The 71,337-nt window shown below is 44.2% G+C and overlaps 3 protein-coding genes across 4 annotated transcripts in view; 1 reads left to right on the top strand and 2 right to left on the bottom strand.

Annotated features, from left to right (window-relative positions):
• The window catches only part of NECAP1 (NECAP endocytosis associated 1), a 13,250-nt gene extending 2,009 nt beyond the window's left edge, over positions 1 to 11,241 (bottom strand). Inside the window, exons 1-7 of one of the 2 annotated variants that reach the window (XM_047787609.1) lie at positions 11,108 to 11,241; positions 5,674 to 5,774; positions 5,390 to 5,494; positions 4,358 to 4,439; positions 3,442 to 3,550; positions 2,721 to 2,904; positions 52 to 154 (exon numbers count right to left, since the gene is read on the bottom strand). In XM_047787609.1, the coding sequence (XP_047643565.1) occupies positions 52 to 154; positions 2,721 to 2,904; positions 3,442 to 3,550; positions 4,358 to 4,439; positions 5,390 to 5,494; positions 5,674 to 5,774; positions 11,108 to 11,202 (779 nt within the window). In that variant the 5' untranslated portion in view covers positions 11,203 to 11,241. The remainder of the gene's footprint in view (positions 1 to 51; positions 155 to 2,720; positions 2,905 to 3,441; positions 3,551 to 4,357; positions 4,440 to 5,389; positions 5,495 to 5,673; positions 5,775 to 11,107) is intronic. The other variant, XM_047787611.1, reaches the window with a different exon arrangement.
• A 22,841-nt stretch (positions 11,242 to 34,082) lies between these two features.
• On the top strand, positions 34,083 to 41,219 carry C3AR1 (complement C3a receptor 1). The gene is made up of 2 exons (XM_047787608.1): positions 34,083 to 34,293; positions 39,754 to 41,219. The coding sequence occupies exon 2, from the start codon at positions 39,764 to 39,766 to the stop codon at positions 41,192 to 41,194; it is 1,431 nt and encodes a 476-aa protein (XP_047643564.1). The 5' UTR covers positions 34,083 to 34,293; positions 39,754 to 39,763; the 3' UTR covers positions 41,195 to 41,219.
• Positions 41,220 to 44,980: 3,761 nt separating this feature from the next.
• On the bottom strand, positions 44,981 to 70,941 carry FOXJ2 (forkhead box J2). Its single transcript, XM_047787607.1, has 11 exons — positions 69,863 to 70,941; positions 63,341 to 63,687; positions 58,916 to 58,990; positions 57,485 to 57,553; positions 56,658 to 56,798; positions 56,016 to 56,214; positions 52,009 to 52,422; positions 51,496 to 51,597; positions 50,237 to 50,446; positions 49,607 to 49,705; positions 44,981 to 47,727 (listed from the first exon to the last, which is right to left on the bottom strand). Exons 2-11 carry the CDS (start codon positions 63,671 to 63,673, stop codon positions 47,639 to 47,641), a joined length of 1,731 nt encoding a protein of 576 aa, XP_047643563.1. The 5' UTR covers positions 63,674 to 63,687; positions 69,863 to 70,941; the 3' UTR covers positions 44,981 to 47,638.
• Positions 70,942 to 71,337: the final 396 nt, after the last annotated feature.

Raw genomic sequence — 71,337 nt, 5'->3', positions numbered from 1 at the left:
ATGTACCATCTATACCCAGCTGAGGGCATGCTGGCTTCCCTCTGCTGATACCTGGATGCAGTGCTAAAGTCTCCCCACAAGTCATTGCTTGCAGAAACTGGAACTGGTGCTGGTGTCGTGACAGGAGCGGGAGAATCCAAATCTAAAAGGATATCTGAATACAAGGTAAGAGAACAAAAAAGAAAAGGGGAATCATAATAAAAATTTTAGAAATGAAAACTTATGCTCATACTAAAACCTACACATTCACATTCACAGCAACTTTGTTATTACAAAAACTGGAAACAACCCAGATGTTTTTCCCTGGGTGGTGACTAAACATTATGGTACATCCATACCACGGAATACTACCCAGCAATAAACAGGAATAAACCACTGATATACACAACTTGATGAATCTCAAGGGATCAATCTCAATCATGCTGAGTGGGAAAAATCAATCCCAAAGGTTATATACTCTGTGATTCCACTTACATAACATCCCTAAAGTGAGTGACAAAATTAAAGATGGAGACCAGATTAGCGATTGACCACCAAGGGTTAGGGATTACTGGGGGGCAGACAGGAAGGGAGGTGTGGTTATAAGGGAGTGATGAAGTGATACAAGGGATCCTTGTCGTGGTGGAACTGTTTGGTGTCCTGACCATGGTGATGAATCCAGGAACACACACATGATAAAATTGCAAAGAACTACAGCCAGCCTACCACACGGATTTGAACTGCGTGAGTCCATTCACACACATATTTTTTTTTTCCAGTAAACAAATACTACCTTACTACATGAGCTGTGGTTGGTTGAAACTGCAGATGCATAACCACAGATACACAGGGTTAACATGAAGTTATACACTGATTTTCAACTGCACAAAGTTGGGGGCGAGGTCAGTGCACCTAAGCCCTGCATTGTTCAAGGGTCAACCATATACACAAATGAGAACACGTAAAAATGATGAAGTCTAAGTAAATATATGGTATCAGTGTCAATTTCCTAGTTGCGATGTTCAACCATGGTTGTACAAAACGAGGGTAACTGGGAAAAGGTACATGGGATTTCTTTGTATTATTTTTTACAATTACATGTGAATCTATAATTACCTCAAAATCAAAAGTTTAATTTAAAAAAACAAAATAAATCTCAGATATCCTCAGTGACTTCTGGCAACACTTATCAAAAGAAGTAACCTGGAGGAGTTCCTGCTGTGGAAAAGTGGATTAAGGACCTGGTGTTGCCTCAACTTCTGCTGTAGGTCACAACTGAGGAACTTTGATCTCTGGCCTGGGAACTTCCATATGGCTGCAGGTGTGGCCAAAAAAAGAAAAGAAAAGAAAAAGAAGATGAAGAAGATGAAGAAGTAGCCTGGAGTTGCCTGGTGGCTCAGTGGGTTAAGTATCCAGCACTGTCCCTGCTGTGGCCTTGATTTGCTCTCTGGCCCACATGTGCGGCCGAAAAGGAAAAGGAAAAAAAAAAAAAAAAAAAGTAGCCGGAGTTCCCATCGTGGCGCAGTGGTTAACGAATCCGACTAGGAACCATGAGGTTGCGGGTTCGGTCCCTGCCCTTGCTCAGTGGGTTAACGATCCGGCGTTGTCGTGAGCTGTGGTGTAGGTCGCAGATGCGGCTCAGATCCCGCGTTGCTGTGGCTCTGGCTCTGGCGTAGGCCGGTGGCTGCAGCTCCAATTCGACCCCTAGCCTGGGAACCTCCATATGCCACGGGAGCGGCCCAAGAAATAGCAACAACAACAATGACAAAAAAGACAAAAGACAAAAAAAAAAGTAGCCTATAACCACTTTTACCTCAAAAATTCCAGAAAAAAAAAGTCTACTCTTAGCAATCAATTATAAATGATACAATTATTAATGACAAAATATAAAACAAATATTAAAATATAATTAGTTAATAAGTTAAAATGTCCAGATTCTAATATTTGGTTCCCTAATCTTAGGAAATTCCTTTCTGAGTTCTAATTTTGCATCCTTTAAATGGAAAAAACTGTATCTATTCCTTTGTCCTACCAGATAGTAAGGAAAAATGGAAATGTGTTCATAAACCCAGATGTTATCTTATTTCCTCTCAATTGCCCTTGTAGAGAAACAGAAAGGATTATGAAATAACATCCACTGAATGGCTACTATATATATAAGTACTGTGCTGGGTGCCATCACATCACTTCATCCTCACAGTCTTGGGGTAGTTTTATACATCCATTTTACAGGTAATTAATACTGAGACTCAAAGAACTTAAATAATGTTACCAAACACATTCAGATATAAAGTAGCAGAGCTGTGACCAAAATCTTGGCCATCTGACTCTCAAGCCTACTAACATTTCACCAAGGTACAACAAAGGAAACAGTCTTCTTAATATCTACTCGTTTTCTGCCAAAGAACCTACCTGATACTATAACTCTCAGCTCACTAGAAAAGCTTTAATTCCTTCCTAGAGGCTGCCAAAATCACCTTGTCAGTACTAAGTGCCATTTATTTATTTACTGGCTGCACCCCTGGCATGTGGAAGTTACCAGGTCAGAGATTGAGCCCATGCCGCAGCAGCAACCCAAGATGCTGCACTGACAACGCTGGATCCTTAACCCTCTGTGTCACAAGAGAACTCCCCAAGTGCCATTTAATAGCAAAACCATCAACACTCTCCATGGCAAACAGGTACTACCCAATTAAAACTTAAGATATGATTTTTCAAAATTAAAAATACTAGAGATTCACCTGCATCATTACCTCCATGATTAGATTTCGGTATGGGTGGTGGAGTGACATGGTTGCTGATGGCAACTGAAGAGGATGGCGGGGGAATTGTGACCTTGCCTCCAGGTGGCGGTGGGAGTAAGCTCAGGCCCCCAGTCCCTGCAGTCTTGGGCTTAGAAGCACCTCCTTTCTTGGTTGTAATGTTCTACAAAAGAAAAAAAGAAAGTGAACAAAAAAAAACAACAAAAAAAAGGGAGTTCCCGTCGTGGCGCAGTGGTTAACGAATCCGACTAGGAACCATGAGGTGCGGGTTCAGTCCCTGCCCTTGCTCAGTGGGTTAACGATCCGGCGTTGCCCTGAGCTGTGGTGTAGGTTGCAGACGCGGCTCGGATCCCGTGTTGCTGTGGCTCTGGCGTAGGCCGGTGGCTACAGCTTCCATTCGACCCCTAGCCTGGGACCCTCCATATGCCACGGGAGCGGCCCAAGAAATAGCAACAACAACAACAAAAAAAAGACAAAAGACAAAAAAAAAAGAGAGAAAGAAAAAGAGAGGTCGAGAGCTCCTTGGTGGCGCAGTGGTTAAGGATCTGGCATTGTCACAGCTGTGGCTCAGGTTGAATCCCTGGCTCTGGTCTGGGAACTCTGCACACGGCCAAAAAAAAAAAAAAAAAAAAAAAAAAGAAGAAGAAGAAAAGTCACAGATTTATGAAAATACAAGAAGGGATGGGAGAACCATACTCACCCCAATACTCAACTTGATGGTCTGTCCTTCCTTGAAACCCAGATCCAACTTGGGACGAGCGTCCATTTCCTGAGATTCTTTGGAAATCTCAGATTCCTGCTTTACCCACCTTCAGTAAAAGAAGGTTGTTTTAATTGGGATCCTTTGAAAGCAGAGTCTGACACACAAATCTGAGTGTAGCTAATTTATGTGAAACACATAAAGGAACATGAAACATGATAAAGGAAAGAGAAAAGCCAAGAAAGAGGGCAACTAGGATTCAATGCCACTGAGGAACCATACAAAATGCATATTAAACTTGTCCCTCCAAAAGAGGGCATTTAGCCACCAGTTCCCATCCTCCATGGCTAAGGGCTGCCCCTGAGGGGGTGTTTATTTCTCAGTTGTTCCAGGCTGCCCCCCCTTGCTAACTAGGTGCCCTTTCACAATTTCAGAAAGTCCTGAAGCAGAAAAGGAGATGTGTCCCCAACCTTGAGATAGGAAGCTGACTACCTGGTGCTGTCCAGCATAGCTGAGCCAAAATCAAATGGGCTGAATACTGCAAAAGGCACAAAACATGCCAGCTACAAGAATAACAAAACTGGCACATAACTCCCCACATATCACATACCCAGCCCTACGGTTACTGCTAAGCCTCCCTCAGCCACTTAAAAGCAATGGCAGATGCCCCAGGGGCATAAACAAAAGCATCACCTCAAGCCACTGTACAGGAATTAAAAACACATCCCAGCTATAAGGAAAGGACAGAACAGACACAAAGATAACATGAGAAAACAGTGAATGGAAAGAGTTATATGCAAATGAACTAGTTCACCAAATAAAGAAACCAAGAGGTAAAAGAGACAGTGTCCATTCAACTGAGAAGGAGCATTCCCAAAAACACTTAACCTGGTCACTAAGAACAAGCTTCACTCACTTGAAGTGATCTTGTAAAGAGACATTAAAGTCGAAGGCATCACCTCGATCTGTGAAGCCAATGCCAATGAAAGCACTGCGCCCTGTTGAAAAAAAAATCAGAATCCTCAGAACAGGAAGTATCCCTTGGGGCAAACTCTGCCCAAGGAAATTATTACCGTTACCCTAACTAGACAGCCATCCGTAAATGTGAAACACTTTCTCACAGACCAGGGGTCCACAAACCACATACAGCCTATAGGCCAAATGCTGCCAGAACTTGTTTTTGTAAATAACTGGAACACAGCCACATCAATTTGTTTACATACTATCCATGGCAGCTTTTACAATATAGCAACAGAACTGAGCAGCTACAGGAGTTCCCTGGTGTGGCACAGCGGAAACAAATCCAACCAGAAGGACGCAGGTTCGATCCCTGGCCTTGCTCAGTGGGTTAAGGATCCGGCATTGCTGTGAGCTGTGGTGTAGGTTGCAGACATGGCTTGTGGTTGTGAAGTAAGCTGGCAGCTACAACTCCGACTTGACTCCTAGCCTGGGAACTTCCTATGCTGCAGCCCTAAAAGGCCAAAAAAAAAAAAAACAAAAAACCAAGTAACTACAATAGAAACCACTTGCCCACAAAACCTAAAATATTATTATCTTTGTCTTTATAGAAAAAGTTTGCCAACCTCTGATATAGACTATGGGGAAAAGATAATGACTGCCACAAACATAGATGATTTAAGATAGTCCAACCAAAAGCCACCACAAACAAAGAACAGGCAGGCAATATGTTTCAATTCTTTGGTTAGATATACACTTGGATTTATTTACATCTACCTTTAATTACCGTGTCTTGAGCTTGTGTTCTTTTCTATTACAAATGATATGTTAATCCTTCTCCTTTCACAACAAGCTTTAGAGAAAGGGCAGGGAAAATTTAGTAAACTGAAGTAAGATAATTGCATCAGGACACACCTCCACTAAAGAGCATTAACTACTGCACTTCATTAATACTGCTAATCTCAACCCATCCAAAATCCCTGATTCTTACCAGTACCATCCTGGATCCGGATTACAAAGTAGCGGCTGGAATCTGTCACTGTTTCCACAGCGATACCAGGATATTGTTCTACTGGTGCCTGAGCAAAAAGCTCCCCTGACAGGTAAAAAGATTTCTTTGAGCAAAGGAAGCAAAAATCTAAAAATCAATTAACAAGCATTTTCACTCCTCCAGCCCCCAAATTGAAAGCATTGATTAAAATAAAAAATAAAATAAAATCTTAAAAAAAGGCAAACCAATATCCTTAATGTTAGAGGGTCAACAGCACAGATTACCTGAAACTTTATCCTCGAGTTTGATATACGCAATCTTCCCTTTGGAAGTGATTCGGAGGCGACCTGTCCAATCAGGTTGATCTAATTTCCAGTCAGATGCCCTAGGATAGGAAAATGGGAAGCCTCAGGTCTCAGGTCCGCATCTTTAACATACTAAAAACCTACAAAGAATCATTTGCCACATTTCTATTTGCCTGTTTCTGAATTGCTTACTCCACCTACCTATTAATTAATCAAAAGAATAACTCATGCTTCTCTCTATACGGACACTTCACATTACATACAGTCCAAAGCAAAGAGAGGAAATGTTACTATCAAAGTCCAAGAAGCATCAAAAGAATATATAAAAGTACAAATAAAAGCAATCTTAAAAATGTATCATAATGAGACTATTTTCAGGCTGTAGACAGTATTTTATACAATGGTGTTTTATTGATCAGGGAACAACAAAGTCTACTAAATGAAACACTGGATAACAGAAGTCTCCCAAATCCCTAAACATATTATCTTTCACTGAATTCAACCAATATTTATAGAGTGTGTATTAAGTCACAGGCACCTGTTCTAGGTGCTTGGGATATAAGAGGGAACAGAACAAAGCCCTCAGGAAGCTTATTCTAACAAAAGATAAATAATAAAAAAGAAACAATAAATGAGCAAAATAATTAATATCTCAGGAAGTTGTAAGTGGTAAAGTAAAAAGAAAATGCACAGGCATGGAGGTCCCTGATGGCTCAGCAGGTTAAGGATCCAGCACTGTCACTGCTGTGGCTCAGGTCACTGCTGTGGTACAGGTTTGATGCCTGGCCCAGGAACTTCTGCATGTTGCAGGCGCAGCCAAAAAAAGAAAAGAAAATGCACAGGCAGAAAAGGAAGATGGGAAGGGAGTGGGAAAATGAACAGGCTGCAGCATTCAAGAGGGTGGGCAGGGTGGGCCTTAGTAACAAGGTGACATGTGAGCACAAATGAAGGCAGTGAGTAACCCACACAGATGTCTGGAGGAAAAGCATTCCAGGTGTAGGAAACAGTGCAAAGACACTAAGATAGGATTATGCTTGAATTAATAGTCTCAAGCAAGGAGGTCACTGTTGTTAGAATAAAATTAAGAGATGAGGTGGGAGAGGAGGGACAGATCATGTAGGGCCTTGTAAGCCATTGTAAGAACTTTGGGTTTTACTCTGAGTAGAAGAGGAGCCATTACAGGTTTAGGCAGAGGTGTGACGGGATCTCTCTTTTATTTTAAAAGGATTACTTTGCTGCATATAGCAGAGATACAGCAATATGAATGCCAAAGCAGGGGGATGAGTTCAGACCACTTCAGTTATCTAGAAAAGACATGATGGGGACTAGGAAGAGAGAGTAGCAGAAGTGACTGGACTGCGGATATATTTAAAAGCAAAGCCATGGAGTTCCATTGTGGCTCAGTGGAAACGAATCTGACCACAAGGATGCAGGTTCAATCCCTGGCCTCACTCAGTGGGTTAAGGATCCAGCATTGCCATGAGCTGTGGTGTAGGTCACAGACATGGTTCGGATCTGGCATTGCTGTTGTTGTGGCTGTGACACAGGTCAGCAGCTATAGCTCCAATTCAACCAGTAGCCTGGGAACCTCCATATACTGTGAGTACACCCCTAAAAAGACAAAAAAAAAAAAAGTAAAGGCAATCAATAGAATGGATGTGAGATAAACAAGAAAGAGACCTCAAAGGCAAAGTCAAGGATGACTCTAAGGTTTTCAGCCTGAACAAATGAATTGTCAGTAACTAAGATGAGGAAGGCTACAGATAGAGTGTGTCTGGGAAGAAAGATCAGGAGTTCAGTTTTGGCTGTGTTGAGTCTGAGATGTCTAACAGATTTTCAAGAGAAGGTACAGAGTGTGCTTTTGAATATATGAATCTGGAACTCAGGAAAGATACATCGATTAGAGACACAAATATCCATGGAAACATTACAAATCACTGAATACTTATAATCTGTGTTATAAATGAATTTGAATGAAATCTAAGATATTATTAAATATGACCAATTTTACAAAACACTGCATTTGTGACTTTGTTGCGCCAGCAGTTCTGAAAAGGAAAAGCAAAGTTTTATTAACATTTCATCCCCTGGGAATCTAAGACCTAATACTTGCAGGTTAGGAAGGTAACAATAAAGTATATCTGAATAAAAATAAGTTTAACAAAGAGTACCCTGGTGGTCTAGTGGTTAGGACTTGGCATTTTCACTGCTGCAGCCCAGGTTCAATTCCTGGTCGGGGAACTGAGCTTCCACATCAACACACCGTGGCCAAAATAAATAAATAAATAACAAGATGGTTAAATAAATAAGTTTAACAAGATGAAAAGGAAGTAATGAGAATTTAAATTAGGACAGGTTCTGAATAGGATTTACAAGATAGATCTGTGTCATGCCCTTCTACATTGATGTCCTGCCTTGAAGACCCTAAAGTACCAGAATCTGATCCAGAAGGCAGGTCCCTGGCTGTTCAGTTTTTTAAATGAGTTCTTAACTTATTCCACTATACTACCATGAGCTAGACATAGTGTAAATGGGCTACTGAAAACATTAGGAACAAGCCTACTAGATGTGTTTCTTGGCCTATCATCTCTCTCTAAATGAAGAAATGGACAATAATACAGAAAGTAACAATGCCTAACTTCAAAGGCCAGCATTAAATTACATTATATTAAAACACGCTATAGGGTTTAATGCTGACTTTGCTGGGGAGGAGTGTAATGATGGATTTTTTTTAAAAGTTTTACGGGAGTTCCCGTCACGGCTCAGTGGTTAACAAACCCGACTAAGAAATATGAGGTTGCGGGTTCGATCCCTGGCCTTGCCCAGTGGGTTAAGGATCCGGCATGAGCTGTGGTGTAGGTCACAGACACAGCTCAGATCCTGCATTGCTGTGGCTCTGGCGTAGGCTGGTGGCTACAGCTCCGATGAGACCCCCTAGCCTGGGAACCTCCATATGCCGCAGGAGCGGCCCTAGAAAAGGCAAAAAGACAAAAAAAAAACAGTTTTACAGACTGGGGAAAACCATTTCCTAATCTTTTATGTGTCAACTCAACCTAAATCCTCCTTCCAAAAATCTGGTGAGTGAACATGGAGGATGCAACAGCTTACAGAAGGTGAATTAAAGTCAATCACTCAAAGAAAGCATTTCTCCTGCTTCCTATGAAGTCCAGTTTTTCCATTAATGGCAGCCTAGAGAATAAATCATGCCCATAATGTAAAATGGGTTCTGGTAAACAAGAAAGATTATACACAGACAAAAAGAACAGTACTACTTGTCAAACATCTATTTTGTTCCAGACATTATTTATGCCCATTCTCGTGAAAATTAAGTGACAGGATCTCGCAAAGTAACATTATAACCGTTTTTATAGATGAGGAAACTAAAGCTCAAAAGAGTTAAGTGATACACCAGGGGTAACCCAGCAAGTAAATGCACATTAGGATTCAAACTTAGTTCTGCCCGCTTCACAAAGAGTGGCTGATGTAAAAAGCCTCTTGTATGATAAGATGACAATAATAAGCATGGAAAACACAGAATGACAATGAGAAAAAGGATAAAAGAGGAAAATTAAGAAATTGCTCGGTGCAGTTAACAGACATAGGGATAAAGGTTAAACCAGAAGTGAAGGTAGAAAATACAGTCAGGTAAGAGAAGAAAGGTCTTTTAAAAACCTTGGGAGTTCCCCTGTGGCACAGCAGGTTAAGGACCCAGCATTGTCACTGCAGCAGCTTGGGTCGCTGTATCACATCACTTAGGTAGGCTTAATGCCTGAAGTTGGAGGTCATGAGCTATTTTACCTTATTTAACAGTTCAATCAATGTTAATGTATATGATTAGCTGTAATCTACTAATTTCTTCTTTCGATCAACATCTGCAGGGCCCCCACTATGTACCAGAAACTGTGCTAGACTCTAGGAATATAAAGTTTAAAAAGACCTCACGTTTTTCCTAGTCTAGTCTGGAAAAATGGAAAACCAATCAGTGAGAATGCAGAAGGAAGAGCACAGGCGCTTCGGAAGCACACACAGAACACACCTAAGCCAGAATGGAAGGGTCAAGGAGGGCTCACCAAAGAAGGAGAGGCCTCAGCTGACTCACCCATATTAGTACCTGGGACTACTATCAAAGGGCATGTAGATTCCTACTCAGGTCAATTTGGGGTCTCATTGAAAGTTTGAAATCAGAACTACCTCTTTGTCAAACGATACAACCCACCAGGTCTAGTGCACAGATCAGCAAGCACAAAGCTACTCACAATGAATGAATCTCTGATAAGGAGGCAAAATAACGGACATAGGGAGAGGATAACTTTTGGGCCAAGGTAATAATAAATGCCAAGAGGAACATCATGATGGCAATATGAGTCAGAAATCAAAACAGTATCTTATATACTGCCTTACTCTTTCCTAATTCTTTTTAGGAAATTCATTTTCAATTCTTTTTCACATTTACTATACGACTTCATTTAACCCTCCAAAAACTTCTGCAAGGTATGTACCTAGAGCAGGTTTATTTATCAACTTTTTTTTTTTCTATTTTACAGATGAGAAAACCGAGGTTTGGAGAGGTTAAGAGATTTGTCCCAAATCACATAGCTGTTAAGTTGCCAGGGCTCATACTCACATTTTTTTAACATGTAACCCAATAAATAACATGTTAACTCTTTGGACTACATGACTTGGTGACTTCCTACAGCCTCCTCAGCCCTCGGTCATTGGATTATAAGGGTTGGTTAGTTAGCCCTACAGAGAAAATGCTGCATTAACTCTGGAGGCAAAAGCTTTAACAGAAATTAAGAGGGAAGGAACACAGAAAACACTATAGCAAATATACTTAAAAAGAAACAGACTGGACGACATTGGAAAACTTATGATCATAACCGTTGTCTACGACAAAAAGAGCTGAAGGGAAAAACCATACGGTGGATGATGATATTTGGTTATAAGACTGAACAGCACAAAAGATAAATTAGCTCATCCAGAAAGCGGCCAACAACACAAAGAGTACCCACAAATGCGCACGAGGTACTGGAAATGGGGTAGAGAAGGGGAGACGAGGGTGACAAGCTGAAGGACGCAGGGAAAAGCGAAGGAAAGGTGATTGGAGATAGAGCAGGTTAACCATACCCACTAGATGTGGGTAACCGGGAACAGATGGGTAGTCCAGAGGGTTCGGAGAGGAGGAGGGGTGAGAGAATGCAGGATGGTAATTTTTTTTAAGCAGTGGAAACAAGGATGATGGAAGTTCTGAGTTGGGGAAGAGCAAGAAGACAGGACGGTAACATCCCAGGTGAGGAGGCTAGCAAGGTGATAACCCAGAGGTGGAAGTGGGAGGGACAGACAGCGTGCCACCTGAAGAGCAAACTACCATCCCGACCGAGTACGCCTGTGCTGCAGCGCCTCGGGTTAGTACCTGTAACCGCGGTTGGAGGCCCGGGGCGGAATCCGGTAGACGCTGACGTCGGGCTTCACACACAGGACCGACTCATACTCCAACTCGGCCGCCATCTTGGCTCTGCGCTCCGCGCCGCTGGGGGCGGGGCGTCAGCACGGGGGCGGTACGTAGAGGCGGGGAATGGCCTTACGCAACAACTTCCGCTTTCGCTACTTCCGCTCGCGTTTCGACAGGTCTCTGAGATTAACCTCCGGTGGGCGGTTTGGGGAATCCATGTTGAAACCTGGAAACGGTGAGGTTGCGACGCACCATCTTGGGTAATGGCAAGGATGCCTTCCATGTGCGTGATTCACGTTAGGGAAATCTCCATCCCCGAGAAGCGCTGAGGGAAAGCGCCATCTTGCTCCCAGTGGTTGACATCGGTTCTGTCAGAGGACGACCATCTTAAAAGTCTGGCGATTTTTTTTCTTTCCAGAGCCACTTCTCAACCGTGGTTTCTAAGCAGAAAAGGGCTCTCCTCCAGTGGATTTTAATCTTCCAAATCCAAAGTTCAAAAATGCACAGCCGGATCCGTTGCCTTATAATAGCACTTTTTTATCTGGGAGTTTCCAGACAGGTACCTGTTGAAATAGTCGGCCACACTTTCAGTGTGTATTATGGTTATCTTTTTGTAAATGTTGCACATGTTAAACTGTAAATGGGATCAGCTCGATTCCTGACCAATTCGGAAAACATCATGAACTGTTTAATAGCAGCTGTTTGCTCCCAGTTCTATTATCATGATAAATCCTACTAACAGTTTCTATAAACATGTGCTTTGTACATTCTAAATATAAACTTGCCACAACATTGTCACTTAAATGATTTAATTAGCACAGATAGCAAAAGGAAAGCTGAGATGCGAACTTAAGTCTGTCTTAACTACAACAGCTGTGGTCTGCATTGCATTATGTTGACTGAATGAAAAACCTATCCCTAATTTGTCTACCCTATGTAGCAAAGTAATATTTTAAAATTTAAAAAAAATAGTAAGGAGTTTCCTGTCATGGCTCAATGGTTAACGACTCCAACTAGGAACCATGAGGTTGTGGGTTCGATCCCTGGCCTTGCTCAGTGGGTTAAGGATCCTGCGTTGCCATGAGCTATGGTGTAGGTCAGGTATGGTGTAGGTCACAGGCGCGGCTGGGATCCTGCTTTGTTGTGGCTCTGGCGTAGGCCAGCGGCTACAGCTCCAATTACACCCCGAGCCTGGGAACCTCCATGTGCTACGAGAGCGGCTCTAGAAAAGGCAAAAAGACAAAAATAAAAATAATAAATAAAAATACATTAAAATAAAAAGAATAATATCTAGCATTTGTAAGGGTATGAGGAATCAGATACTCGCCTACACTGTTGGCAGGAATGTAAATTGGTACAGCATTTCTAAAGGAAAATGTAGCAGAATTAAAATATTGTACATAACCTTGAGTTTAGCAGATCCACTAATAACTATTTTATGGAAATTTGCATGTGTGCAAAAAAAGGTACAATAATGATTATTACAGCATTGTTCATTAATAGTGAAACATGGAAACAGCATGAATGTCTACGAACAGAAAATGGCTAATGGCATATCTGTAAGCTTTGAGATATATATAGTAAATAAATAAGTAAAAAATAGATAAATATTAAGGCTATTTTTAAAAATCCAAGATTTTTTTTTAAAAATTTCCACTTAAAATTTCAGTAATCCTTAACTAGTTATGATTTCCTGAATTGTTCATATTCTATGAATTTTTTATATATTGGCATGCTTTAAACGTTATACCTTAAAAGTTCTCTGCTAGCCTGTCAATTTAGCAAACTAATATGGCCATGTATCAGTTCGAACAATACCTCCTCTTGTGACTTTGCCAGGTCATTTATACGAACTTTCTCTAGTACTTCCACTTGCTTCCGTTACACCTCTCTGTTATACCTAATGTGCTATTATTCTTCATATATCTCCTACCAAACCATAAGTTCCATAAAGGCAAGAACTTTGCTTTTTCAGCGCCCAGCACAATACCCTTCACATAGTAGGTGATAATAATTGTCGAATAATGTGAGATTTCTATTCAGTCTAATCATTTAACATATTAACTTGGCCATTTCCCCAAATCTCCCAATTTCAGGACCCTACATATAGTTTGAAAAAAAAATTCAAAAAGTATAAAAGAGTATAAAATGAAAATTGAGTCTTCATCTTATATGGTCAACAACTTTATGCCAATAAATTTAATAAATGAAACGGTCACTGATGTACACAATTTACCAAAAATAATTCAAGAAGGGATAAAAATTGAACAGCCATGTACCTATTAAAGAAAATTGAAATTATGGAGGTGCAACGGAAACAAATCAGTCTAGGATCCATGAGAACGTAGGTTTGATCCCTAGCCTCACTTGGTGGGTTAAGGATCCGGCGTTGCTGTGGCTGTGGCGTAGGCCAGTGGCTACAGCTCTAATTCGACCCCTAGCTTGGGAACCTCCATATGCCATGGGTGCGGCCCTAAAAAAAAAAAAATAGAAAAAAAAAGAAAATTGATTTTATAACTGAAAGCTTTCACACACACACACACACACACACACACACACCAAAAACAAAAAACCTCCAGGCCCAGATGGCTTCATTACTGATCAGCCATATTAGGGAGAAATAATATCAGTCCCATACAAACTCTTTAAAATATTAGATGAGATGAAATATTTTCCAGCTAATTTTTATGAGACAATATTGCCTATTACCTTGATACCAAAATCAGACAAAGATGTCACAAGAAATTTTTTTTTTTTGCTTTTTTTTTACTGCCACATACTCAGCATATGGAGGTTTCCAGACTAGGGGTGGAATCAGAGTTACAGCTGCCAGCCTCTACCACAGCCACAGCAACCCAGGATCCGAGCCATGTCTGCAACCTCATTGCCTCCACAGCTCAGGGCAATGCCGAATCCTTAACCCGCTGAGCAAGGCCAGGGATCAAACCCACAACTTCATGGGTCCTAGTTGGATTCATTTTCACTGCACCACCATTTTAAAAGCAAAAATTCTTAATAAAAAAAATCCCAGTAGGAGTTCCTGGCTTGGCGCAATGGAAATGAGCCCAACTAGGAACCACGAGGACATGGGTTCCATCCCTGGCCTTGCTCAGTGGGTTAAGGATCTGGCGTTTCCATGAGCTGTGGTGTAGGTTGCAGACGCAGCTTAAATCTGGCATTGCTGTGGCTCTGGGGTAGGCCAGCAACAACAGCTCCAAATCAACCCCTAGCCTGGGAACTTCTATGTACCACAGTTGCAGCCCTAAAAAGACAAAAAAGTACAAGAAGTGAAAAACAGAGTTCCCTGGTGGCCTAGTAGTTAAGAACTTGGCATTGTCACTGCTGTGACAGGTTACTGCTGTGGCCCAGGAACTTCTACATGCCATGGCACAGCCAAAAAATAATAATAATAAAAATTTAAAAACTAAAATGCATTAGTTTTTAGAATGGGCCATCTGAAAATACTGTACAATAACAAAGATCTTTAAATAAAGTAACTTTCGTTTCTGTAGACTAGCAACAAACAACCAGAAACTGAATTTTTTTTTTTTTTTTTTTTGCAAGCAAGCAAAGTCTTTATTACAGGAAAGCAAATAGCTCCCAAGGTAGCTGGGAGAGGGGAGAAGAGCCCCCTTCTCTTTTGTCTTATAGGGGTTTTTATCCCTTAAAGATGGGGGGGTACTAACATGGGGTCCATAGAGATATGGTTTTCTCCCATTGGCCTTGCCCAGTTGCCTGTATCAGTCCTTGTCCAATAGAGGTCATAGGGGTGAAATTGTCCCATAAGTCTCATAGTTTCTTTGCCTTTTTCTTCCCATAAACTGAGTTACAGGATGTTAGGGATTAATGTCCATCTGGGTGGACATTACAGTAAACACTCCCTATTGTAAACAAGGCCTGTGGGGATGTTACTGCCTGGAGCCCTTAAACCACAAATGTTAATCAATAGCCATATCAAAGAATGCATCAAGGAGTTCCCATTGTGGCTCAGTGGTTAATGAATCTGACTAGGAACCATGAGGTTGCGGGTTCGATCCCTGCCCTTGCTCAGTGGGTCAAGGATCTGGCATTGCCATGAGCTGTGGTGTAGGTCGTAGATGCGGCTTGGATCTGGCTGTGGCTGTGGTGTAGGCCGGCGGCTATAGCTCAAATTCGACCCCTAGCCTGGGAACCTCCATATGCCACTGGAGCGGCCCAAGAAATGGCAAAGAGGCAAAAAAAAAAATGCACCAAAGCCCAAATTCCTACACTGACTACCTGAGTTATTCTGCCTCAATCCCCCCTTCTAGAGTTGGAGATTCTAACTGGGGGTGAAGGGAAGGGGGTGACAACCACTGCGATTGCTCCCTGATGAAAAGGGAAGTCTTTAGGGGAGAGCGGTTAGGTCTCCACTCATGGGATGGTTGAGTGGGCTTCGATACACTGTATTGGGTACCCCTTCTATCACCACTTGCAGGTTTATAGCTTCAATCGGGATGCAGTGAAGGGAGAAATGCAATTAATTATACAGGGTCTGAATAAAAGGATCAAGATCACAATGATGACTATGGTGAGCAAATATTTCCACAAGGAGAAGGAGATCAACTAGTTCCAGAGTGCAGCTCCAAAGGTTGGAGCTGGATCAGACATTTTATGAATCTGCTGCCGGAGATCTCGAAGATTCAGACACATTCTTGTGAGCGATGGTGTATTGGATCAAAATCTGGACAAGCCCCCCAAAAGGTGATGCTAGAAAGATGTTACTGGAATCTGGGTTCTTGTTCATGCAGCTGAAGAATGAACTTCGAGAACACACAGGCAGCAAGCAAGCAAAGTCTTTATTACAGGAAAGCAAATAGCTCCTAGGACTGCTAGGAGGGGGAAAAGAGACCCCTGAAATTTTTAAAAAAGTTAAAAACACAAAACAGCATCAAAAATCATGACATGCTTTGGGATAAATTTAATATTGCTGAGAGAAACTAAGGTAAACCTCCAAAAATAGAAACATACCAATAGTATGAAAGATTTTGTACTATTAAAATATATGTTCTGCCAAATTGAGCCATACTTTCAATGCAATCCCAATCAAGATCTAAGCAGGCTTTTTTGGAGAAATCAACAACCTGATTTATAAATGCATATGAATATGAAAAAGTCCTAGAATAGCCAAAACAACTTTGAAAGTTAAGAACTAAAATGGAGAATTGACACTAATTACTTCAAGATTTGAGATACAAGAATCAAGACAGTGTTATATAGAATAAGGGTAAACATATAGACCAATGTAACATGATACAAAATCCAGAATAAGCCTTCATCTATATAGTCAAATGATTTTTTTTTTTTTTTGTCTTTTTAGGGCTGCTCCCAGGGCATATGGAGGTTCCCAGGCTCAGGGTCTAATCAGAGCTGTAGCCACCGGCCTATGCCACAGCAACAGCAACACCAGATCCAAGCCATGTCTGCGATCTAAACCACAGCTCATGGCAACGCCAGATCCTTAACCTACTGAGTGAGGCCAGGGATCGAACCCGCCACCTCATGGTTCCTAGTCGGATTAGTTTCTGCTGCATCACGATGGGAGCTCCTATAGTCAAATGATTTTTAACAAAGATGCCAAGGTAATTCAATGGAGAATGATGAACTTTTCAGCAATGGTGCTCAAACACCAGTAAAAAAAATAAAAAGAATGTCAACCCATACCTCACACCATACACAAAAATTAACTTAAATGGATCATAGAGTTATGTGTAAAAGTTAATAATATAAAGCTTCTATGGAAAAAAAATCTGCACAAACTTATGGTAGGAAAAGATTTCTTTTTATATAAAACACAGCAGTTGCAAAGTATAAAATATTTGATAATTGGACTTTATCAAAATTAAAAATATTTATTCTTCAAAAGATACTGTTACCACTAAAGAAAGTGAAAAGGTGAACCACAGACTGAGAGAAAATACAATACATATATCAAAGAACTTGTACTCAGAATGGTAGATATGTGTATATATGTGTGGATGTGTGTATATGTGTGTGTGTGTGTGTGTGTATGTATTTGAAATTACAATGAGATAACACTATAATCTAATAGAATGGCTTACACGAAAACTTGTTAACAGCAAAGTGCTGACAAGAATATGGAGCAGAAACATGGAGCAACCTTCATACATTGCTAGTAGGGAGTTAAATGGCACAACTAATGTGGAAAATGAAGTTTTGTATTTTCTTAAAAGTTAAACATACCAAAAAAAAAAAGGAGTTCCCTTGCGGCTCAGCCAGTTAAGCATACAGCATTTTAACTGCTGTGGCTCGGGTCACTGTTGTGGCTCAGGTTTGATCCCTTGCCTGTGAACTTCCACATGCCATGGCTGTGGCAAAAAAAAAAAAAAAAAATTAAACATACATTTATCATATGACCCAGCATTTAACTCTGAGATATTTGCCCAAGAGAATTTAAAACATATGTTCACAAAAAGGCATATACAGACATTCATAGGAGTTTTGTTTACAATGGTCAAAACCCAGAAACAACAGTAAATGTCTATTGATAGGTGAATGAATAAATGACTTAACGGTGTATAATAAAATACTACCATATTGACATACAATAGTATTAAAATAAAGAGGATAGCAATACATAAAGAGGATCAAATACTAATACTCAGAGACAGGAATAAGAATTATTATACCCACAATGACATGGATAGATCTCACAAACATTGTACTGAACAACAACAAAAACAAAAACGAAAAAACCCCAAGCCCAAAAGGGTACCTACTGTATGACTCTTTACATAAAATTCTAAAAAAGACTAATCTACAGGAACAGAAATTAAATAAGTACTTGCCTGATGCCAAAGATGGTGAGGGATTGAAAAAGAAGAGGTTCAAGACTGTTTGGGGGGGGTGAGTGGGGGTGTGATGGAACTATCCTATATCTTGATTGCACTGTTTGTTACACAAAGTGTATAGGTTAGTCAAGACTCAAGAAAATGTACTTAAAATGCATACACTCTATTATATCTAACTTGTAACTAAATAAATTTGTTTAAAAAATTTTAAAGATCCTCTCTGCTCCTCAAGATCCATCCTCATCCTCTTTTCATTCTCCATTGAAGTAACTACCATAAGAAATTTTTTGTGTATTCTTTCTGGCATTTTATATTCATTATGCATTTATAACTATGGGTGTATGTGTGGGTTTATGAATTTTCACAAGTGGAATCAGGCTATGCATTCTGCCCGCATTTTGCTTTTTATTTAACAATACATCAAGACACCTTTTTATGTCAGTACCTGTAGAAGATAAGACCTCAAACTTTTTTTTTTTTTTTGTCTTTTTGCTATTTCTTTGGGCCACTCCCACGGCATATGGAGGTTCCCAGGCTAGGGGTCTAATCAGAGCTGTAGCCACTGGCCTATGCCAGAGCCACAGGATCCGAGCCGCGTCTGCAACCTACACCACAGCTCACGGCAATGTTGGATCGTTAACCCACTGAGCAAGGGCAGGGACCGAACCCGCAACCTCATGGTTCCTAGTCGGATTCGTTAACCACTGCGCCACGACGGGAACTCCAGACCTCAAACTTTTAACATTTCACACATTTCTTTGAAAGACTACCTATAGAATCTTTTCAAACGACCTGTAAATTTTTTACTTATTTAAATTTTTATTTTTTATTAAGGTATAGTTGATTTACAATGTTGTGCCAATTTCTGCTGTACAGCAAAGTGACTCAGTCAAACATATATGTATATATATAATATACACATTATTTTTTAAATATTATTTTCCATCATAGTCTATCCTGGGAGATTGAATATAGTTCCCTGTGCTATACAGTAGGACCTTATTGTCTATCCATTCTAAATGTAATAGTCAAGCTATCTGTAAATTAATGAGATTTACTTCCAAAGAATTAGCCAATGATTAGAGGGTAGTAGAAGTATAGGAACTTTAAATTAGGAGACACTTTTAGACATTATTTAGTTTTTTCAAGGTTTTTTTTTTTTTACTATGAATACATTTTATGGAGAACTCAATGCACCCATATAGACTCAAATATATATGACTGAAACAAAAGTTTCCCAAAATGATAGCCTTACCAATGGCAGTTTATGGCTTTTTTTTTTCTTTTTCTTTTTTTGGGCTGCACCCACAACTTATGGAAGTTCCTAGGCTAGGGGTTGAATCGGAGCTGCAACTGCCAGCCACAGCCACAGCAACAAGGGATCAGTCACCTCTGCAATCAACATTGCAGCTCAGAGCAATGCTGGGTCCTTAACCCATGGAGAGAGGTCAGGAATCAAACCTGCATCCTCATGGATATTAGTCAGGTTCGTTACCTCTGACCACAATGGGAACTCCTCTTATAGCTTTTATTATGGTCTATTCTATTCCATGTTGTTATTCTCAAAATTGATTTCAATACCCATTAGTAGATCTCACTTCGAGGTGAAAAGGTAAAAAGGGGTCTAACATTGCTCACCATTTTATAGGTTTTTAAAAAAAGGTAATGAGAAAGACCAAGAGTATTTCTGAGATTAGAACATATACTAAGATTATTACAAGCATTGCACTCTGCTTTTTATTTTTATTTATTTAACTTTGTTTATTTATTTATTTATTTATTTGCCATTTCTTGGGCCACTCCCTCGGCATATGGAGGTTCCCAGGCTAGGGGTCGAATCAGAACTGTAGCCACTGGCGTAGGCCAGAGCCACAGCAACTCGGGATCCAAGCCGCGTCTGCGACCTATACCACAGGTCACGACAACGCCAATCGTTAACCCACTGAGCAAGGGCAGGGACCGAACCCGCAACCTCATGGTTCCTAATCGGATTCGTTAACCACTGCGCCACGACGGGAACTCCTGCACTCTGCTTTTTAAAAGAGTCATAGAGTCATAGAGTCCTCTGGCTATACAATAAAACTTAATCTCCTTAGCTAGATGATTCTTCATAATCTTGCCCCAACTCTTCCTTCCAGACTCATCTAGAGCTACTTCTCTCACACCCTCTGCCTCACTCTCACCCCTAATGTCCTCTCCAGCTTACCTGAACACGCTGCTATAATTTTCCAAACGCACTACCGTAGTTCATGCTCAACATAGTTGCGCAGACAGAAATGCCCCTCCCATTCATTCTTTGGTAAAATGGCCTCAGATGTGATTTAAATATCATGTTGCTGAGAGGCTTTCTTCATCTTCCCTAAAGAGAACTAGTAACACCCTCCTCCGCTCCTACAACATTTTTTATACTTCGGTTTAGTTCTCATCACCTTATATTCAACTGTTTATAGGTACGTATGTCTGTTTTCCCAGGGTAAGAAACATGTTTGTATTTCCCCAGAATATAGCATAGTTCCCAGAATATATTGAGAATGCCGTACACTTTTTTTTGTTTATTTGTCATTACATGGATGAGCTTTTTTGTCCATGTGTGCAGGGATGATTTGTTCTTTCCCAGCCAAGAAAATTCAGAATGTCTTGGCTGGAAGTCGCCTCTAGCCACCACTAGAGGGTAGTAGCTGCACAATTCAAAAATTCTAGGCTGTATCTACTAACTGTCCTAGAAATCAAGCCAATTTTCTCGTAAGTGTGACTTTCCAGGTATCTGTGATTTAACCAAGTTCAACAAAAGCACTTTTTTTTTTGGAAATGATGGAAGTCTCATCCGTCTCAGATATTAATTAATTTTATATATAATTTAAACATAAAAATAAAGGTCGTGGATTTCTTCACTTATCTCAGTGACGTACTTCTCACCTCTTTCCTTGCCCACGCACAAAAAGTTGTTTATGGAGTTTCCCATCATGGCTCAGCAGAAACAAATCTGACCAGCAGCCATGAGGACACAGGTTCGATCCCTGGCCTTGCTTCGTGGGTTAAGGATCTGGCACTGCCGTGGCTGTGGTGTAGGCCGGTAGCTACAGCTCCAACTAGACCCCTAACCTGGGACCCTCCATATGCCTCAAGAGCGGCTCTCAAAAGACAAAACAAAAAAAAAGTTGTTTCTCATAGGGTTTTGGTGGCTTCTTTTTTTTTTTTTCCTTTTCACAGCAGCACCTGTGGCATATGGAAGTTCCCAGGCTAAGGGTTGAATGTCAAACTGGAGCTGCAGCTGAGGCCTACACCATAGCCACAGCAACACCAGATCCAAGCTGCATCTGCGACCTAAGTCAGATCCTTAATCTACTGATTGAGCCCGGGATTGGACCGGCATCCTCACTGACTCTATGTCGGGTTCTTAACCCACTGAGCCACAAAAGGAACTCCCTATCATAGATTTTTAAATTCTGATTTATCTTTGCTCAGGCTACTGCTATCTACCATGAAATGGTACTTGTTGGGTTGCTACAAATGCAGTGATAAAAATTTATAATGAGATTTGAATCACAGTTTCTAAGTCTTTTTATATAGAAGGGATGTCAGGGCCCTTATAGTCAAAACCACACCAGCACCCCAGACTTAATATTTTGTTGTTGTCTTTTGTTATTTTTTAGGGCTGCATCCACAGCATATGGAGGTTCCCAGGCTCGGGGTGGAACTGGAGCTGCAGGTGCCAGCCACAGCCACAGCCACAGCAACTCGGGATCTGAGCCGAGTCTGTGACCTACACCACAGCTCACTGCAATGCCAGATCCCTAACCCACTGAGCAAGGCCAGGGGTCGAACCCTTGTCCTCATGGATACTAGTCAGGTTCATTAACCACGAAGACACAACGGGAACTCCAAATCTAGGACCTACTAAATCATTTGTCCAAAAATGGGTGATACAGTCAGGATTGGAACCTCATAATTTACAAACTTTCTCTTCACCATCACGCACAATACAAGAAGCACATGAGGCACTGGTTCAAAATTGTAAACTTGTGTAGTTCTGTATGCACATCTATGTTTTTCATTTAATATAAACCATAAAGATAACATCACTAGTACACAAAAATACACAAAATATTTATTGCAGTATTTTAGTAAATAAGAGATGGAAATTAGGAGTTCCCAATGTGGCACGGTGGAAACAAATCTGACTAGGAAGCATGAGGTTGGGGGTTCAATCCCTAGCCGCACTCAGTGTGTTAAGGATCCGGTGTTGCCATGAACTGTGGTGTAGGTAGCAGATGCCTACCAGTTAAGAATTAGGCATTGTCATTGCCGTGGCTTGGGTTCAGTCCCTGGTCTGAGAATTTTTGCATGCCATGGGCACAGCAAAAAAAAAAAGATGGAAATAATCTCTACATGTCCAACAATCTGGAATTTATCCATTCCCTAAATAAATACATTATGATACATCTATCTATGAAACATTGTATACGCCTGTTAAAAATTGAGATCCATCTATATGTTCTGATATGAGAAGGTAAACTGATAAGTGAAAACTACAAAGAACAGAACAAAAAGCATAATATTAGTTCATTTGTATAAAAAAATGAATTCAAAATATTTAGGTTGGATAAGCATAAAATAATTATGGATCTATAGCTGAGACACTTAACAGGGACTGTTTTTTCTGGGAAATGGAAAGAAGGGAAACTTTTTTGATATTGTACATCCTCCTTTATGTTAATTTATAGTAATAATTAATAAAAGTAAATCAAGAACTATTCATATAAAGTTTTTTTATAAATATAATAAAATTCATTAAGCCATGAGGTTGCGGGTTTAATCCCTGGCCTCACTCAATGGATCAGGGATCCCACATTGCCTTGAGCTGCAGTACAGGCCACAGATGTGGCTTGGAACCCACGCGGTGCTATGGTTATGGTGTAGGCCGGCAGCTGCAGCTCTGATTCAAACCCTCAAGTGGGAACTTCCGTGTGCTGTGGGTGCGGCCCTAAAAAGCAAAACAACAAAACAACAAAACAAAACAACACTCTATGGGTCTTACAAGGATTTCATGATGTTTTAGTACAATAGTAAATAAAGTCATCCACTGTCCTAAATCTAGCTCTTCCTACTCCTTGCCCCCCAGTATTGTTTTGCAGTTGCTGTGTCAGGTTAAACTAGGCCAGCTTGTGAATTTGAGAGTCTCTAAATCTGAGGGGTAATGAATTCTAACTCCATCTGATTGACGTGCTGCTGTATCCCCAACATATAAAACAGTGCCACACATATGGTGTGTTGACTCGATATCTGGAGTTTGAATGATAATGACCTAGAAACCTACAGAGAAAGAAAAAAAAAAAAGACCAAGAAACAAAAACAAAAACAAAATGAGGGAGTCTTGGAACTGCAGAATTTAAGATTGAAGCTCCCTTAGCTTTTGTGGAGAAAACTCTATCAGGTCCTGAAAAGCAAAGGCTATGTCTCCCTTGGAGACACTGATGGAAATTCCAGATGAGAACTGTTAAGTTAGGATTCTCTTTCCCAGTTTAAGGAAAGTACCCATTTCCTCCTAGATGTCCAAGCCCTGACACCTTTAAGGACACAGATAAGGATATGGCCCCAGGAAGAATAGAGCAAGAACTCGTCCTTTGAGACTCTCTACTCCATCCCAGCCGTGAGGGATGTGGCAGATGCCGGATATATTTAGAAGGATCGGACTCGAAAGCTAGAGGTATCTGATTTTCTTCCCAACTCTGTCATCTAGCATGGCACCGCCAAACACAAGTCTAGGAGAAAGAATTTCTATTCTCTACTATAGTTACTAGAGTTTGCCGGTGACTTACTAAGGAAATACATGATTTACAGAGTAATCTCTTTATTTAGTGAAGAGTCTAGGAAGAACTTCTCACAATCCAGGTTGTCAAAAAATTTTTAAATCCATTAATATCCAGGATATTAACCAATATCCTGGCAAGGATGTGCAGGCAATAAGAGCAGATGGGAGTTGGGCAGGCAATACCTAGTAAAGTTGAAAATGCTCAGACCAAGAACTCTCCACTGAAATATATTATATATATGTATATATATACTCTACATGTGAAATATTTAAACTATAGTGCAAATATACACCCTAGGCGCAAACATAAACCCAAGGTCTGAATGTGTTTGGAAAAAATGCACAAGAATGTCATTGCAGCATTGTTTATCATTTATAACAGCTAGACATTGGAAATACATGCCCACCATTAGAACAAATCACTTACAGTATATGCATATAACAGGATAGTGTAAATTTTGGATATGAATGAACCACTTGCTATGTACATCAACATAGATCAAAAAAGGTAATGTTGAGAGGAGAAAAAAGTAAGTTAATAAAAGATAAAACAGAATGGTCCATTTGGACAATGTTTAAAAATAGACAAATCTAAAATTTTATACTTTGGGAAAATACGGTCAAATGGCAAAGTCATATATAAAACGTAAGAAAATGATAAACACAAAATTCCCAACTGTGGATTCTGGGGTGAGGGTATGAGGGAAAGTGATGAGGGTGAGCACAAAGGGACTTCCAGGGGCACTGGTAGCATTCTGCTTCTAAAACTGGATGGTAAGCTCATGGGTAGTTGCTTTATTAATTATTTTAAATGCACTTGCTTTTTTTTTAATTATGTGATTTTTTTTCTTTTTACAGCCACACTTGTAGTATATGGAAAAGCTCCTGGGTTAGGGGTCAAATCAGAGCTGCAGCTGTGGCCTGTGCTGCGGCTTATGGCAACATTGAATCCTTAGTCCATTGAGTGAAGCCAGGGATCAAACCCACATCCTCTCAGAGACAACATCAGGTCCTTAACCCACTGAGGCACAATGGAAACTCCAAAATGCACGTATTTATTATAAACATTGTTTCAAATTGGTTATACACCTCGATAAAATTCAAAAGATGATATGGGGTGAATTCCCCGGTGGCTCGGCAGGTTAAGGATCCAGTGTTGTCACTGCTGTGGCTCGGGTCTGATTCCTGGCTCAGGAACGTCCATGCGCCATGGGTGAGGTCAAAAAAATTTTAAGTGACGTGCGAAATAAGTAAGTTGTTAGATTTTTTAGGGGTTAAATCAGAGCTGTAGCTGCCAGCCTACACCACAGCTCATAGCAATGCTGGATCCCCAACCCACTGAGTGAGGCCAGGGATGGAACCCTCATCCTCATGGATACAAGTCAGATTCGTTTCTGCTGCACCACAACAGGAATTCCCACTAAGTTGTTAGTTATGGATTTCAACAACACACATTCTGCATAACAATAATAATGACAGTATTACCTGATATTTATATAGTACCTTTAAGATTACAAAATGCTTTCGCATACACTATCTCATTCATTTCTCACAACGGTCTTGCTCGGTGGGTAGTATTATCCCCGTTTTCATTAAAAAATATGCTGAGATACAGAAAGGTCATTGGGAGTGCCCATTGTGGTGCAGTGGGTTAAGGATTCAGCATTGCTGCATCTTTGACATAGGTCACAGTTGTGGCTCAGATTCCATCCCTGGCCCTGGAACTTCCCTATGCCATGGTGCGACCAAAAAAGAAAAAACAAAACCAAACCAGAAAGGTCATCCAATATTTAAGTGTCAGGAGAGAAACCTTAAAATGTTTGATATCAACACAGCAGCTATCTATACCTTAAATATAGATGTTTGCATGTATGATGAGTATTTCTGTGCCTATTGCATGCTAGTAATGACTAGCATTTTATTATGCACTGAGTAATATTCTGCATGCTTGTGTGCATTATATTATTAATCTTCACAACAGATATGTACTATTATTATCCTGCTCATTGTGCAGGTGAAGAAACTGATATAGTGTGATTAAGTAATTATTGTCCACTGTCACAAGTGGAAAACATAGATCTAAGCGTCTCTAAGCCCAGTTCCTTAACTGATATGCAATTCTGCCCTAACATCTCCGCCTAGAAAATGAACAAATGTACAAGCATTATAGCAATTACAGTAGACCCTCATTATTCACAGATTGCAATATTTGTGAATCTGCCTATTTGCTTAAATTTATTTGTAACCCCCAAATCAATATTCACCATCACTCCTGGACATGCACATGGTGGCAAAAAAATGAGTCACTGGACAAGTGCATCCTTGGCTGAGGTCAGTTGGGGTGGCCCTCTGCCTTCTTCTTTCAGCTCTCTTATCATAAAGGAGTGTCCTTTGCAGTCTATTTAGTGCCAAGTTCTTTGCATTTCTATTCTACTTCTTGGAGGTTTTACTGTTTAAAATGACTCTCCACCCGCCCCCCATCATAATGCTGAAGTGCTGTGTGGTGTCCCTAAGCACAGGAAGGTTGTGCCTTACAGAGGAAATGTGTGTGTTGGTTAATCTCACTTGGGCACGAATTATAGTGCTGTGGGCAGAGAGGTCAATGTTAATGAATTGACAATATATATTGAATAAGATGTCTTTAAACAAAAACACATATAAAACAAGAGTGTACACTGATTAGTTTTCTTTTTTCTTTTTTTGTCTTTTGTCTTTTGAGGGCCGCACCCTCAGCATATGGAGGTTCCCAGGCTAGAGGTCGAATCGGAGCTACAGCCACCAGCCTACGCCACAGCCACAGCAACTCAGGATTCAAGCAGCGTCTGCAACCTACACCACAACTCACAGCAATGCTGGATCCTTAACCCACTAAAGCGAGGCCAGGGGTTGAACCAGCAACCTCATGGTTCCTAGTTGGGTTGTTTCCGCAGAGCCGCGACGGAAACTCCAGCAGCTCCCTCTTTTATTCTAATAGTTGGTCTCTGACTCCAGTTCCTGACACAGGGCTTTTGAAACCCTTGTAATTCCTGGGGATGGGAGTGTCTTTGGTTCTAACAAAGTGACTCTGGGTGGGCTCCTGGATGACTCCTGGATGAAAGCTCCGGAAAGACCAAGCCATTATTAGAAACTTGGAATTTTCAGCCCCACTCCCCCATTCTCCTGAGAAAGGAGAAGGGCTAGAAATGGAGTAAATAATGGATCATGCCAGTGTGATGAAGCCTCCCTCAAGATTTCCAAAGGTATGGGGTTCAGAGAACTTCCAGGTTAGTTGATACCTCCATCTACTGAGAGATGACGCACCCCAACCCTGGGGAGACAGAAGCTTCCATGCTTAGGATCCTCCCAGACCTCACTTTATGTGTCTCTTCATTCAGCTGTTTATCTGTGTCCTTTATCATATTTTTAAGTAACTGGTAAACCTAAATAAGTGTTCCCCAGAGCCTGTGAGCTACTCTGGCAAATCATCAGATCCAAGGGGAAGAAAGTCATGGGAAGTTCTGATTTGTAGCCAAGACAGACAGACATTGTGGGTTACCTGGGGATCTACTACTTGAGTTTGGCCTCCAAAGTGGGGAGCAAGCTTATGTGGGCTGTGATGCTATCTCTCAGAAGATAGTATCAGAATTGAGTTAAATTAGAGGACACCCAATGGGTGTTGCAGAATTTTTTGACTGGGGGTGGGGCAACCATACATTTGAGGACCACAAGGGTCAGAAGCGAGATGGCAGCTGTAGGAAAGTAAAGGAAACACACAAGAGATGGAGACATAGGGTTTTCCCTATACAGAAGGAAAAAACAAGTGGTTTAACCCAGTATGATTTTATATTACCACTTGCTTTGCCCACATTCTAGTGGAAATGAAATAGGGAAGAAAAGGCAAAGGAAAGAAATAGACAAGACACTTTCTTTTTTCTTTTTTTTTTTTTTTTTTTTGCCTTTTCAAGGGCCGCTACCACAGCATATGGAAGTTCCCAGGCTAGAGGTCTAATCGGAGCTGTTGCTGCTGGCCTACACTAGAGCCACAGCAACGCCGGATCCTTAACCCACTGAGCAAGGCCAGGGCTCGAACCCGCAAACTCATGGTTCCTAGTCGGATTCATTAACCACTGAGCCACGACGGGAACTCCCCGAAAAAATATTTTCTAATAATGCACAAGTAGGATAGCTAACCTAAGAAATCCATCAAAATTTACTCAAAAATTTAACTAGACTTACATTTATGAGAGCCATTTACCCCCAATAATCCTGAATCCTCTTCCCCCAAAAAACATTCCTATGGCTTCTTGTTAGACTAGATGAACACAAACTGAACCCTTGTCCCTTGTCCCTTTTCCAGTTTAGGTTTCATGCAGCTAAAGTCACAATTCAGTTTGCTTCCATTTCAATCTCCCTTCCTTGGCTGGCTGCCCTAGATACATACCATAGAAAGTCAATAATCATTAAATCGATAGGAAAAAATAAAGGTTTAAGTTGTTTTTTTAAGCTGCTCCGATTTGAATGATTTATCATGCCAAATCTGGCTGGATTCTTTCAAGGTCCAGGCATCAGTGTATCAGATATTTGTTATTATAATGGGATTAATTGGAGGTTGTTTTAATTACCTTTCAAATTAATTACTTTTTAATTTCTGGGTGGCTTTGTTCTTTAATTTTTGCTCCTACTTTGTTTTATTATAGCTATGTGCATAATGAGGCAGCTATACTATAAGGAGTAGAGAGTGTGTCTAATTGTCTTATCTACATCCTTAAGGGCTATGAGTCGGGATTTGATTTGACAGAAAGGATGTGACTTAATGGGACGGGAACATTCCGCAAATTATTTGCTACAAATCCAAGATGGGAGGAGAAATAGTTTTGACACAATAGGCAACTGGGAGCCACATTAGTTTTTTTGACATAATAATTGCTAGCATTTATTGAATGCTTATGGGCCAGCACTGTCATAAGTGCTTTGTGGGTATTAATTGATTTACTCCTAGCAGTCCTATAGAGTAGGTACAATGAATATTCCCCCCTCATTGCCCAGCCAAGAAAATAGAAACCAACAGGGTATTTAATATAAATAGAAACGAACAGGGTATTTAACATAAGGACTTGATTGGAATTCCCACTGGGGTGCAGTGGAAACGAATCTGACTAGTATCCATGAGGATGTGGGTTCGATCCCTGGCCTCATTCAATGGGTTGGGGAATCCGCCATTACTGTGAGCTGTGGTGTAGGTCACAGATGTGGCTTCGATCTGTCCTGTGTTACTGTGGCTGTGGTGAAGGCTGGCAGCTGCAGCTCCAATTTGACCCTTAACCTGTGAACTTCCATATGCCACGGGTGAAGCCCTAAAAAGCAATATATATATATATATATATATATAGAGAGAGAGAGAGAGAGAGAGAGAGAGAGAGGAGATATGTGTGTGTGTGTGTATATACATATATATATATGTATGTATGTATATGTGTGTGTGTATATATATATATATATATATATATATATATGGACTTGATTACAAAAGTGTTGGAAGGACTAGAGCAATAAAGGGGGAGAAGATAATACAACTGCAGGAGACTACTTCCCTAAAATCAGAAGAGAAATTTTCACAGGGCTGTGGCCTCTGCTGAAACCAGTAATCCTTCCAGAGCCCACAGTCACCAGCAGCTGCCAAGGCCACACCTGCCAACTCAGTCGCAAGAGCCCGTAAGACCTGTCTGCTGCTGCAGGAGCCAGAAACTAAACAACTCCCCTTTCAGTCTCTGGTGCAGTTTAATATTTTTAATGTTTATTTCTTTTAGGGTTTGTGCTCTTTTATTTTTTTAGTATACTTGCAATCTCTGTGCACAAACTCAGTTCCAGAATCAAATGCAATAATTCCCTTTTCTCTTCACTTCCCAAGAGCTCATGGATCTGCCCCTCTGGCAGAGCCTCTTCAGACCCCGATAGAGAGAAGGGCTAGAAAATATAGTATCTAGGAGTTCCTGTCGTGGCGCAGTGATTAACGAATCCGACTAGGAACCATGAGGTTGCGGGTTCGGTCCCTGCCCTTGCTCAGTGGGTTAATGATCCGGCGTTGCCGTGAGCTGTGGTGTAGGTTACAGACGTGGCTCGGATCCCGCATTGCTGTGGCTCTGGCGTAGGCCGGTGGCTACAGCTTCGATTCAACCCCTAGCCTGGGAACCTCCATATGCCGTGGGAGTGGCCCAAGAAATAGCAACAACAACAACAACAACAACAACAACAAAAATATATATATATATAGTATCCAGGCTTCAAACAGAGAATAAGGAAGAATGGGAAGGGACTTGAGTATCAGTAAATAAAATATGACCTAATCCTTGTTTTGCAGGTAAGTAAATGAAAAGACAGGGTTTCAATAACTTCTGAATAATCACACAATTGATAAATGGCAGAGCTGGGATTCAAACTGAGGATCTCTGCATATCTCCTATGGCTCCTTTGTGTGTCCTTTTCACTCCAGCCTAACCACTTTACCTGTGTCATCCACACAGGTGGGGCTCACCTCTACCTTAATATGTGTTCATATTGCCCTCATTCAGTCTCGGAGTTCCCATGTGGCTCAACGGTTTAAAGACCCAACATTGTCTCTGTGAGGATTTGGGTTTGATCCCTGACTCGCTCAGTGGGTTAAGGATCTGGCATTGCCATGAGCTGTGGTGTAGGTCGAAGACCCGGCTCAGATCTGGTGTTGCTGTGGCTGTGGTGTAGGATGGCAGCTGTAACTCCAATTCCACCCCTAGCCTGGGAACTTCCATATGCCGCAGGTGTGGCCCTAAAAAGATAAAAAAAAAAAAAAGAAAAAGAAAATGTAGAGCTCAGCAGTGACTCATAAAAGGTTTTAATATGGCTGTTTGCAATATATATTCAAAATTTCATTCTTTCCAAAGCATCTGATCTCTGCTTAGAAATTTACAACTAGATGTTAAAAAGGAACAAAACAGAAGAGGATCATGTAAAATCCCCCCAATTTTCCACATTACACCAGAAAACAACTAGTACTTTATGAGAAAGGACAGAAACCACCCAGAAACAGAAACCCTATTTACAGGGTGTTTTCAGTAATTTCCTCAAGTCCTACAGCTGGAAGTTCTCTAACTGGTTTTCACTGCTTTATAATCTTTATAGAAAGAGGAATCAGGGAAACGGGGTCCACCCCAGAAACAACTTGAAAGACTCAAATCAATTCTCTGAATTATATTCAAAAGCCAACATCCTTTTCAACCCAAACTTCATCCTTTCATTCATTCATTCATGGGTGCCCCAGACATGTGTTATTACAGGCATGGTAGCAGGCATTGGAGTTAGGAACAAACTCAGTCTGGCAGGGCAGAGACAGATAAATTATTTTTTTACAGCGCTATTAGCATCTGCCAAGTTTCTTCCCATTCTTAAAGCCCCCATCAAGGGCTCCCTCTTCAGTGCATCATCTTCCCGTGTCCTTCAGCGGCATGTCTTTCCCACTTGCAGGTTCCCAGAGCTGCCCTGTTAGCAGCACTTAGTGTTCTATAATTACATACACACAGCTCTCACTGCTCCTGCATCTCCTACAGTGTAAAGCATAGTGTCTAGAGTAAGAGCAGAGTACTTGTTTATGACACTGAACTTGATGATAAAGACCTTATTTTTCCGAGTAGAATATCTGCCACCATGGGTGGGACTGTAAATTGGTGAAGTCTCTTCAGTGGGAAATGCTGTAGCTTTCAAAAATGTAAATGCAAGATTTCCCATTGTGGCTCAGTGGGTTAAGAACCCAACATAGGGTCCATGAGGATGCCAGTTCTATCTCTGGCCTCACTCAGTGAGTTAGGGATCCAGCATGGCCACAAGCTGCAGTGTAGTGTGCAGATGAGGCTCAGATCTGGTGTTGCTGTGGTTGTGGTGTAGGCCTGCAGCTGCAACTCTGATTCGACCTCCAACCCCGGGAACTCTGCCACTAGTGCAGCCTTAAAAAGAAAAAGAAAGGCAAATGCCCATACTCTTAGATTTAGCTCTTACAATCCTAGAAAACTATTCTACAGAAATATTCATAGATGGGTAAAATATGAGTGCCCATTGAAACATCATTTATAACTGCTTTAAAATAGGATAAAAACAATATTCATGAAGAGAGGAATAATTGACTAAATGGTATAATGTGAGTAACTTTAAAAATATGATGTGAACAATTATGTCCTGATAGTATTAAACGGTAAATGAAAAGAATGATAATCTCTAGGTCCATCCATGTTTTTGTTTAAAATGTGTGTTATGCCTAGAAGAAGTTCACAAGGAATGACTACTAATCTATAGGAAAAAAAAGTTGAAGTTCCCGCCATGGCGTAGCGGAAACGAATCCAACTAGGAACTATGAGGTTGCAGGTTCGATCCCAGGCCTTGCTCAGCGGGTTAAGGATCAGCATTGCTGTGAGCTGTAGTGTAGGCTGCAGATACGGCTCGGATCTGGTGTTGCTGTGGCTGTGGTGTAGGCCGGTGGCTACAGCTCTGATAGCACCCCTAGCCTGGGAACCTCCATATGCTGCAGGTGCGGCCCCAATAAGACAAAAAGACCAAAAAAAAAAAAAAAAGTTACTTCCAGACGGTGGAATTGGAAATGAAAACTTTCATTCTTTTACCCTTTATACTTATGTAGTATGTCAATTAATCTTTTTTATAAATATATACTACTCTTACAAGTAGATAATAATGGAAATAAATAAACATCTAAGTAAAACTCAACTCATTGCATGGAGTTATGCACTTTTCTTTGGTCTTTGTGCCTCAAAAATATTCCATGGTAATTTGACTGCAAAGGAGAAGAGAAAATATCATGGTTTAGACAGTAAATTGATTAGTATGGACTGAAGACTTTACCACAGGCAAGAGTGTTCAAATACATTCGACCCAAATAAACCTTATTTCACATGCTTATATGTAAGAGGATAATGTGAGTGAGAATTATTTTCCTTTTTTTTTTGTCTTTTTGTCTTTGCTAGGGCCGCTCCTGTGACATATGGAGGTTCCCAGGCTAGGGGTCCAATTGGAGCTACAGCTGCCGGCATACATCAAGGCCAGGGATCCAACCCACAGTCTCATAGTTCCTAGTTGGATTCATTAACCACTGAGCCACGACGGGAACTCCAAGAATTCTTTTTGATGTCTCCTTTAAGCAGGAATAATTGCTTCCATCTTCTACACCTCTTTGTGATGAAAAGAGTTAATGTAGGAAATTAGCTAATCTGATTAACTAATTTAATTAATTAACCTAATTAACTAGACCGGGCGCCTGTTCTCCAGTGCCAAAAGCACTCTCCTGCCCACCTGCCTCTAACTATGCCCCATTTAAACACTTTAAACAACTTGTCACCTCTTTCTAGAGAAGTTCCATGATTCTTTGTTGTTGCTATGTTTGTAGCATGTGGAAGATTCCCAGGCCAGGGATTGAACCAGAGCCACAGCAGCGACCCCAGCCACTGCAGTGACAATGCCCGATCCTTAACCTGCTGCATCACAGAACTCTGAAGTCCCATAATTCTTGAAGGACCTGCCCCTTAGATCTTATTTCTAACGGATCTTATTTCTAACAGATCTTATTTCTACTTTAAGATTTTCCTAGATTGCCCCAAGCTAAATATTACCTGTTATTTTCTACTATTTTATTTCTGCTGCTATTTCTATCACTCTAGCCTGGATTGTGCTACAGTTTTTTTGTTTTGTGTGTGCATATTCCCACCAGACTGTGAATCTCTAGCGATAAGGACATAGCTTCATTTATCTGATCTTGGCATGACGCATTTTTTTACTCACCTTACGCACCTAAGAGATGTTATTTGAGATTCATTGCATGGAGTTAGGCAGGTCTTTCCACCATCCACTTCCCACCCCTCCTCTCACATACCAGAGGGTCATTTGTGTGAATTTCTAAAACAAAACAAAAGAAAAAAACCTATAAAGTGAGGCGTTCCACTGTGGCTCAGCAGAAACAAATCTGCCTAGTCTTCACGAGGACGCAGGTTCGATCCCTGGCCTCGCTCAGTGGGTTAAGGATCCTGCATTGCTGTGGCTGTGGCACAGGCTGGTGATACAGCATCGACCCCCAGCCTGGGAACTCCCACGTGCTGCGGCTGTGGCCCTAAAAAGATCAAAAAAAAAAAAAAAGAAATCTGTAAAGTGAGAAGCTTATGTACACGAATACTCCCTCTCTGACAACACTCCGTGTCCTGCAGAAAACCTCTGAAAACTATGCTCTCTGACTTCTGCTTTTTTTTTTTTAACTTGCCTTATCTAAGACATTTAGAAATGACTCAACTTTGAAACTCTTCCTGTGGAGTCAGATTGTTGTCAAAAGTGTTGGGTTTAAGTTATCGTCAAAAATGAAGAAAGAGGGAAAGAGGAAGAGCTGAGCAAATTTCCTAAACAGACTTTAGGACTTGAGTGTGGTCAAGTGTGGGCACAAGGCGAGACGTGTGGGGACCTCCAGATCGGGTGCGGAAGGCTTCAGTTACAATCTCAGGTTTGGGGTAAGAAAATGGAGATCTGTCTGATGACTCGTGCCTAGCTTGTTTTTCTTATTATAGATAAAAGAGATAGATATTACAATAATAATAACAATTTTTATTTCACCTTATTCCTTCCCCAGCTTTTATTTCTTCTGTTTTATCCATGCCTACCTTTTCCTTTTTTCTAAATATTCCACATTCTATTTAAATTTGCTCTTGATATATTCATCCTGGAATGAATATTAAATTTTCATGTCATTTCCCTCTCTTAAATTGACTGTTCCTTCTGTCCCTTGGTTCCAGCTTTCCCTAATTGTTTTGTTTTTCAAATCATCAATTGCCTGTTTTTTCTTACTATATGTATTTTTTCTCATTCCATTTCCTCTTTTTCTCTTTTCTTTTTCTTTTTTGCTCATTCCTTATTACTACTGATTCTGTCATCCTATCATTAGTATTTGACTCTGGAATCTTCTTTTCCCCATTATAGTTGAATTTTAGTTTCAGGATTTCATTTATCTTTTTAATTACTGTCAGCTAACTCAGTATTCAAAACTTAAAAAAAAAAAAGGTAAAATACCTTTTAGCCAAAACATTTGGAGAAATATAGAAAGTTATCTTATTCTAAAAGGTTAGACTCTGATTCATATATACTTTCAGAGTTCCCATTGTGGCTCAGTGGCAACAAACCCGACTAGCATCCATGAATATGCAGGTTTGATCCCTGGCCTTGCTCAGTGGGTTGGAGATCCAGCATTGCCTTGAGCTGTGGGGTAGGTTGCAGATGTGACTTGGATCCCACACTGCTATGGCTGTGGTACAGACTGGCAGCTGTAGCTCCAATTCAAACCCTAGCCTGGGAACATCCATATGTCCCAGGATCAGCCTAAAAAAATCGGTATGACACACACACACACACACATATACTTATATGCATATATATACATAATGCTTTCATTACAAGACAGATACTATGTATTATTTAAAATATAATTCACTGTATCTTTCTTTTTCTTAGCAATGCCAAAGGCTTTTCAGTTATGTGATTATTTATAGTAAAAAGACTATTGTCCTGACTTCATTGGAACTAGGATTTGAAAACCCTCCTAGTTGTGAATATGTGAAAGTCACCTAATTTGCTGAATTTCAGTGTCAAAACTGCAAAATAAAAATAAAGTCAAGAAGGGAGTTCCTGTTGTGGCATAGCAGAAACAAAACCAACTAGTATCCATGAGGACTCAGTTTGATCCCTGGCCTCACGCAGTGGGTTAAGGCTCTGGTGTTGCTGTGAGCTGTGGTGTAGGCTCAGATCCCTCGTGGCTGTGGCTGTGGTGTAGGTGGTGTAGGGCGGCAGCTATAGCTCCAATTTGACCCCTACCCTGGGAATTTCCATATACCACGGGTGGGGCCCTAAAATAAATAAATAAATAAATAAATAAAGACAAGAAGAGATGATTGCTGTTGGGTTAAGGATGGGACATTGTCAATGCTGTGGCTTGGGTCGCTGCTGTGGCAAGACTTCCAACCCCAGCCCGGGAAATTCCATCTACCTGAAGCATGGCCAAAAAAAAAAAAAAAGCAGAGATGATTGCTAACACTTTCCTTTCAGTCCTAGAATTCTATAACTCTATCCTTCTCCCAATATTTTATGGGTCTTTTCATGAATATGTGCATAGGACAGTGAATCAAGGTAGCTGCCAGGGGAACAGGAAGTTCCCCCGACAAGACTTGAATTTTGGAATAAGCACGGCTACAGAAGGAAAATGAGCATCACTTCTGTTTTTATTGTTTTGTTTTGTTCTTTGTCCTTTTGCCTTTTTCTAGGGCTGCTCCTGAGGCTTTTTATTATTTTGTTGCCTCAGTTTTTCCTTAACTTCTGCTGATCCCTATGACAGCATTTTGTTGACCCAGCAGGACTTCTGAGTCACAAAATTATTTTGGATCCCTATGAAAGGAAACACAAAATGCTGTTTTGGACAGTAAGAACTGGGAACTGGAAAACGAAAAAGGAAGTTAGAAGTGACAGCATCCTTACTGGTTTAAATGGATGAAACTAAGAATTTTTAATTTAGTTGAAAAAGGGAAAAAAAAGTAAATCCCCCAAAATGATCATCCATCTGTTCAAATAATTTTTAATCTTTCGGTTTCACAAGATGCGCTACATTCTATAAAACAAGCATTTAGGGAACAAGACTCTTTTTTACCATTATGAAATTTAGGACGGGTAAGAGAGCCACGAAAATAATAACACAAGACAAAATGCATCATCCCAAAGAGAATATGAAAAAAAGTTCAACTCACACGCCACACAAAATTTCAGGAGGCTGAAGAATTAAATTATGATTGAGATTATAAGAGAGGTTTCAAGGAAGATACATTAGAGCTTGCTTGATCTTAAAGAATGGCTAGGATTTCAACAGGGAGAAATTAAAAGTGGAGGAAAGAGGAAGTTAAGGGGGAGGCTGTAATTCCAGATGGAATGAAACAGTGTTAGCCAAGGAATAGAAAATGGCATTAACTTGGAATAGTGATTTTTTTAAGGAAAGCCATAAAGTAGAGTAAGTTTACAAGAATGTTGAAAATTATGGAAGGCCAGAAGAGGGTAGTAAGGGACCAGTGTATCAAATGAGATGTATATTGTGGAGGCTGGACAGGGGAAAAGATGCTTGGATTTGTTGTCTGGATGTAGTTTCAGCAGAGTGATGAGGCAAAAGACCATTTGCAAAGGTCAAGAAATGAGTGGTAAGAACAATAAACCTCAAAATGAGCCAGTGTCCTTGGAAAAGACAAACTAAGTTAAATTAAGAGATTAAAAAGCTTCTTGAAGCAAAGTATGGTCCTAGATTGGATCTAATTGTTGACAAATCATCTCTAAAGGGCATTTGGAGGATAGATGGAAAAAGTGGCTCAAGTCTGATTATCCTTTAAGGTACAATCTTACTGCATATTGTGGAGACTGCTCGTTGATAAAAGAAAGCAGTTTATATAAGAAAATGAGCTTTTACACCCATGTTCATAGCAGAATTATCCACAATAGCCAAAATGTGGAAGCAATACAAAGGTCTATCAATGATGAATGGATAAGCAAAATGTGGTACAACCTTATGGTGGAATATTGTTCAACCTGAAAAAGGAAGAAAATTCTGACACATGCTACAACATGGATGACCCTTAAGGACATTTTGCAAGTGAAATAAGCCAATCACAAAAAGACAAATGCTATGTGATACCTTTTATGTGGATTATCTAGAATAGTCAAATGCATAGAAACTGAAAACAGGAAGGTGATTTCCGGGAGCTGGAGGAAAGGGAAGTAAGGAGTTATTGACTAATAGGTATAAAGTTTCAATTTACAAGTTGAGAAAGTTCTGGAAACTGCACGATAATGTAAATATACCTAACATTGCTGAGCACTTAAAAATAGTTAAGATGGTATATTTTATGTTACCTGTATTTCACCACAATCCTAAAAATTGAAAAACTAATATGCACAGTGTAATCTAATTTTGATAAATTTTGCTTAACAAAAAATACGCATACATATAGTATACACATATGTATGTGAAAGAAGATCTAGAAGGATGTAAATTAAGGCGCTAAAGGAGTAATCACTCACTAATAGTAGATGACATTTTTATTTTCTTATTTTTGCTTGTTTATGCTTTCTCATTTTCTTCATACATATTTCTGCTTCTGTGATAACCAAGCTATTTTCCCCAAGTTATATTCATTACAAAGTAAATAAACAAGAAATAAATAATAGGCGTTCCCACTGTGGTGCAGCTCAGTTTGCTGCAGAGGTGAGGGTTTGATCCCTGGCCTGGGAACTTCCACATGCTGTAGGTGCAGTCATGAAAGAAAGAAAGAAAGAAAGAAAGAAAGAAAGAAAGAAAGAAAGAAAGAAAGAAAGAAAGAAAGAAAGAAAGAAAGAAAGAAAGAAAGAAAGAAAGAAAGAAAGAAAGAAAGAAAGAAAGAAAGAAAGAAAGAAAGAAAAGAAAGAAAGAGAGAGAGAAAGAGAGAGAGAAAGAGAGAGAGAAAGAGAGAGAGAAAGAAAGAAAGAAAAGATAAGTGGTAAGGAAATCAATGCAAAGAGGGTAAACAACTGTTGAGAAGTTTGACAGCAAAAGAAAAAGATGAGGTTGAATCTAAAAGACACAGCTGAGGAGTTCCTGTCATGTCTCAGCAGAAACAAATCTGACTAGTATCCATGAGGACGCAGGTTCAATCCCTGGCCTCGCTCAGTGGGTTAAGGATCCGGCATTGCTGTGAGCTGCGGTGTAGGCCAGCGGTTACAGCTCCGATTTGACCCCTAGCCTGGGAACCTCCATATGCTGCAGGTATAGCCTTAAAAAGATAGACAGACAGACAGACAGAAGAGTAAAAGAAACAACTGAGTCTAGAGCACCTTATTCTGTGATGGTGAATATTTTGAAAATCTGGTAGAGGGAATCGATAGACCTCCTGCCCTGAAAGAAATGAAAATATGTAAAGAAATGAAAATATGTAAATTTTTATAGATCAATATGAGGTGGTGATGGAGCTTCCTAAAGCCCTTTTGTGGATCTCAGGTTGGGAACCTCTGGTCAAGAAGTCATTGTTCACCTGTCCTTTTAACTTGGTCATTTTCAATAGCAATATTAGATGAGGAAAGGAACCAGTGGAAAATGAGATAGAAAGTGCAAGAAAGAGGAGAAATTTATATTGGTAGGGACTTACAAATGAAGTTATTTGATACACATTTAAATCAGTACAGAAGATTTTAAATTGTCTATCAGAAAATTTTTGTTTATTTTTTTTTTTATGACTACACCTGAAGCATATGAAGTTCCTGGGCTAGGGGTCCAACCGGAGCTGTAGGTCTTGGCCTACACCACAGCCCACGGCAACACCAGATCTGAGCCACATCTGTGACCTAGGCTCTGCAGCTTGTGGCAACGCTGTATCCTTAACCCACTGAGCAAGGCCAGGGATCAAACCTGCATCTCCACGGATAGCAGTCACGTTCTTAACGCAATGAGCCACAACAGGAACTCTGTATCAGAAAATGTTTTTTTGTTTTGTTTTGTTTTTGCTTTATTTATTTTTTTTTTTAGGGCCGCATCCTCGGCGTATGGAAGTTCCCAGGTTAGGGGTCGAATAGGAGCTACAGCTGCCAGCCACAGCCACAGCCATGGCAACACCAGATCCAGAACCGTGTCTGAGAACTACACCACCGCTCATGGCAACGCCAGATCCCTGACCCACTGAGCAAGGCCAGAGGTTGAACCTGCATCCTCATGGATATTAGTCGGATTCGTTTCCACTGCGCCATAATGGGAACTCCCAGAGAAAGTTTTTGTGTGATCCAATGTGAAGTCAAGGAATATAAACTAAAACAGTGTGAGGGTTTTACAGTTCTACATCTTTATATTGGGAAGGTTAGAATTCTAAAAATATGTTTTTAAAAGATAGTTAGCTTTAACATTTTTATTCATATTTTCATAGACGTTTAGCCATGGAGTCTTTCTCTGCGGAGACCAATTCCACCAACCTCCACTCACGGCCCTGGAATGAACCTGAAATCATTCTCTCCATGGTCATTCTCAGCTTCACTTTCTTACTGGGGTTGCCAGGCAACGGGCTGGTGCTGTGGGTGGCTGGTCTGAAGATGCAACGGACGGTGAACACGGTCTGGTTTCTCCACCTCACCATGGCTGACTTTCTCTGCTGTCTCTCCTTGCCCTTCTCCCTGGTCCATTTGGCTCTCCAAGGACACTGGCCCTATGGCTGGTTCCTTTGCAAGCTCATCCCCTCCATTATCATCCTCAACATGTTTGCCAGCGTCTTCCTGCTGACTGCCATCAGCCTGGACCGCTGTCTTTTGGTACTCAAGCCAATCTGGTGCCAGAAACATCGCAATGTGCGGACCGCCTTGACGATCTGTGGATGTATCTGGGCGGTGGCTTTTGTAATGTGTATACCTGTGTTCATATACCGGGAAACGTTCACCATGGACAACCACACTACTTGTGGCTACAATTTCTACGGCCCAATAGATTATTCAGAATTCACTTTTGATCTCCTGGAAAACAGGTCTCTTGACAACTCCATTGCTGAGCTGCCTGGAGACATGGATGACAGATTAGATTCTTTCTCTCTACAAACCAGTGATTATCCTCACACCACTGGCCTCCAGTCTCAGGTATTTCGAAGAACTTCTGGAGCTTCACCTGCTGCAGATTCAGCTAGATCGTCTGCTCAACATCCACATTATAATTTATTTAAACTTACTGATGAGCTTTCACCTGCAATCCCCAGTGAGTTTCCCGTTGAAGATCACAGAACTAAACCACTGGATAAGGCCCATGCTTTAGAGTTTTTCTCTAGCGCCTCTGGCAATTCCTTTTACACATCCGATCTATCACCAGATATCCATGATTTTGATGATTTAAGCCAATTTGTCTACAGCCATCAAGCACCAACACCCGAGGTAGTGATAACCATCACCAGGCTGGTGCTGGGTTTCCTGCTGCCTTTCATTGTCATGGTGGCCTGTTACAGCCTCATTATCTTCCGAATTCGTGGAAGCCGCTTCACCAAGTCTCGGAGCAAATCCCTGAGAGTGGCTATGGTGGTGGTGGTTGTTTTCCTCATCTGCTGGGCTCCATACCACATTTTTGGAGTCCTGTTTTTGTTTGTTGGCCCAGAGACTCCTTTGGGGGAAGCTCTGTCGTCCTGGGACCATGTGTCCCTTGCTCTAGCCTCTGCCAATAGTTGCTTCAATCCCTTCCTCTATGCCCTCCTGGGGAAAGATATCAGGAATAAAGCAAAGCAGTCCATGCAGGGAATTCTGGAGGCAGCTTTCAGTGAGGACATGACACACTCTACCAGCTGCTCCCAAAATAAAGTCTCTGTGTCAAAAAACAGTATCAGTACAGTTGTATGAAAATAGGAAGCAGCCGACTCAAGCAGAATTTCTTAGGGCTCCACCCAGTGCAACTTGTTTCTGTCTCTCTTTTTCTTTTTTTAGCTTTTTAGGGCCACAGCCGTGTGGCATGTGGAGGTTCCCAGACTAGGGGTCAAATTGGAGCTGCAGCTGCCGACCTACACCAGAGGCACAGCAACACCAGATCCAAGCCACACCTTCGACCTACACCACAACTCAAGGCAACATCAGATCCTTAACCCACTGATCAAGGCCAGGGGTTGAACCTGCATCCTCATGGATGCGAGTCAGATTTGTTTCCGCTGAGCTATGCTGGGAACTCCCAGTGCAACTCGCTTCGAAAAAAGATGAGAGATACAGGAGAGCAGAGGATTTCAGAAACAGACTCAATCCAGAGATTTTTTGAAGTGTGGCCCCAGGCTGGTGGCATTAGCATCTTCTGGAAAGTAGTTAGAAATTCAAATTCCTGGAGTTCCCGTCGTGGCGCAGTGGTTAACGAATCCGACTAGGAGCCATGAGGTTACAGGTTCGGTCCCTGCCCTTGCTCAGTGGGTTGACGATCCGGCGTTGCTGTGAGCTGTGGTGTACGTTGCAGACACGGCTCGGATCCCGCATTGCTGTGGCTCTGGCGTAGGCCGGTGGCTACAGCTCCGATTCAACCCCTAGCCTGGGAACCTCCATATGCCGCGGGAGCGGCCCTAGAAATAGCAACAACAACAACAATAACAATAACAACAAAAGACAAAAAAAAAAAAAAAAAGAAATTCAAATTCCTGAACCCCAGCCCAACTTGCTGAATCAGAATCTAAAGTGGGGGAGGGGCAAACATTGTTTTCACAAGCTCTCTCCTTTCTGATGAATGCTAAATTTGGGAATCTTTGTAAAAATTGGTCTGCCTCCGTCTGAAACAAAGCCATGTGAGATAAACGAAGATGCGGTCTGTTTTTAAATGTTTCCATCATTGGATTTTTTTCTAAATTCCTTTCCAGATTCAATCTAAAACCTTTTCTTCTAGTCCTACCTGAGTTAAAGCTGATTATTTATTCTAGGGCTTTTTTGTGGTGGTGGTGGTGGTGGTGGTGGTGGTAGTGGCGATGGTTTTAAATGGAAAAAAAAAAGGTGAAGAAAGAAAAAGGCTATGAAAACAAGGAGTTATGAGACTGAATCTGGAGCAGAGTACAATGCCAGATGCCTGCTAGTTGGAATACTCCTGGATACATGGGCATAGGAATCCTTAGTTTCCACTATAACAACTAAATAAGCACCTGTCGTGTAAAGACAGACTTCTCAGGAATCTGAATACTTTCTCTTGAAACCATATGTAAGCCTAGGTTTTAGGAGTTCTCTGTTTACCCTACCTGCCTAAGGATGCTATCACCTGTCTTTCCTTCCTTTTCTTAAGTTCCTTAATTCCTTTATTCTTCCTCTACCTCTAAATCTCCTTCCAGACTTTATGCCTCTAATAACCAATAGTTTCATAAGATGCTACTCCCCTCCTCTCAATCCAAATTAGTATTTCCAAAAAAACTCATTTCAAATGCAAGGAGAAAGAGGGCAGAGGACAGAGCAGCAATTCTTGAATTCACAGCAAAATAACTGAGTACCCTCTAGACACCCCATCCAACTTTTAAAAACATGATTATAGGTGAGTATCTTTCACACCCAAATTACCAGATTTATCTTTGGGTTGTTGTTGTTTTTTTAAATCTTTATCTCTACCAAAGTAATACATGCACATGGTTTAAAGAGAATTCAGGAGGTCCTGCTGTGGCTCAGCAGGTTAAGAACACAACATAGTCTCTGTGAGGATGCAGGTTCGATCCCTGGCTTCACTCAGTGGGTTAAGGATCTGGCATTGCTGCGAGCTGTGGTCGCAGACACAGCTCAGATCCAGCATTGCTGTGGCTGTGGAGTAGGCTGGGAGCTGCAGCTCTGATTCAACCCCTAGCCCGGGGAACTTCCATATGCGGTGGGTGCAGCCCTAAAAAAATAAAAATAAAAAAAAATAAAGAGAATTCAAGGCTTACAGTGAAATCGAAGAGGTTTCCCACTCCACTCTGCCCAGCCCCTCCTTCTTCCCCCTTCCACTTCCCACAGATAACCCCTGTGACCACTTTAGATGTTTCTTCTGATATGCACCATGATATCTCCAAGTCATGGCCTTAGGCTGTTAGTTTTCGGAGCCATTATAAAATGACTTCTTGTTTTGAACGATGAAGGGTTTTGTCCAAACATATTCATACGTGCTGTTTAGTCAGCTTCCCGGTATTCATTAACCATTATCCTTTCATTTGTTCATGATCACACATTTCTTCTAGCACGTCTCTCCATTCCAACGGTCCATCTCTCCTTTTTTAAAAATGTTATTCAACTCCCAATCACCTTCTCATTTTGCTCTGTATATAAAGTTGCATGTGTTAAACCTCTAAATTTGCACATTTGTTGGTACTAAACATAGCCTCGTCTAAGCAGAGTACAGTGATTTATCTGAAAAATAGAAAATGAACTGTTTTAGACTTGCAAGCCACTGTCATTTGGTCAGTGATTTTTCTACATACTACAAAAAGTAGTATGTAGAAAAAGCTTGTACTAGGAATTCTTTCAGTTGTGCAGTAATAATATCTGATATGATGTGAAATTTGCTATGACACCTTCCAGTTTAATCTGTGTGTATATTTGATGTGAATAAATGCTTTCTTTCTCCTTGCAAAGAGATTCGTGAGTCTTTTTAATTAGAATATATCCTAATCTCTAAATACACAGCAAATCAATCTCATAGTGGGTAGCTGTAGGTTTGCTCTAATGGTGATTAGCTAGGCTCCTGGAAAGCCCAACTCTGCTCACAGGACTGTGGGTGTAAGTCCCAAACTCCTAGGGTTAGTGTATAGGATACCAGGTGAATGATCTTGGCATAGTTATAAAGATTCAGTAGCTGACATTTCGGGACTCCTTTTGAGAGTTCTGTTTACCTTGAAATGTATTTCTGAAGAAATTCCCTCATTTCCAATGAAAAACTCTGGTGGAAGTCCCAGACGGGAACCCAACTCCTACTCAAACTGTGGTACTTTAATCTTTAAAATACCCTTTGTGGCTCAGCGGTTAACGAATTCAACTAGGATCCATGAGGATGCGGGTTTGATCCCTGGCCTCGCTCAGTGAGAAGGATCCAGTGCTGCCCTGAGCTGTGGTGTAGGTTGCAGACATGGCTCAGATCCTGTGTTGCTGTGGCTCTGGCGCAGGCCGGCAGCTGTAGCTCCAATTCGACCCCTAGCCTGGGAACCTCCATATGCCACAGGTAGGGCCCTACAAAGCAAAAAATAATAATAATAAAAATCCCAGAATGCAATCAAGGTGACTTGGTCCACACACCAAACTGCAAGGGGGCGGGAGGGGGGCCTGCTTCTCCCAACAATCGTTTGCTATATTTAATAGTATTTGGAAAAATGAGCGTTAAAAGCATGCTTTTAATTCTTCCTTCCCATCCATCATACCAAAAACCTCAGGATCAATTAAACAAACCCAGTGAGGGGGTGGGGGAGGACGGGCAATTGAAAACAAATGCTTTCATGTTTCTTTTCCTACCCTAGCAAAAAGACATTTGAGGAGTTCTCTGGTGGCTCAGCACGTTAAGGATCTGGCACTGTCACCACTGTGGGTGGCTCAGGTCCCATCCCTGGCTTGGGAACTTTCGCATGCCACAGGTACGGCCGAAAAAGGCGGGGTGGGAGTGGGGATTATTTAAAAAAAAAAAAAGAAAAAGAAATTTGAGACCAGCACCAGTAAGATAAAACCATAAACATTCTTTTTTTTTTTTTTTATTAAGAAAGCATGCAAAAAAACAACTTGTGAGATCATACACGCCCTTCCCAGCCTGCACCAATGCAAAGCATTTTGGGTGGTATGAAGGACTCACCAAACCAGAAACATGGGGACTGAAGGGAGAAAGGCAGGGATGGGTGGATCCATGCCAAATCGCTCCTTCCGTCCCTCTCCTCCACTTTCTCCCTTATTTCCTCTTGTAGGCAATAAGAGTCTGCAGTTTTGCACACATCACCCAATACAACGACAATGACGATACTTTTAAGGCCAGCAATGCTGGGCCATCAAGAAAAAGTAGTATTCTTCCCATTTCATGGAGGGGAGGGGAAACTGAGGCCCAAAGAGGGTCAGGTTTGTCCTGTGCCGTTTAGCGAGGCTGGGTTTAGTGGAGAGGAGCTAAAATCCCAGGAGGCCTAACAGCCAATCCCCAGCCCTAGCCCCAGACTTCAGCTAGGCAGGCTGCCCACCAGCGTTCTTAAGGAGACTTGTTTTCAGAAGACACAGATGAATTCTCAACAAGGGACATTTACATGTCTGAGTGAGCCTACCCTTGAAAATCCTGTACGGATCTGAGTAGAAAAGGGGTTTAGAAAAGAGTGATGATTGGTAATGAAGGAATCTTAGGGAGAACAGATGGGACGCTGTGTGTGGGAGGCACCTCGATGGGGAGAAATAAGGGAGACACGCCTAAGAGAGGGACCCTGGGCAAAGGCATGTCTCCACCCTTGAAGAGCAATTTTCCTTTCCCAACGGGAAACATTCAACCCCATCAACTGCCCTCCAACACAATGGGGGTGTTCACACCCCTCACACCCCCATGTCCTACAAAGAACCTCAAAGAAATAAAGTGCTGTTTAGTTAACTGCCCTTTCTCGCCCCCTGACTTCAGCCTCACTGGATTTCTCCAACAAACTCTCATATATGACCGCTTACAAAGAAAGGAAGGAGTGGATGGGGTGGGGGAAGAAGGAGAGCAGGAAAGCCTGGGTAAATAAAAAGAATATGAACAAAAAGCAGAGAAATCACAGAGAGAGTGGCTTTGTCCGTTCTGTAACGTTTTGTCCTGCAGCTTTGAGAAAGCGAACATCCAGGAAAATAACAACCAAAGTAAAATTCGTCTTCCCTCTCGTAACTAAAATTCAACAATGAATATCAAATAGACACTGAGTACTTTGTGGCAATAAATCACGGCCGCTCCTTGTTGGAGGAGGTAAGTTATCCCTGTACCTTTTTTGAGGGTGGGGGGAGTGTCTCCCTTGGCCCTCATGGAACTCTTCCCTTTAGATAATTTATTCCAGCCTCTGCCAATTTCCTTCACCCCTCAAAAGCCTAACTGCAAAAGCCTTCAGCCCCAGTGATCCGGAGTCCAAGAGAAGCACCTGCCTACATAGGTAAATAACTGAAATACTCCCCACTCACGTCTATGCCAGCTCCCCTCCCCTTTCCCCATCCTCCTGCCACCAGTATTACAGGTTTGGCTCTGCTGTGATGAGTAGGAAAGAGATGTCCATCTTGTCCCAGGACACGGTGAAACCAAAAGTGACAATGGGCTGCTTTCCTTTCTGGAGAATCCCAGAAAATGGGGGAAGAGAATAAGATGGGTGGAAAAGTTGAGGAAACCACTAAAGGAGGATGAAATCATATTTGCTGCATGAGATAAGAGAAAAAGGGATACTCTGTATATGCAAATAAAAGCCACAGTTAATTTCCAAAGCAAATGATGTTCGAAAAGCCAAAAGGGTTAACTTGACATCCTCTCCGAAAAGCTGACCCTGTGCTGAAGAGTTGTCTTCATTCCTACCAGAGAAGCAGAGTCCTGGCTGAGACCAACTCTCTCTCCTACAGAGAACGGGCCAGGAAGAAGCCACTGGCAGTTGACCGGACCTAGAAGCACACACCCACCTTCCAAGTGCATTGCCCTCAGCGGTTTTCTTCTTCACCCGACCCAGGCTTCTTATTGCACTAGGATTTTACGGTCACCCTCCTGCGCCACCACCGTCACTCTTACCCTTGATGGGGAATGAAGATCAGGGTTGGAGATAGGAAGGGACAAGGAAGAGTTCAGAGGACAAAATTAGCACCATTGAGGAAAACCTGCAAATTCACGGCTGCCAAGCAGTGTTTTCAATCCCTTCTACTTGATGACATGGCCTCTCCAGTCCTGGACGGAAATGACCTCCCCGGAAAACAATCGGGGGCTGAAAGGTGCGATGAGCGCAGACTTTCTCAAAGAGAAAGGTAAATCAAAGTTTGAGACCCTTCTCTGTGGCTATCATAGCCTCACCTTCCAGCCAGAAGATTTTAAATTAGCAAGAGGTGGACATGGTCCATGGTGTAGGGACAGGAGACAGCATATAACCAATAACAATAATAATATAATAAGAATAATAATTAAAGAATTTGGGGGGAAAAAAACCAACAAGAAGGCAGAGGAAGAATGAGGCAGGAAAGAGGGGGTTATCTTCGGCAGCATCTTGCGGTGGCTTCTCTGGCAGAGAAAGAAAAAAAAAAAGAGGATATATATCTATATACAGGCAAGGGTGGAAGGGACGGGCAGGGCTGCTGTTTCTCCACTGCCAGACTTCACCACCTAGCCCTGGGCTGATGGCCAAACTCTGTGATGCACTAAGTAATCAAGTCCCAGTCGAAGTCATCGGGGATCTCCTCGTTGGCCCCAGGAGGTGGAACCGGTGGCCGAGGGACCATGTGGTGTGCTGTGGGAGGAGAGGAAGAGATTAAATGGAGAGTGGATGAGAGGCTGTTCCATCCATCTAGATGGACAAGTGGTCCAGCCCAAACATTTCTGTGGGGAAGGTCTGGTGAGACCACTGTCCTTATTAGCCCAGCGTTATTTCTGTTGCCCACCACCACTGCAGTGAGGTCTCGGGAAATAAATTCGAGTAAACTGGGCCACATGGCAATGTCAGAGTATGCAGCCATTCAACATTATACTTATGAAGACTATATAATAATGACCCAAAGCGTACAGACTGTGCTATGATATGAAATAGCAATGCAGAAATTTGTACGTGTGTGACACAGATAAGGAATACATGGACAAAGAGTCAGCCATTGACCCCAAAATGTTTCCGTTTTTTTCACTGTGGCCCCCTCCTTGCCCCAGACCTCAGGCTCAGGGCTGCCCCCGGACTGGTGCTCCTGGAGTCCTGGGCACAAGGTGGGAGAGCAGCATCTGCCACCTGGGGTGCCGTGGCCAGGCTCCCCGCACTGCTCTGTGCACCCAGTCTCACCTGGCTATGCGGCCACCCCCATACCACCCTGGTTCATGCCCAGCCCACAGTCCTGTCTCCCCACCACCGCCTCCCATATATACACCCCCGTTTCCAGGCCCAAGCCCTCCTCAGTGCTTGTTCACAAGGACCCTGGCCCTCCAGGAGTTCTGACTGGCCAGGGTGGGTCTGCCCCATAATCTGACACCCAGAATAGAGCCTCCAGACACCTGGTCTCCCTCCCAGAAACACGGGGCTTATTTATCTGATTAAAGAAATTTTAAAAAGTGCTGTGCCATTACTTTCATAACAAAAAAAAAAAAATTTTTTTTTCACTGTGGTTAGGCAGGATGATGAATAGTGACTTTTCTAAAGTACATTTAAGAGTTCCTGCTGTGGTGCAATGGGTTTGGCAATGTCTCTGGGGAACTGGATTGCGGGTTTGACTCCCGGCCTGGCACAGTGGGTTAAGGATCTGGTATTGCTGCAGCTGTGGCTTAGGTCACAATTGTGGCTCGGATCTGATCCCTGACCTGGGAACTGTGTCCGTATGACACGGGGAGGCCACATCAATCAGCCAATCAAATGCATTTAAAGGTAAAGGATCTGTTCATTTTTGTACTCTTTTTTTTTTTTTTTTTGTCTTTTTGCCTTTCGTAGGGCCGCTTCCTGCGGCATATGGAGGTTCCCAAGTTAGGGGTTGAATCGGAGCTGTAGCCGCCGGCCTACACCAGAGCCAAAGCAACCAGGGATCCGAGACACATCTGCAAACTACACCACAGCTCACGGCAATGGGGGATCCCTAACCCACTGAGCGAGGCCAGGGATCGAACCCGCAACCTCACGGTTCCTAGTCGGATTCATTAACCACTGAGCCACGACGCGAACTCCTATTTTTGTACTCTTTAAGACAATTTAGGGTGTCCCCACCTACTCCCACCATCAGAGATAGTTCAATCCCAGAGCACTGATACTAGAGTTGGGGGGACAGGAAAGCAGACATGGGCTCAAAGCCAGGAGGTTTGTAAAACACGTTCACTTCATTTGTCTGAGTATATCTCCCAACGTAGATTCTAAAACCAGACATAAGTGTCCCACACACGTCCACCTTTTGTTTAGAGTCATGCTCTTACTTCCTTTCATTGCTGCTGGAATGAGCTTTATTCTAAAGTTAAGCTGATCCTTCCTCGTCTCCTACAACATATACCCCCCTAGCCGGTGGCCCACCCTCTGGCCTTGGGGATGGAAGGCTCACACCCCACCTTCCTGCTGAGGACTCAGGCTCAGAGGCCCAGGAAGGCGAAACAAGTAGTCAGGGGGGAGAGTGCGTGCCTGGTGGTGGAACGCGCTTCCTGGCTCTTACCTGGGCGATTGTATCCTGCTGAGTCCTGGGTGGGGAGCGGGTACATGGGTGATGGGCCCGGGTAGAGGTGAGGGGCTTGAGGGTGCACATAAGAGTTCACTGCCAAAGCAAGACAAGAGTTACGTGAGTGGGATTACTGCACAAGGAAGCAGGGGACAACAGAGAGGAAGAAAATGCTTTTCCTCCCCTGCATCTCCTCTCCCTTCCCCACTCTGCTCCGCAGCTCCTGCAGCAACAGGGCTTCTGAGGAGCTGTGAGCCCCCGCTGCTCAGGGTACAAAGGGACCACAACACTAGAACTGTGCAATATCACGGATACAGATTTATGACCATGGATGAGCTCTCACTGTGCTGGTTTGAAGATCATGTGCCTGAGGAGAATCCAAACTTCCCCTGATACATCAGCCGAGGGTTACCGAGACACGGCCTGGAACAGGAACTTTCTCTTCCCTTTTCTTAAGTAACCTCAACCTCCCCAATCAAGGTCTACAAAGGATCACACGGTCTATTTCTTTGGTATCTGGATCACTGCCCATAAGATGCTGTGTCTCAGTTCTCTCCTGCCCTTTTCACCCCACTTCCTTCCCATCATCCAGTCTCCACCTCCTTGGCAACTTGCTTCAAGCGGTACCTTGGTTCATGGCCGGCTCCTGTTTGCCACTGGTGAGGGCACAGGAGTCCGAAATGCGGGCAGGGGCAGGCGGCCGGTGGGAGCTCCCCTGGGGGGGCACGTGACCAGTCTGAGTAAGGAAATGGTTGAGGGAGTCACACAGATTGGCGATGTGATGCTGGTCGAGGCTCCAGTTCTTCAGCTCTGCCTGTCGCAGGCTCTCCATCAGCTCTGCAAAGAGAGAAGCAAGAAATGCTAACCTTGGCGTTCCTAGGTGGCAAAGCCCGTGAAGAATCCAGCACTGTCGCTGTCGCTGCGGTATAGGTTCGATCCCTGGCCCCAGAACTTCCGCAGGCCATAGGTGCAGCCAGAAAAAAAAAAAAAAGCAAGGCTAACCTTGCAGAGGCTCCTACCAGTTCACTGCTCTGACCACATCATCCGTCAACACGGACTATAAGTGCTACCAATAATAACTGGCATCTGGGAGTTCCTACTGTGGCGCAATGGGATCGATGGCATCTCTGCAGCGTTGGGTCACAGGTTTGATCCCTGGGCTGGCATAGTGGGTTAAGGATCTGCTGTTAACACAGCTGCGATACAGGTGGCAACTGCAGCTCAGATCTGATCCCTAGCAGGGGAACTCCGTATGTTGCAGGGCAGCCAAAATAGAAAATAAATACATAAATAATTGGTGTCCATCAGAGCTCTACATTTGCTTTCTTTTTTTCTTTCTTTTTTTTTTTTGGCCACGCCCATGTCATGCAGAAGTGCCCAGGCCAGGGATCAAACCAGCACCACAGCAGCGACCTGAGCCACAGTGGTGACAATACTGGAGTCTCAACCTGCAGTGCACTGGAGACCTCCTAGAGATCTACATTTTCAAGCTCTCATTCTCCTTCTTCCTTACTAACGTTTTATAATGTCCATCTTACTGATGCATAAAAGTTTCAAAGTGGCTGAGTGAATTAGCCATGGTCAAACTGTCAGTCAATGGTGACAAAACTACAAAACACTGGTCCAGGGTTTCTGAATTCCTGAAAGCCTTCCTCCTCCCAGAGACAAAACTAGTAGAAGAAAGCCCTGTCATATTTTGAGTGAAGGCAAGAATTCATTCAAATTCACCTGAAAATAGCATCAATATTATCCACCTTGTGTAGCATGAAACCCTCAACCTTCAAGCTTCCCTTAACCATCCCCTTCTGGTTCTGGTTGCTCTTGGGTTTTTCCACTCACACTGCCTCCCTCTTCCCTCCAGGCACCACCATCCTTTCATCACTCACCTGAGAACTGCGACTGCTCAATGCTGGACCAGTTGAGCCGATTCACCATCTTGAAGCTTTCCTTTAAGGAGTCGATATTGGAGCACCAGTCAGGAGGAAAGGCTGTAGAGAGGAGGCGAACATGGGAATAAGACAGAGCGAGCGGTGAGGCGGGGGCCAACTGACAGGACACCGGCTCACGGCAGATTCTTGCATTTACACAGGTTATCAGTTTCATGACCAGGATCAGTTCCACTACCAGGATTATTTACCTGGAAATTTAGAGTAAATAAAGCTATGGATGCTTTAGGTACAGACAACCCAGCTCAGAGGCAGGAGAATATGTAAAACAATTCCCATTTGACCAAGAATTCTATGAACAGAGCTCTGAGTAGCAACTTCCAGCGCTCAGATGAGAGGGAGGCTTCCAGGCCCACTGTTAAGTCAGTGACCAAGGGCATCTCCATGGGCAGAGGCAGAACAGGGGGGCCAACCCACACTCCTCCAGGGGCTCCCTGCACCCGCCTTACTCACCAAAGCCAGTACTGTTGATGGGAGCTTGGCCTTGTGCCTGCGGTGGCGGTGGTGGTGGCGGTGGCTGCTGGGCGGGGTGGGGGTGGGGGTGGTGCTGATGGGGGTGGTAGCCTCCGTGCTGCAGTGGGGGTGGGTGCATGGCCATCACCGGGGGAGGCCCGTAGCCCTCGGCCCCAGCTTGCTTCCCCCCTGGTGGGGTACAGCCATCTGGGCTTGGGGTGTGCAGTGGAGGCGCACCCCCCACAGCGGAGGGGCCCTGGGCGGGGGCCGCCGGCGGAGGCGGCGGGGGCGGCGGCTGCTGCTGTTGCTGCTGCGGCTGTGACTGCTGCGGCGGCTGTGGGGGCGGTGGCTGCTGCTGCTGGTACATGTAGTAGTTGTTAGAGGGCGGCATGTCCCCCAGGAGAGACGAGAAGCCTGTGGAGGAGGAGGAAGCATTGTTCACAGAACAGGAATCCCACTGGGTTGAGATGGGAGGCCTCAGACAGAAAGCGCGGACTGCAGAGGCAAAGGGTCACGTCCCCGTGGTCCCCTCCCTCCCCTTGCAAGTATGACAGATACGGGGGGGGGGGGGGCGGCAGGGGGTGCTTGACAGCATGACAAGGGCTGAAATTTTAGCTAGGAGGTCAGCATGCACCTTTTTATGCTATTTTTCAAGGGATTTTCATGTAGGTCTGGAATCACAATTTCAAAAGAAATCAGACATCGGGTAAAATTTTAAAAGCAAATTATAAATAAAACAAAACCATAAGGAGTGCCTATTGTGGCTCAGTGGATTAAGGACCCAACATGGTATCCACAGCGTTGCCGAAAGCTGTGGCATAGGTCAAAGATGTGGCTCAGATGCAGTGCTGCTGAGGCTGTGATGTAAGCTGGCAGCTGCAGCTCCCATTCAGCCCCTAGCCTAGGAACTTCCATATGCTGCAGGTGCAGCTGTAAAAAAAAAGCAAAAAACAAAAAAACACAAACAAACCCAAAGGCATGGGCCTTTATTTCTCCTTTTCTTTTTAAAAAAAAATTTTTTTTTTTAGGGCATATGGAGGTTCCCAGGCTAGGGGTCGAATCAAAGCTAAAGCTGTCAGCCTACACCACAGCCACAGCAAGGCGGGATCTGAGTCGCGTCTGCGACCCACACCACAGCTCACAGCAACACCAGATTCTTAACCCACTGAGCAAAGTCAAGGATCGAACCTGCGTCCTCATGGATGCTAGTTGGGTTCACTAACTTCTGAGCCATGACAGGAACTCCTCTCCTTTTCCTTATTGTCCTACACTGTTCTGCAATTATAGCCTTCTTGTAGTCACTACAAAAATAAAAGCTTGGGAGATCCCTGGTGGCCTAGCAGGTTAAGGACCTGGTGTTGTCACTGCAGTGGCTCAGGTCACTGCTGTGGCTCAGGTTTGATCCCCAGTCTGGGAATTTCCACATTCTATGGGCAAAGCCAAAAAAAAAAGGGGAGCCTGGGTGTGGAGTAGAGTCCAAATGGACAAACTTCTCAAACAGATCTGGCTGGGAAGAATCCAAGATGGAAACCGGGGTTTTCAGCCTTAATTAAACCTAAGTGAACTCTCTGCTGCCCTCACTCAATTTGGTTTTTACCTTTGCTTCTGAGAGCCCTTCAAGTTCTCCACTTCTCATCACCCAAATCACCTGAACCCGACTCATTTCTCAAGCAAATCCTGCAACCTTGGGACACAACTCTAGACAGGAACCCCCACAGATATACAAGAAAGGCAGGACAATACAAATTTCTGGAGTTCCCACTGTGGCTCAGTGGTTAACGAACTGACAGGTATCCATGAGGATGTTGGTTTGATTCCCGGCTCTGCTCAGTGGGTTAAGGATCCTGCGTTGCCATGAGCTGTGGTGTAGGTCACAGATGCAGCTCAGATCCCAAATTGCTATGGCTGTGGTGTAGGCTGGCAGCCACAGCTCTGCTGACTCAACCCCTAGCCTGGGAACCTCCATATGCCACAGGTGCGGCCCTAAAAAGACAAAAGACAAAAAAAATATATAAATTTCTCCCAAAGGGACGCCTAAGCACTTTTTATCATTCCATTCATCTCCTGCTGCCTCTCCATGGCCAGTGGACAGAATAAGGTCTGATGATTCACCCTGAAGTCTTAACTTCACCCCTACCTCCAAATTCTCTTTAAAATTTTTAAAAACATGGAGTTCCCATCATGGGGCAGTGAAAACGAATCTGACTAGGAATCATGAGGACAAGGGTTCGATCCCCGGCCTCCCTCAGTGGGTTAAGGATCTGGCGTTGTTGTGAGCTGTGGTGTAGGTTGAAGACATGGCTCGGAGCTGGCGTTGCCGTGGCTCTGTTGTAGGCCAGCGGCTACAGCTCTGACTTGACCCCTAGCCTGGGAACCTCCATATGCCATGGGTGCGGCCCTAGAAAAGGCAAAAAGACAAGAAATATATGTATAAATAAATGCAATTTTTTAAAAACAGGAATCGCAGAGAGCTGAACTAGATGCCCTCTCAAGGAGTCTCCCAAGAATGACTTCAAATCCTTCTCACATGTGAATTTGGGAAATTTGAGTATGGCCAAGATATAAACTGATATTCTGGAAGCATTATTTACTGTGTTAGGATAATGGAAAGAAAAATCTTTATCATTAAGGATGCATACCAAACTAGTATTTTCAGATAGAATGACATGCATTAAATTCCTCCATTTAAAAGCAAACCTGGAGTTCCCTTCGTGGCGCAGTGGTTAATGAATCTGACTAGGAACCATGAGGTTGCGGGTTCGGTCCCTGCCCTTGCTCAGTGGGTTAACGATCCGGCGTTGCCGTGAGCTGTGGTGTAGGTTACAGACGCGGCTCGGATCCCGCATTGCTGTGGCTCTGTTGTAGGCCAGTGGCTACAGCTCCGATTTGACCCCTAGTCTGGGAATCTCCATATGCCTTGGGAGCGGCCCAAGAAATAGCAAAAAGACAAGGAAAAAAAAAAAAGCAAACCTGGAAATACATTTCAATTAAAAAAGAAAAGGTGAAAAGGAAAAAAAAAAGAAAGAAAAAGTGGGTGGGCACCTCTGGGGTTAAAATTAGGAGGAAAACGAAAGGGTACATTGACTTCTTAATCTGTGTGTTTCTTGGATTAATTTTAAATTTAAAAAAAGAATATAAAATATTATGTTACTAAGAATTAAATAAATAAATAAACTGGGTGGCAAACAAAACAACCTTAATAAAATATTGGGAACTGTTAAAATTGGGCAATGGAAACATGAAGGTTTACTATACAATTTTCTCTATTTTGCACCGGTTTGAAATTGTTCCTCATAAAAATTAACATAAATACGTTAAAAATAAAATTAAATGTTCTCACAATGAAACAGGGATTCTTAGGTAAAGCAAGTTACTGCTGTCCCCTAGTGGCCATCCTCAGAATGACTTGCTGGCAGCCATAAAATCATGGCCCTTGGAAGTTCCCATTGTGGCTCAGCAGTAAGGAAACTGGCTAGTATCCATGAGAATGAAGGTTCGATCCCTGACCCCTCTCAGTGGGTTAAGGATATGGCATTGCCCCGAGCGCAGTGTATATCACAGACATGGCTTGGATCTGGCATTGTTGTGGCTGTGGCATAGGCCGACACCTGCAGTTCCAATTCAGCCCCTAGTCTGGGAACTTCCATTTGCTGTGAGTTTGGCCCTTAAAAGAAAAAAAGAAAAAAAAAAATACAGCCCTTAGTTTTAGAAGTGGGATTCCTTTAACTCACTTTCCAAAGCTAATGACCCAGCCTTCCTCTTGGGAAGCGAAAATTCTACCATTGAACCACCAATGCCTCCCAGCCTGCCTCTTGAAACAGAGAACTGTCCTTCGGAACTAAGCCAGAAGAGCTCGACTCCAAACCGTTTTGGCTCAAGACATGCTTCCCCTGACCAGTGATCAACCTCTCCCTGGGTTACAGGTAAGAAAGAAGGAGAGAAAAGACTATCACCATCCATTCAAAAATACAAGGACATCCCCGCTCCCCTCCCCATGCCAGACGCACCGTGTTGAGAGGAGGAGGAAGACTTCTCCAGCATAGATTTGTAGAGGTTTCGGAAGGACCAGCTTAGATCCTGAAAATTGATCTCTGAGTAGGAGAATTTGAAGTCATGGTTGGTGTTATACAGGGGAGGGGGACCCTCAGTGCTCTCTCGTCCTGGAGCCCCTGCTGCCACTGCCCCGCCATCCACAGATCCTGTGCCCTGCACAAAGAGGTAAGAAAGACTTGATCCGTGTCCTATATGAGGCGCCAAGACAGCTCTTTAATGGACCCCAAGCTCTCCTGCCTGTCCTTTTCATCCCCTCCCAGCTTCTCAGCGAAGGAGCTTCATTTTCTCCTCCTCTTTGCACTCATTCTTACCAGGATGTAGCCTTCTGCCCTTTTCCTGGGTTACGTCCTGCTCGTCTTTCCTTTCTCATAACCCTTTTGCCTCCCCTACTTGTCTTGTCATCACTTTTTTTCTGATCTTTCTTAAAGTTCTGTTGCCTCTTTCTCTTTACTCTCTCCTTCTTTCCCAGTTTATCTGCCTGTTATATAGCACAGATATTCAGTACATAACTTTGAGCTGATACATACATCAATGTATTCAACTACCTATCCATCCACCCGTCCATCCCTATGCCCCCTGCCACCTCCACTTGCTACCTGGCTGTAGCTGGCAATAGAGGTGGGGCTCTGGAGTGACATCTGAGGATTCCCCTCGGGAGGCAGTGAGGCTTCTCCACTCCCTGGAATGCCTCCTCGTGGGCTCTTGCTTGCCTCTTGTTCCGGTGAGTCTTGGGGTAGCTGAGGGTTGTGAAAGAATAGAAACCTATAAGCAGGAGTTCCCACTATGGTGCAGTGGGTTAAGAATCTGACTGCAGTGGCTTAAGTCTCAGATTCCTGGCCCAGTGCCAGTGAGTTAAAGGATCTGCAGCTTCGGCTGGGATTCAGTCCCTGGCCTAGGAACTTGCATATGGCATGGGTGTGGCCATAACCAAAAAAAAAAAGAAGAAGAAAGAAAGAAGGAAATCTATCAGCTGGAATTCCCATCATGGCTCAGTGTTTAACGAGCCCAACTAGTATCCATGAGGACGTGGGTTTGATCCCTGGCCTTGCTCAGTGGGTTAAGGATCCGGCGTTGCCGTGAGCAGTGGTATAGGTCGCAGACACGCCTAGGATCCCGAATTGCTGTGGCTGTGGCATAGGCTGGCAGCTGTCATTCTGATTAAACCCCTAGCCTGGGAACTGCCACATGCTGCGGGGTGCGGCCCTAAAAAGACAGAAAACCAAAAAAAAAAAAAAGAAGAAAGAAAGAAAGAAAAGAAAAGAAAAGAAATTTCTAAGCAGATGTTAAATGTCCTCCCAAGTCCCATGGTTTCACCTCTACTGGTATTGGTCCTTTACCCCCAATTTAGGAAATAACTGAAAATACAGGAAGAGATGTAGAAGCTGGCCCAGAAATGCATCTCCCCACTGAGGTGGGAACTCACATCATCATCTGGAGGGTGTCTTCTCTTTCGGGAGATGTCGGGGCAGGTGTCAATTGTCCAATAAGAGCCCTAGAAAGAAAACCCATCCCCAGAGAGGAGAAATTCATTATAGACAGAAATTCCTACCTTTGGAAAAGTAGATATTTGAGTGGGTTTTCATATAAAATAAGTTATATGAAGAAAAATGACAGGTGATTCCCACAGAATCCTGTGGCTACCAGCTCTTTTTGAGGACTAAATCTGTCCTAACCGCTAACTGAGAAGGTCAGAGGTACCCGCTGTGGTCCAAACACAGGCCTCGATCATTCCAGAGAACAACTGCATCCAGTTCAAAGAGCTGGAAATGCCCAGAGCAATCCTTCCCTTCCTTGCGATCTGAGGTAAAACTCTCTTCGACTTTAGCATCCACAGCTGAGAGACCAAGAGGATGAGCTGCCTCTTCTCCTCTTGGAAGATAAAAAAATCATAGAGAAATAATTTTCTATTTTCATATAGAGAAGTTCCTGGGAGTTCCCATTGTAGCTCAGCAGAAACGAACCCGACTAGTATCCATGAAGATGTGGGTTCCATCCCTGGCCTCGCTCTGTGAGTTAAGGATCCAGCATTGGCATGAGCTGTGGTGTAGGTCACAGACGAGGGTCGAATCTGGAGTTGCTGTTGCTGTGGTGTAGGCCAGTAGTGGCAGCTCCATTTCAACCCCTAGCCTGGGAACTTCCATATGCTGCACCTGCGGCCCTAAAAGAAAAGAAAGAAGGAAAGAAGGAAAGAAGGAAGGAAGGAAGGAAGGAAGGAAGGAAGGAAGGAAGGAAAGAAAGAAAGAAAGAAAGAAAGAAAGAAAGAAAGAAAGAAAGAAAGAAAGAGTTCCTTCAAAGGTTATTAGCTCCACCTTTTATACCTAGAAAGAGTGCCATGCACAAAAAAGGGGGCACATGGAGTTCCCGTTGAGATGCTGCAGAAACAAATCCGACATAGAACCAGGTTCTATCCCTGGCCTCACTCATTGGGTTAAGGATCTGGCATTGCGGTGAGGTGTGGTGTAGGTCACAGAAACGGCTCAGATCTGGCATTGATGTGGCTGTGGTGTAGTCTGGCAGCTGTAGCTCTGATTAGACCCCTGGCCTGGGAACCTCCACATGCCATGGGTGCAGCCCTCAAAAGATAAAAAAAAGCGGGGGGGGGGCACTGAAGTCAGCTTTTTCATAAGTATTTCTTTTTTTTTTTTTAATGCCACAGTCTTCCTTAGTCACTCATTCTAGCGTGGACCTACAAGCTTGAGTACCAAGCTTTTCCTCTGAAAAAATAAATAAAGCTGCTTGTCTAATTAACATGATTTCCTCTTCTGGGTAATTAAAACCATCACAGGACTCCGGGCTGTCAACAATTTCTCACTCCTTCCTGTTCCTCCCTTCCCCAATTACAGCAGAATCTCACCTTCCCAGGGTCATCCCGAGGTCTGGGCACCTTCCGGAAGCACTTGTTGAGAGAAAGGTTGTGCCGAATTGAATTCTGGGGAAAGGAGAGAAGCAAGTTAGATTTGAGCATCTTGCGAAGCAGAAAAGTTTCCAACAGGACACAAAGGGACCTGACACACACTAAATTTCAAGCGTCAGGATACACAGAGCACCTCTTAAGGACAGGGATGGAGGAAATTACCTATCCGCAAGAGCAATGAGATAAGAAAAGGACAGCAATTAAACTCTTTTGTAATTGAGAGGCGAGCGGTAATGGGTATACATTTGACTAAAAAGTGCTCCTAGAAAGCTGAGTGCACAGTTTTTTAATCTCTCCACCCAACTTACAACAGGTATATAAATGCCTCAGAATCACATCTGCCCGGACCTAAGTGTGCATCAACAGATGAGTGGATAAAGAAGATATGAGATATATATGTATGTGTGTATATAAATATATGTATAGAGAGAGAGAGAGTAGTGAAATGCTACTGAGCAATAAAAAAGAAAGAAATTTTGCCATGTGCCAGCAACATGGATGGACTTTGAGGGCATCATGCTTAGCTAAATACATCAGAAAGAGAAAAACAAATACCGTTTGATCTTGCTTATATATAGAATCTAAAAAATATAACAAACTAATGACTATAATGAAAAAGAAGCAGACTCACAGATACAGAGAACAAACTAGTTACCAGTGGGGAGAAGGAAGGTGAGGGGGGAAGTATAAGGGTGGGAGAGTAAGAGGTACAAACTGTCATGCATAAAATAAGCTCAAGGATATACTGTACAATAAGGGGAATAGAGCCAATATTTTATACTAACTATAAATGGAGTAGAACCTTTAAAAAGTGTGAATCACTATAATGTAGACCTGTAATTCATATGACATTGTATAGCAACTATACTTTAATTTAAAAGAAATCTGGAGTTCCCATTGTGGCTCAGAGGAAACAAATCTGACTAGCATCCACAAGGACGCAGGTTTGATCCCAAGCCTCGCTCAGAGGCATAAGGATCCGGCGATGCCATGAGCTGTGATGTAGGTTACAGACGCAGCTCAGATCTGGCGTTGCTGTGGCTCTGGCATAGGCCAGCAGCTACAGCTTCGATTAGACCCCTAGCTTGGGAACCTCCATATGCCGCAGGTGCGGCCCTAGAAAAAGGCAAAAAAAGCAAAATAAAATAAAATAAAATAAAGCTCCTGTTGTGGCTCATCAGTAACAAACTCTACTAGTATCCAAGAGGATGCGCAGATTTGATTCTTGACCTTGCTCAGTGGGTTAAGGATCTGATGTTGCCGTGAGCTGCGGTATAGGCCACAGATGTGGCTCAGATCCCAAGCTGCTGAGGCTGTGGCATAGGCTGGTAGCTGTCATTCTGATTAAACCCCTAGCCTGGGGACTTCCACATGCCCCGAATGTGGCCCTGAAACACATGGGCCCTAAAAAAAATTTTTTTTAATTAAAAAATAAAAGAAATCAAACAGGGTCCTACTGTATGGCACAGGGAACTACATCCAATCTCCTAGGATAGACATGATGGAAAAGAATATTAAAAAGAATGTTTAGGGAGTTCCCATGTGGCTCAGTGAGGTTAAGGATCCAGTGTTGTCTCTTCAGTGGCTTGGTTTTTACTGCTGAAGCATGGGTTTGATCCCTTGCCCAGTGCCAAGTGGGTTAGGATCTTGCATTGCTACTGCTGTGATGTAGGTCTCAGCTGCAGCTTGGATTCAATCCCTGGCCTGGGAACTTCTGCATGCCATGAGTATGGACCAAAAAAAGAATACATACATATATAGAGGTTCCCATTGTGGCTCAGCAGGTTAAGGATCCAACATAGTCTCCATGAGGACGTGGGTTTGATCCCTTGCCTAGCTCAGGTGTTGCCACAAGCTGCAGCATAGGTCACAGATGCTTGGATCCAGTGTTGCTGTGGTTGTGGTGTAGGCCTAATAGTTGCAGCTCTGATTCTACCCCTAGCCCAGGAACTTCCCTATGCTGCAGATGCGGCCATTAAAAAAAGAAAAGAATGTATAACTGAGTCACTTTGCTGTACAGCAGAAATTGGCACAATACTGTAAATCAACTATACTTTAAATGTACTTTATTTTTTTTTAGGGCCACAGTTTGGCATATGGAAGTTCCCTGGCTAGGGGCTGAATCAGAGCTACAGCTGCCAGCCTATGCCACAGCCACAGGAATGCGGGATCTGGGCCACATCTGCAACCTACACCACAGCTCACGGCAATGCCAGATCCCTGACCCGCTGAGCAGGGCCAGGGATGGAACCCACATCCTCATGGATATTAGTCAGGCTCATTACATTTGAGCCACAATGGGAACGTCCAAAAAAAAAAAAAAAAACCACTTTTTAATCACATCTGCCTAATTCCTTAATTCATTCTATCAGGCGTAAGAGGACAATATTTTAAAACTGATTATGTAAATGATAACTAAATATAAATTATGAGTGAAACAAGGCACAATGCACCTTTTGTCTTCTCAACAGCCCACAGAATGGCCACATTTGGAGGAAAGAAATATGGCTACATACATGTGTTAGGTGAGGTTGGGGGCTATGGTAACTAGAAGGGTCATATTTATAAAGGAAAAATGGAATGCTTTCAACAGACTCCAGCTCATCATCTGGTTTGTAGGTCAGCCAGTGATTTACAGGGTGACAGACCGACATTAAATTCTCATTCCTGGAGTTCCCATCGTGGTTAATGAATCCAACTAGGAACAATTAGGTTTCGGTTCGATCCCTGGCCTTGCTCAGTGGGTTAAGGATTTGGCGTTGCCATGAGCTGTGGTGTAGGTTGCAGACATGGCTCGGATCCCGCATTGCTGTGGCTCTGGCTTAGGCCGGTGGCTACAGCTCTGATTCGACCCCTAGCCTGGGAACCTCCATATGCCGCGGGAGCGGCCCAAGAAATGGCAAAAAGACCAAAAAAAAAAAAAAAATTCTCATTCCTACTCAACAGCTGGCAAGCAAGTGGCTGCCCCCAAAGGACCAAGAACATCAGTCTTCCTTCTTTGCTTGGAAGAGAAGGCCCCTTCTTCCTTTATCTCCAGCCAAACAATGTATCCTCTCATTACTTGCTTGGTGGATGCGCTGTTGGGAAAGGACCTAACTCTATTATTTTTTTCCTGGTACACAATTTTTTTAAAAGATGATGTCTGTGTGCAATGAAGCTCTCAAAACCTAGTGAGAGTCTACTTCTAGGCAGGATGGAGCAATGCCATGCCTTATACAGTCCTCAACAGAATAGGGGAGTTCCCGTCGTGGCGCAGTGGTTAACGAATCCGACTAGGAACCATGAGGTTGCGGGTTCAGTCCCTGCCCTTGCTCAGTGGGTTAACGATCCGGCGTTGCCGTGACCTGTGGTGTAGGTTGCAGACGCGGCTCGGATCCCGCGTTGCTGTGGCTCTGGCGTAGGCCGGTGGCTACAGCTCCGATTCAACCCCTAGCCTGGGACCCTCCATATGCCGCGGGAGCGGCCCAAGAAATAGCAACAACAACAACAACAACAACAACAACAACAAAAAAGAATAGCAGTAAGTATCTGTGAGGAGTTCCCATTGTGACTCAGTGGCAAAGAAGCTGACTAGTACCCACGAGGACATGGGTTCAGTCCCTCGCCTTGCTCAGTGGGTTAAAGATCTGGCGTTGCCCTGAGCTGCGGTGTAGGCTGTAGATGCAGCTCAGATCCTGCGTTGCTGTAGCTATGGTGTAGGCAGGCAGCTGCAGCTCCGATTCAGCCTCTCGCCTGGGAAACTCCATATGCCATAGGTGTGGTCCTTTAAAAAAAAAAAAAAAAATCTGTGAATCTCCTCTTTGAGGAACCAGAGAAGAGGGTATGATGGCAACAACATCCTGCCATCCCCATAAATACGCTTAGTCGCTCGGCATCACTGGAGCTTCCCCAATGTACCTTATGAAAATTGTTAATTTCTTTTTTTTCTTCTTTTTTCTTTTTTTGTCTTTTTGTCTTTCCTAGGGCCGCATCTGCAGCATATGGAGGTTCCCAGGCTCGGGGACTAATTGGAGCTGTAGACGCCGGCCTATGCCAGAGCCACAGCAACTCAGGATCCGAGCTGTGTCTGCAACCTACACCACAGCTCACGGCAATGCCGGATCCTTAACCCACTGAGCAAGGGCAGGGATCGAACCCGCAACCTCATGGTTCCTAGTCAGATTTGTTAACCACCATGCCACAATGGGAACTCCGAAAATTGTTAATTTCTTAAAAAAAAAGGTAAGGGATGGGAGATTGGAGATTTGAAGGTCACACATCCCTGAGCCAGCTCAGAGTGAACTGGACCAGGTTACAGGAAGAAACAAAGGTAGAGGGAAAGGCTATCAAGGCTAAGAATCATCTCAGGGTATAGAAGGTGCCCACCTTCCAGCCAATGCCAGCATTCTTGTAGTAGGGAAAGTTATCACAGATCCAGCGGTAAATTTCACTGAGGGTCATCTTCTTGGCTGGTGAGGAGTTGATGGCATAGGTGATGAGGGTGGCATAGCTGTATCGGGGTTTGCCATCCTGGTGGACTGCTGCCTCATCCTTGCTCAGGGTGGCATTAGGATCTGTGGGTGAGCCTGGTGGACATTTGCGGGTGCCACCTGGAGGCCCAGCCTGGGAGGCACTGCCAAGCTTCTCAATGGTAGCTCGGAGGGTCAGCTGGGGGAGCCAGTCTATGGAGGTGAGGCTACTCTCTAGGTCGGAAGCCATGGTACTTTTGGGTTCTGCAGAGAAGAGGAAAAAAGAAAGAGGAAGGAAGAATAGATGAGTATCACCTCTGGTTATTGGTGGCAAGTAATACACAAACCCTAGTGCTTTAAGGCAAGGACAGTTTCTCCCCACTCTCATTTCCATAGAAGGCTCCTCTCGTAGGATAGCCCTCAAGCAGGTGTTCCCAGAACCCCCAAACAGATATGTCACCAGATGACAGGCTGGTACTTATCCTACATCTTACTGTGAAACATGGCCAAGAGGCCTCTTCCTCCACGCAGGATGGAAAGAAATCAAACCACCCACCAATTCTTCTTACTTAAAGCCCTGAAACATAAAAATTTGAAACTATGTAGAAAAAAAAAAAAAAGCCACTTAGCTAGCTGGTAAAATCAAAGTCTATTCTCCGATGGTGTGATCCCTGTTACATTCACAGTCCATATCCACAGACAGGAGAGTGAACTCCTAAAGAAAAGCAGAGACCAGACACGTATACTCTAGCAAAGCCCACACCAACACTTTTAAAGATGTGTCAGGTCAGTTGTATCCCAGGGCTCACCCTTTTCATCCCACATACCATGTGCAGGTGAGGCATATGACATTCATCCCAACATAAGTTACAGGAGACAACCAGCCACGCGCAGAGGCAAGACAGACGCAGAAACCGTGGCCCCCCGAGCACAGATCACAATGAGATATACGGCATGCTTTACCAACAGAGGACAAAGTCACGCACAGGGGGAAGAGACCCTGAGCACGGCGGCCCTCGCACCTTTAAAGCTCCCCCTAGCAAGCTCCCACCCACAGACACCGCCACCAGGAAGAAGTCATCGGCAAGGCCCGCCCACCTCGGCCTGCCAGGCTGCACCGAGCCTGGGAGACACCCAGCTGTGTGCTCACCGGTAACAATCAGATAGCGCGGCTAAAAATAGCCGCTCTGAGGCGAAGAGCCTGCCCCCCCTTCTCCCGCCCTACTCCTCGCTCCTTCCTTCCCGGCCAGGCACGCACGCTCGTGGCACCTCCATGCAAACTCCTGGCGCTGCCAAACCGCCCACGCCTGCTGTTTGCACGCCCTGCTGCCACCCACGCCGCCCGGAGAGGTGTAGCTAGAGTGACGTCTTGGTGGGGGGAAGGTGAAGAACGGTGGGTGAGATCGGTACTGCAGGGTCTACAAAGACCCGCAGGAACCCCTTGGTTGCCATTTGAAACTCCCCTGGGGCCGATGCCAGGAACGCCGCCCACCCCCACCCCCAAAAGCCTGCTGCCTAACCGGCTGATGCCTGCACCGCCCCGCGGGCCCCCCGCGCAGTGCTAGGATTTCTCCCAGTGCTAAGATTTCGTCCTCGGACCCCCCCCTGACAGTTTCATGGAGGCATTGCTCTTGAGAGTTGGCAAGCCTCAGAGTTCAGAATCCTGGACAGAAAACAGTGTGTCACCTCTCAGTCCACACCCAGATAATATGCACAAGCAATACACGCAACTAAACACAAATCCACACACTATGTAGGTAGAAGCTCAAACGCGGATATGACCGCTTTCCCCAGCTCCGGCCTCCAACCCGCCTCTGGGCTAACGCTCACTCTTCCAGTTAGTGCCTCTTCGCCCCTTGAGACTTTCCCCAAAAGGTCAGCATTCTCACTCATCTCCCTCTCCCCTAAGACCGCCCCCCCCCCCCCATCTGCTTGTCCCCGCATGACGCCTGCCCTGCGCTCCTCACCAGCGACACACCCATTCCACAAGGCTCAAGAAGACACCTTAGTGCCTCTGGGACCTGGGCAGCATGAGACCCCATGGCAACCCAAGAACTGCTTGACAGAAGAAAAAAAATAAAAAGGCTCTGTTTATAAAAGAGCATCCTGAAGGGGTTTCCCCTGTATCCTTAGTTCCTCTCCGCACCCCCCTCCTTCCCATCCCATCGCCACCATCTCGCCCTTAAAACCATGGCAGCTTGGAAACCAATGGGCACATAGAATCATTCCAGGAAGCCTCCTAGCACTTTACTGATTCAAAGCAGCACAGCCTCTGGGGTAAACAGGGTGTGAGGGGCAGTCATCTGGTCTGGAGCTGGGTTATCCCAGCTGAACAGGATCATGGTCGTGACATGTTCATAGTGACCAGGGTTCTCCGGGGTCTGTGATGAGGTTTTACCCTATTCTCTGTTATCTCTTACTAAAAGTCCCCAGAAAATCTCTCCTGAAGAACACAGAAGGCTTCAGGGGACATTTCATTTGAAACCCTCCCGACACTGGACAAGGAGGGACAGGAGAGTCCAGGCAAAAATGGTTCACAGAACCCATTTGGCACATGCCAATCGCTATGAATTCTGGAAAGGGAAGTACCCTCAGCCTTTGGCTACTTGCTCTATGCCCTTCCCTAGCGTTCCCCAGCACCGGGTTAGGACATGGAGGTTAAATTTAACCTTTCTCCTGCACCCTCCCAGCCAGCCCTCCAGATACTGCCCAGCACTCAAAATATCTTCCAATCTTACCAGCTACAAGAGGCTTGCAGCAAAAGATCCTTCTGATCTTTCAGCACCATTCCCCTTGAACTCATCCCACTTCCTCACCGACCCCCCCATCACTTCCCCATTCTTTAAGAGCAGCCCAGTGGAACCTCAGAGAATGAGGTGCCTGGGCTCTATTCCGAATCTTGACACTGACTCACTGCATGTCCCCAACCACCCCTTGCTCCCTGAAGTCTTCCTGCCTGTTTTCCTCCTTCCATAAAAGGGAGGCAGTCATAATCACTGTCAAAGCTTCATTCCTGGAGGGATGTGAATGCAGCCTAAAGAGCTGGTAGCTGCCATACATTCCACCCTCCCCAAAACAACGGCACCAGACTAGTGTTTGGGGCTATGTTGTGTGTGCCTTTCTGATAATAAAAAAGGTGCTTCTATTTCTCAGTCCAACCAACCTGGTTACCCAGACCTCTCTCTCCAGGTGAGCCTTGTGCCACGGGGCTGGGGCAGAACCTGAGTCAGGCTACGTTCTTCTCTGTGAGCTGGAAGACTAAAAGGAAATACCCATAGAAACTGGGAAAGGCAGCCAAAGGGCAGGCTCCATCACATCCATGGGCACCTAATGAAGACTACTCTGTTGGGAGAAAGGCAGAGAAAAGCAAAAAGACCTTCTGTTGGAGGGGAAGACTGATCCCCGCATGTAAGATCCAGAATAAGAGGCACAGGTTTCTTCCCATGTTCCCTGAATAGCCGGTAACTGTTCTCTGTACGGCACCAAGGTCTGGTATTAAGGAGTGAAAACTTCCGGCTCGGTACATAATGCTGCAACTAAGAGAGCAGCATTTACCACATTATCGATTACCAGGCAGGCTGCCTGGGTTTCAATCCTGGCTCCATTACTTACTGGCTGTTCAACCTCAGGCAAGTTAGTTGGCCTCTCTGTGTTGTAGTTTCTTCCTTGAAAAACAGAGATGATAACTGTACCTATATAGGGTTGTTAGGAGGATTACCTTGAGTTAAAATTTTATTTATTTATTTATTTATTTTTGTCTTTTTGCTATTTCTTGGGCCGCTCCCGCGGCATATGGAGGTTCCCAGGCTAGGGGTCCAATCGGAGCTGTAGCCCCCGGCCTAAGCCACAGCCACAGCAACGCGGGATCTCAGCCGCGTCTGCAACCTACACCACAGGTCACGGCAACGCCAAATCCTTAACCCACTGAGCAAGGCCAGGGATCGAACCGAAACCTCATGGTTCCTAGTCGGATTCGTTAACCACTGCGCCACGACGGGAACTCCTTGAGTTAAAATTTTAAAGCACTTAGTTTTTTTTTTTTGGTTATTCCTGGGACATGTGGAAGTTCCAGGGCCAGGGATCCAGCCAGCGCCAAAGCAGCAACCTGAGCCACTGCAGTGACAATGGAGATCCAATGCTGGATCCTGCTGTGCCACAAGAGGACGTCGTCATTATTATTCTTGAATGAGAAAAAAATAGAATATTAAAAATTAAAAATTAGAAAACTGACAAAGCATAGTGGTTAGACTGGCAGTAACAAGGCAGCAGTGGCTTACACTGCAAAGCTGACACTGAGTTCCTGTTTGCAAGTTTTCACGATGTCAGAATTTCAAACTTTTCCTTTGGGGAGAGTGTCACCCCAGTAGTGACCAATGCCAGGACTGAATAATGGGGATGAAGAAATGAGGGGATTTCATCTCTTATTTTTCAGGGGGAACTAGGTTTACTCATAAGACATGATCTGGAAAACAGCACCCTCTAAATCATAGTTAATCCAACCCAACAGTCATCAGCTTCTGATGCTCCGCAGAGGCAAGGACAATGAGGGGAACTCGGTTGGAAGCAGGGCCAGTTACATGATGTGGCGGTGGGACAGCAGAGATGCTGTGATACACTTCACTCTGAGCCATTCAACAAGTTGCATTCCAGCATCTGGAAAAGTACTTTGTAAGAAATAGGCTGCTCTCACAGAGTCATCGCTTTTCGAAAAAATGGGGGAGGGAGTTCTAAAGGAGCCAAGGATCCTCGTGCTTTTTAGACCAGAGGTATCCAAAGTACAGCTTTCTTATTAGTCCTAGAAGAAGGGGTCCCAGCCTGAGACTGGGCTGCCCTGCTACATGGGGTGACTTTCAGGCGGCCATTCACGAGGGCTCCCGATGGCCAGGACAGGCCAAGGCTTTCCTTATCAGCACCCTCTCCACATCCACGCACAGGGGTACCTGCTTTTAGAAGCCTACCAGAAACACACAGTTCTGAGTCACTGGAGGCTGAGTCTGAAAAGCACACGTGTGCCTCTCCCCACAGCCTGCACGGATGTGGAGAGAGCCACATCCACCTGAATTAAGAAACATATGCACATCGTTCATGGGACAGCCAAACAAACCTGGATTAGAGCCCTGTCTCATATACCACGAGTTAACAGGTCGCTTCCAGGAACAAATGGAAGGGACTCGGGCAGTCCAGAAATGCCCAGAAAGAGAAAGGAGGGAACATGAAAACCCAAATAAGATGAAACCTCACACTTGGACTCACTAATACCCCTTGCAGGAGAAAAGGTACTTCCTAGTGGCAAGGCAAGAAAGTGGGTTACCTGGCTAGGGACTGCAGGTCGAAAGGCAGAGCGTTACTAAACCTATAACTCAGGCTCAGCTAAATGGTTTTCCTGGCACCTTTTTCTTGCCTTTTCTGAAGATTCTGGGCTAAGGTGCTTCCCACTATTATTTCCTGGGCGAAAACTTAGATGCAAGTTTCCAGAGCCCCAGGACTGAACAAAAAACAGGAAGGGAGAGGACAAGACTATTAGGTGCTTTTCTGAAAGGAAACTCCTCAAGGATCAAATCTCCCTGGTTGGTCAACTTATTTCGATGGAAGGCTGGAAGGAGGCGGAACAGCAACCCTCCTCTCCTCGTCTCCTGTCTCCTGGATCTGCTTTTTCCTGAGGAACTGTCAGCGAAGGACAGGAGCAGCCTAACGCCCTGGGGCAGTGGTACCCAGCCAGCATGAGGGAGGAACTTCAACCCAGGAGCTGGGGTTCCCCAGTACCCTTTCTTCCTGCCTTGGGAGATGGGATCCCCATTTTGCTTGTGGATTTTATTGGTAGAGGCATGCTTCCAGCCAGGAATAGGGATGTCATGAAAGAGACCTCTTGGTGTCGGGCCGGGTGAGTGGAAACCAACTACTTTTCTTGTCAAGGGGGTAGTAATCACAGTGGGCTGGAGATTCCACAGCTTTGGTGGACATGAAGAGAGCTAGGATTACAGATGAGAAAATGTGATACCAATGGAAGCCCCAGACAAGGCCAGGCCGTGAAATGCCAGCATGACTTTAGTGAGGGCCCACCCTCCTTGTGAAAAGGCCCAAGGATGGAGGGTGGCACGAGAGACTGGCTGGGATGTGTCTGTCCATCATTATTACACTGTATATATGGGAGTGCTGAAGATGCTGGTGTTTCCTGACATCCCTTTGCCCTCGGCATGAAAACACACACTTCCCTGGGGACCTCAGATGACTCCCATCCTTGTAGCCCCCAAACACTAAAGAAACCCATTGCTCGGAGCTCCTGCAGCAAGATGAGGGTTTCGATCCAGTTAGCTTCAGAACACATTTCCCAGAAGATTCTCTACCTTGCCCAGTAATGAAACCCAAGAGCCACCATCTCAGCCCCCGACGCCCACTGGTGCCTAAGGATGACGGAGAGAAGAGGAAAGAAAGCACTAACCTGTCTCCAAGTTTCCCTCAGCAGAGGGAGGGGACCACCTGGTACTGGAGTTTGGGGTTGGAGGGACGCCCCTCTTCAAAGGCAGATGAAGATTCTCATCCTCAGTGGCTCTTCCCGTCCTTGGCTGAGCCTCCCAAGCTGGGGAGGGGAACTGGGTCCCCTGAGGATGAGGCACGGAGGGAGGGGCAGGGGGAGGAGAAGGAGGTCCTACCTGTGGAAGGTGGCACACCCCCCACACTGGGCCGGTTACCCTGGGGAGGAGGGGAGGAGCCTCTCCCAACCAGGAGTTGTCTCCTCCCCCTTGGGGGAGTCCCCCTCCCCCCCAAACTGATCCAGTCGGGAGCGGAGGGCTCTTTCTGTCCGCAGGAGATCTGAGCGGAGGGGCTCGGCCCTGTTCCACTGTCTAGGTGCAAGGAAGTTGGGGGGAGTTCTTCCCTCTCCTGAAAGGCGGAAAGCCGGCTCCCCTTCTTTCCCTGGAGTGTCCTCTGCTTCCGAGCAAAAGGAATCCTCTCCCCCGTGAGGACTGGATAGGATGGAGGGCGCCTACTCCACAGGCATATCCCCCTTTCTCTCTGCCTCCAAAGTCCACTACTGCGGCGAGTGAGTCGGGAGGAGTGGAGGCACGCCGGGGCGGTCCCACTCCGCTTCCTTGGGTAAGAATCACCCCTTTTTCCACTTCGGGAGCTCTATTCCCGGGCCAGTCCGGGGATCTTCCTCGCTCCTAGAGGGGTCTCTCTTCTTTCCTTCGCCCTAGTGGGAAGGGTCTTCTCTCCGGCCGGGGGAAAGGTGGCTTGCGTCCCCGCTCCCGCCTCTTCTCCTGGGGTGCCCCGGAGGGTGGGGTTTTCGTACTCCCCGCTCTCCCGGAGCTGGCCTGGGCAGCAGAGGCCGGGAGGCCGCGGCTCCCGACGCCCGTCACTGGCTACTGCGGCGGCCGCGCCTCCTCCAGTCGCGTCCAGTCCGCTCCGCTCGCTCCGGCGCGCGGGGCTCTCCGCGCCGCCACCGCTCTGGCTCCGGCCAGTCCGGGGCTCCCGGGGAGCCAGGAGGCGGACGGACGGTGTCAGGACTCGGTTGGGGCTTGGGCTCGGCTCGGCTCCGCTGCAGGCCCCGGCTCCTCCCCGGCCTCCGCGCCGCGCTCGGCGCCCCTCCCCCGCCCCCGCCCGCCGGGCCGCAGCCGCCGCCGCCTCCCCGCGCGGGTTAAGGAGGAGCGGGTGGCGCCGAGCCGCGGGCCGCGCCGCCGGGGGTGCGCTGCGCCGGGGGAGCCGCGCCGCCGCACCCGCGCTCCCGGGGCACCCGGCGCTTGCCGCCTTCGCCCCCTCCGGCCGCCACCCCGCCACTTGGCCGGGTGCAGCCTGCGCATCCACCCCGGATGACAACCCACTGCTGTCTGTCGGGAGATTCCCCTGTTCGCGCCACAAGAACTGTCAATTTCATTTCAACACTAATTCTGTCACACTGACCTTTTCTCATTGTCTGCT

This window comes from Phacochoerus africanus, chromosome 7, assembly GCF_016906955.1.
Source record: "Phacochoerus africanus isolate WHEZ1 chromosome 7, ROS_Pafr_v1, whole genome shotgun sequence".
Taxonomy (NCBI): Eukaryota; Metazoa; Chordata; class Mammalia; order Artiodactyla; family Suidae; genus Phacochoerus; species Phacochoerus africanus.
This window is presented reverse-complemented; position numbering and strand designations above follow the sequence as displayed.

Excerpts from the sequence above, each read along its gene's own strand:
- C3AR1 (XM_047787608.1), top strand. The coding sequence starts at position 39,764 with ATGGAGTCTTTCTCTGCGGAGACCAATTCCACCAACCTCCACTCACGG.
- FOXJ2 (XM_047787607.1), bottom strand. The coding sequence starts at position 63,673 with ATGGCTTCCGACCTAGAGAGTAGCCTCACCTCCATAGACTGGCTCCCC. Across the intron at positions 50,447-51,495 it reads TGAGCAGTCGCAGTTCTCAG|AGCTGATGGAGAGCCTGCGA; the intron begins GTGAGTGATGAA and ends CTCTCTTTGCAG. Across the intron at positions 49,706-50,236 it reads GGAGCCGGCCATGAACCAAG|TGAACTCTTATGTGCACCCT; the intron begins GTACCGCTTGAA and ends TTGCTTTGGCAG.